This window comes from Populus euphratica, unplaced genomic scaffold, assembly GCF_000495115.2.
Source record: "Populus euphratica unplaced genomic scaffold, PopEup_1.0 scaffold17.1, whole genome shotgun sequence".
Classification (NCBI taxonomy): Eukaryota; Viridiplantae; Streptophyta; class Magnoliopsida; order Malpighiales; family Salicaceae; genus Populus; species Populus euphratica.
In genome coordinates, this window is record NW_011499884.1 from 123,431 (window position 1) to 193,793 (window position 70,363).

At 31.8% G+C, this 70,363-nt stretch overlaps 8 protein-coding genes across 20 annotated transcripts; 5 read left to right on the forward strand and 3 right to left on the reverse strand.

Moving 5' to 3' along the window:
* Positions 1–4,094: 4,094 nt before the first annotated feature.
* Positions 4,095–7,353, forward strand: CYN (cyanase). Of its 2 annotated transcripts, none has more exons than XM_011032141.1 (4): positions 4,095–4,475; positions 4,570–4,641; positions 5,663–5,771; positions 7,067–7,353. In XM_011032141.1, exons 1-4 carry the CDS (start codon positions 4,207–4,209, stop codon positions 7,103–7,105), a joined length of 489 nt encoding a protein of 162 aa, XP_011030443.1. In that variant the 5' UTR covers positions 4,095–4,206; the 3' UTR covers positions 7,106–7,353. The 2 variants fall into 2 exon arrangements, with proteins under 2 accessions (XP_011030443.1, XP_011030444.1); XM_011032142.1 differs by lacking the exon at positions 7,067–7,353 and adding an exon at positions 6,936–6,968.
* A 438-nt stretch (positions 7,354–7,791) lies between these two features.
* LOC105129895 (DAG protein, chloroplastic-like) lies at positions 7,792–10,684 on the forward strand. 2 transcript variants are annotated; one of them, XR_843149.1, is made up of 5 exons: positions 7,792–8,286; positions 8,393–8,490; positions 8,582–8,647; positions 9,951–10,208; positions 10,312–10,684. XR_843149.1 is itself a non-coding variant. In XM_011032143.1 (4 exons), the coding sequence occupies exons 1-4, from the start codon at positions 7,868–7,870 to the stop codon at positions 10,091–10,093; spliced, it is 726 nt and encodes a 241-aa protein (XP_011030445.1). In that variant the 5' UTR covers positions 7,792–7,867; the 3' UTR covers positions 10,094–10,683. The 2 variants fall into 2 exon arrangements, 1 of the variants encoding a protein (XP_011030445.1); XM_011032143.1 differs by having other exon boundaries at positions 9,951–10,683.
* A 1,605-nt stretch (positions 10,685–12,289) lies between these two features.
* On the forward strand, positions 12,290–21,352 carry LOC105129896 (RNA-binding (RRM/RBD/RNP motifs) family protein). Of its 6 annotated transcripts, XR_843150.1 has the most exons (11): positions 12,290–12,555; positions 12,769–14,632; positions 14,775–14,912; positions 17,907–17,978; positions 18,781–18,822; positions 19,027–19,116; positions 19,312–19,419; positions 19,517–19,609; positions 19,745–19,824; positions 19,917–20,723; positions 20,828–21,352. XR_843150.1 is itself a non-coding variant. In XM_011032144.1 (10 exons), exons 2-10 carry the CDS (start codon positions 13,226–13,228, stop codon positions 20,644–20,646), a joined length of 2,760 nt encoding a protein of 919 aa, XP_011030446.1. In that variant the 5' UTR covers positions 12,290–12,555; positions 12,769–13,225; the 3' UTR covers positions 20,647–21,352. The 6 variants fall into 6 exon arrangements, 5 of the variants coding, with proteins under 5 accessions (XP_011030446.1, XP_011030447.1, XP_011030448.1 ...); XM_011032144.1 differs by having other exon boundaries at positions 19,917–21,352; XM_011032145.1 differs by having other exon boundaries at positions 13,079–14,632; positions 19,917–21,352.
* A 526-nt stretch (positions 21,353–21,878) lies between these two features.
* On the forward strand, positions 21,879–22,859 carry PRPL28 (Ribosomal L28 family). The gene is made up of 2 exons (XM_011032151.1): positions 21,879–22,219; positions 22,491–22,859. Exons 1-2 carry the CDS (start codon positions 21,991–21,993, stop codon positions 22,721–22,723), a joined length of 462 nt encoding a protein of 153 aa, XP_011030453.1. The 5' UTR covers positions 21,879–21,990; the 3' UTR covers positions 22,724–22,859.
* On the reverse strand, positions 22,780–28,324 carry LOC105129898 (translation initiation factor eIF-2B subunit beta-like). Its single transcript, XM_011032150.1, has 11 exons — positions 28,132–28,324; positions 27,969–28,029; positions 27,294–27,448; positions 26,585–26,866; positions 26,217–26,346; positions 25,411–25,515; positions 25,202–25,304; positions 24,997–25,122; positions 24,443–24,636; positions 24,128–24,222; positions 22,780–23,944 (listed from the first exon to the last, which is right to left on the reverse strand). Exons 2-10 carry the CDS (start codon positions 28,019–28,021, stop codon positions 24,132–24,134), a joined length of 1,239 nt encoding a protein of 412 aa, XP_011030452.1. The 5' UTR covers positions 28,022–28,029; positions 28,132–28,324; the 3' UTR covers positions 22,780–23,944; positions 24,128–24,131.
* A 2,049-nt stretch (positions 28,325–30,373) lies between these two features.
* LOC105129900 (tetratricopeptide repeat protein 7A-like) lies at positions 30,374–36,257 on the reverse strand. 6 transcript variants are annotated; one of them, XM_011032155.1, is made up of 6 exons: positions 36,007–36,257; positions 35,133–35,398; positions 34,243–34,495; positions 32,506–33,722; positions 31,394–31,544; positions 30,374–30,910 (listed from the first exon to the last, which is right to left on the reverse strand). In XM_011032155.1, exons 2-6 carry the CDS (start codon positions 35,382–35,384, stop codon positions 30,594–30,596), a joined length of 2,190 nt encoding a protein of 729 aa, XP_011030457.1. In that variant the 5' UTR covers positions 35,385–35,398; positions 36,007–36,257; the 3' UTR covers positions 30,374–30,593. The 6 variants fall into 6 exon arrangements, with proteins under 6 accessions (XP_011030457.1, XP_011030456.1, XP_011030459.1 ...); XM_011032154.1 differs by having other exon boundaries at positions 35,133–35,719; XM_011032157.1 differs by having other exon boundaries at positions 35,955–36,257.
* Positions 36,258–42,631: 6,374 nt separating this feature from the next.
* Positions 42,632–43,880, forward strand: EDA6 (embryo sac development arrest 6). The gene has a single exon (XM_011032158.1). It carries the CDS (start codon positions 43,063–43,065, stop codon positions 43,453–43,455), a length of 393 nt encoding a protein of 130 aa, XP_011030460.1. The 5' UTR covers positions 42,632–43,062; the 3' UTR covers positions 43,456–43,880.
* Positions 43,881–47,884: 4,004 nt separating this feature from the next.
* LOC105129903 (Peroxisomal membrane 22 kDa (Mpv17/PMP22) family protein) lies at positions 47,885–49,753 on the reverse strand. The gene is made up of 7 exons (XM_011032159.1): positions 49,530–49,753; positions 49,279–49,377; positions 49,021–49,122; positions 48,854–48,929; positions 48,653–48,723; positions 48,459–48,544; positions 47,885–48,191 (listed from the first exon to the last, which is right to left on the reverse strand). The coding sequence occupies exons 1-7, from the start codon at positions 49,599–49,601 to the stop codon at positions 48,140–48,142; spliced, it is 558 nt and encodes a 185-aa protein (XP_011030461.1). The 5' UTR covers positions 49,602–49,753; the 3' UTR covers positions 47,885–48,139.
* Between the last annotated feature and the right edge of the window lie 20,610 nt (positions 49,754–70,363).

Below are 70,363 nucleotides of genomic sequence, written 5' to 3' on the forward strand. Positions count from 1 at the left end.
ACACAAACGGCATATGCATCTTAACATAATTAGTTAATCATATTCTATGCGCTAGGTAAAAAATTAATTTCGACCAAAAAAAATATGTGAACGTTGTTATTTAAAAAAAACTAAAAATAGATCATGAAAACTTGACATGTGCATTTATTAAAATTAATCAATAATCATATGCACCAATAAATGTTTAGAAAAATCATTAATAATAGCTAGAAAATAAACTAGAAAAATAAGAAATAGATACAAGTAAAAAAAATATAATCTCAGGTATCATGCAATTTAATATTTTTATTTAATAATATATCAGTATTTTTTCCAAACAAATAAATATAAAACTCAATCAAAACAAAATTATTTGTTAACGTATCTCTTGTTCTTGTTAATTTGTCTTGCCTTACACCGTAACCCCCTGTACTTGCTTTGCATACTTGTTTTTATTTTTTTAAAATAAAAAATTTAATTGAATTTAAATTAAAATAAAAAAGGAAAGAAATTAAAGGTTAGAATGTTCAATATAAAGTGGAAAATAAAAATACTAATCTCCTAGCTTAAAAATATCTTTAATGGTTAAAAAAAAACATAAAATCAAGACTGAAAAAAATTCATCAATCCTGCTCTATCTTTCATAGTATGATAAAAATTAAATAAAAAATCTTAATTGAATTAATCGAATATAAATTTTGGTCAATTATAAATTTTTATTTTTTTAATATCCTCTCATCTCTCAAATAATTAAAAATCAAATCAAATTCTAAAGAATTTAATTTAAGTGGTTAGATTATAAATTTATTTTTTTAAAATTATCAATTTAATTTTTATAAATTTTAAGATTGCTAGAAGTTTTATCTGTTTAAAAAATTTATCTTAATTTCTCTTTTCTTAAATATTCTTTGATGTTTTTTTTTTTAAATATGAACATATAACACTTGAGACCTATATATCATTTTATAATATTCACGCGTGGCACAATGTGATTAGGCACCTGCTTTTCATTTTAAATAGAGTTTGTAAATGGTTATCGTGTTGTGGTAAACAGTGTCTGGTTAAAATCTTTTGACAGTGGAATTATTCAGGTGTAAGTAGCTCTCGGATATTTATGTTAGTAAAAAAAATTCTAATTCTAATTAAAATAAAAATATAAACTATAATAAGCAGCTGATTTTTTTATTAAAAGAGGGAGCAGCCTACTTTAGCTCAAGAGCATAATGGTTTTCTCTTAAAATGATATTTACTTTGATTTAAAAAAATATTAAGCAAACACTATTTTCATATAATATATTTGAAAAAAAATTAAAAATTTTTATTTAAAATTAATATATTTTTAATATTTTTAAATTATTTTAATATACTATATTAAAAATAATTTTAAAAAATTAAAAAAATTATTAACATATCTTTTCAAATAAAAAATATTTTAAAAAATAATCATAACTACATCTCAAAAAACATCTCATACAGCTAAAAATAGCTATGCTTAAATCTCGTACACACGTACACACGTGACCACATTCACGTGTCAAAATCCAATCTTTTAGCATAGCATTCCTTAAAAAAAAAAAGAAAAAAAGAATATTAAACTACTTCTTTTAGCATAGCATTCCTTAAAAAAAACAAAAAAAAATATTAAACTATCTACTTAGAAAAAATTAATATAGGTATCAAACCTGACTTGTACCGAACTAAACGCAAAGCACGAATCAGAAGCCATCCATGCTAACCATTTTTAATGAAAAAGAAATTAAAAATATCAAAACACTATTATTTTAATTCCTTTTTTTTTAAATAAAAAACAACTCGGGTTTTGACAGAATAAAGATGAATCTACCGGAAAAGCCGAAACGCCTGAAGCTTTGACACCCAGTACAGAAAGGGGGTCGGCTAAGCTGGGGATGAACGGCTAGGCAAGGTTTAGTAAAAGTGGAAACCAAAAACGACGAAGTGCAGAGATGACCACAGGTCTTGTAATGTTCGAACACAGACAGCGTTGAATCGACATGGCATCAGAAAGAAGAAGCTTCCACCGACTAGCTTGCGAGCAAAAAGGCTGAACAGTGCGCTTTCTTGTTTAATTTCGGATGTAAGAATATTTTAGTCCTGGACCATGACAGCTGGATCGACGTGAGTAGAAATACAGCTTCTCTTGACAGATACGTGCGTTGAAGAAGAAGACGAGAGGAAGAAGACGATGGGAAGTAAACAAAATTCATAGATTGAAAAAGATCGCTGGACGTGAACTCATTAAGGGTGTAAAATGAAAAACGGAATCCATCAGCCTGAGTTTATGCTGACATGGTACTTCCACTTGTTCTTGATGGATTCAGGGGCCAAAATATATAAATAAGATAGAGTTTATGAATAAACTAAGAGATTTCAGATATTTAGTTTAGCAAAAATAGGAGGCTCAAATTTAGCTAGAAGGCGATGCATAAGAGTGTTCTTTAGCTGTAATCAACCGGTACCGGAAACTGGAAAGGCTTTCGAATTAGGTCTATACAATTTATATTTTTTGCTGTTTTAATTGTTTTTTTAGTTAAGTTTTGGATTTTAATTACTTTTTGTACTTAATTTTGACTTATTTTTTTGTTAGGTTTGTTAATAATAAGTGCGTTTGTTTTTCTGCTTAAAAAACACTTTTGAAAATTTAAAAAACTTGTTTTTTGCTTTAAAATAAATTTTTGTATGAACTTGGATCGTTTTTATGTATTTTATATACTGATAAAAATAAATTTTAAATAATTAATAAATATTATTTTAATATATTTTAAAACAAAAAATATTTTGAAAATCAATCATAATTTTTTCATTATATTATTGAATTATGGACATTTAAGAAAATATTACAGTCTTCTCTACCTATTTCTCTATTGTTCAGTAATGTAATATTAGGGTTGCAAAATCTAATTTTTATCTATGCTATACCAACGTTAATATTATGCAATTGGATTAAATTTTTAATTCTGTAAGCAAAATAAGATAACTTCAATTTACTTTTTCTGTGGGTTTTGTAATGAGAAAGTTTATGGAGGAAGAATCTTTTTTATTTCATTATTAAAAAAATCAATTTTTGATACTTTTTTATTTCATTATTAAAAAAATCAAATTTTGATAAAAAAAAAAACAATTTTAATTTTAAAAGGTGTTTGAGAATATGATTACAATTATTTTTTATTCAGAAATATATTAAAATAATATTTTTTATTTTTAACATCACTTTATCAAAACTATCTAAAAATATTAAAAAAAATTAAAATTTCAAAAAAATTTCAATTTTTATTTTTAAAATACAAAAACAATCACTCGATTTACTGCATGCAAGTCATATGATACTTATATTGTATATTAAAGAAAACTTTGACTAAACTAGTTAAGAGTAGTATAGACACACATTAACAATATTGTGAAACTACAAAGAAGAGAAGAGGGGTAAACAATCACGAATTACCCTCAAAGAGCTTCATAGCCTTGTATGCATGCATAATGTTGCTGGTCTTAAATTCCATTTTCTATAGTTTGATATAAAGGTATTTTAAAATTAATTATACATTAATCATAATTTTTTTACACGCTATTAAATTAAAAACAACACAATAAATTAACTATACATTAACCATAATATTATTTTTCATTCTAAAAATAAATATTCATTTTAACCTGTAAAAATAGAAAACCTATATACAAATTAATTGAAAATGTTACTTTTTATTACTTATTTGTATGAAAATGCTACTTGTTATTAATTACAAATAAATACTATATTTTCCAACGAGGAACCAAGGCCTTCATGTTTCCTCTCACCCTTCACATGGATTTATTACTATGTGATTTTTTTTTTCATTTTGATCACCGAAGTTTGGTTTTGAATGATTTCATTCTTTTATGGCCAAATTAAAGGTTAATTGCTCTGGATTTGCTGAGGAAGAGCAAGATTGAAAGAAGGAGGACTAAAATAACAATGAAAAATAAAATAGGTGGCAATTTTGAAATTGGGTAAAAAAGTTCACTTTTATCTTAATTTTCAAATTATAAAATCTCAGTCCTCCATCATCACAAAACTCCATTGTTGGTACCAAACTTCATTTGTATATGTTTTAGTCCCTAGTCAGGACCTAAAGACCACAACTTTTCACTCTACTGTCCCACTTGCTCATCTCATCGAGACGAGACAAAAAGAGAAGGAAAAAACTAGTCTGATCACCGCTTCATCTTCTAATGGAAGATAACAAAAAGACAATAACCAACCGCCTGGTGGCCGTGAAGCGCAATTCCGGCAAGAGCTTCAGTCAGATAGCAGAGCAAACTGGGCTGACAAATGTGTATGTGGCCCAGTTACTAAGACGTCAGGCTCAGCTTAACCCTGATACTGCCCCAAAGCTACGGGCAGCCTTACCTGAGCTGCCCGAGGACCTGCTTCAGGAAATGATGAGACCTCCCATGAGGTCCTATGACCCCAACTTGATTCAAGAACCTTGTGTTTACAGGTGGGTTTTTGCTCTGTTTCTCAAAGATTTCAACTCTGTCATTTTTTGGTTAAGGTATGAGAATTAGTGAGATGTTGAATTTTTTTGTATGTAGGCTGAATGAAGCAGTGATGCATTTTGGTGAGAGTATAAAGGAAATTATCAATGAAGAGTTTGGTGATGGCATGTAAGTTTATTACTATTCTTGTTTGTTTAAATTATCTATGAGGTAGCTATTTCTTTCAAGTTTTGTTTTTGTGTTGCTGTGATGAATCGAATTTATAGAATCAGATTTACCGTAATTTTGTCATTATTTTATCAATTTGATACTGAATTCTATTAATTCAACCTGGGCAAGTATGCATTGGTGTTTTGCATTGGGACTCACTTGGCCTCCAAGTCCTGTATATTTGCTTTGAAACTGCATCCCATTACCTTTTATAACTATAATGAAATGCGTTCCGTAACCGAACACCATTTAAGTGCAAAACTTGTACTTCTCTTGTCTTGTCTGTGCTTCTACAAATTTTGCAGCTCAGAAGTTAGTCTAAAATGTTGTTGCTTATACTAGCATTTTATTTTCTGTAGTTGAAATGGACACTCAATTGTAAATTTTTCCTTAGCTATTACGAGGAAGCAGTGAGCATTTAAATGATGAAGTTTCATTATCAAGAGTGATTCAGGATGATGTTTTTCTTGTTTTGAGTACTTGAGTTGAAGTTTCATTATGGAGAGTGATTCAGGATGATGTTTTGCTAGTTTGAGTACTTGAGTGGTTGGATTTCTTAAATTGAAAACTCAATAAAACAAGGCATGTAGTTGAGCGCTTAACGAGTGGAGGTCTTTTATCCTTTTCCACTCTAGATGACAAAAGTTCAACAGTCAGAGTTTGTGTTTCCTTTATTTTCTTATGAACAGTCAAATCAAGCATGCAGTAGATCCATTGCTCCTGTCTTTTCTTAAAATGTTGTCTACTATACTGTTGTGATATGTGTCCAAGATGTTGGTGCATCCTAATTGCTATCGTTGCTTGGCCCAACTTTGGGAAAACTACTGTGTGTAGTCCATAAAAGAAAAAATGAAAAGAGGTTGACTTGAAATTCACAATTTGCTCAATGCTTAAGGGTATATAAATGAAGTTCATGTTATTTGATTATCGAGCATCAACTTAATTCGTTAACTCATTTGCTGTCTACTCTTTTGGTCAGCATGTCAGCTATAGACTTCTACTGCTCTGTTGACAAAGTGAAAGGTGTGGATGGAAAGGATCGTGTAGTTGTGACATTTGATGGGAAGTATCTGCCTTATACTGAGCAGGTTCGTGGCCTCCTCCTTCTATGACTGCTTCCTTTTTTTTTCCCCCTATTTGGGACGATATTGCTTATGAATAATAAACAATTCTGGACAGGTCCTAATTTTACCGTGATCCATATTTGTTCTAGAGTCAGGAACACTTAAGGAATTTTCTTAGACATTCATATGATGTTATATTTTCTATAATTTGATATAGTTTGAGCTACTTATCTGATGTCGAGTTAAATTTTAGTTATTCTGGTGGACTACCTGGATGTCGCTACTTAGGACTGCTTTTAATTATTCTAGTGCCCTGCAAAAACGTTTTGTGTGATCATGGGTTTGGTGTATGCAAATTATGGTAGATTAGCAACTATTTTGGAAGAAATTGGGATGTCATTACTGCCATGAATAGTAGCTGGGGTACTGTAGCAAGAAGAACATTGACGGGGAATAAGAACAAGAAGCACGCAGAGAAACTGAGAACAGACGAAACACTCTTAGGATGCAGCTGTCAAACCAACCAAAATACTTATAATTCCATGTTTCAGGTCTGAATATGTGCTTCTTTTAGGCACCAAAAGCTTAGTAGTTCTAAGTCAAGCAGGAAATAGAAGCAACGCAGAAAAAAGGAATTCATGAGACATAACTAACAGAAAGCTCCTAAATACTGCTATAGTTTCCTACATAAATTATAAACAAATATTCTGAATAGTATTAAAATTTCTGAATTAGAAAAATCCCCAAATAGAATTAGATTTAGAAGAAAAACTAAAATTTACTTGTGAAGATTCAAATTAAAACCATTCATTTCACTTTCTTCTCATTTGCATTACATGGTTATCTTTTCCTGACCCTCTCTCTCACTCTCTCTCTCATTCAGAGGTTTAATTTCTATTTGATTTGGTTAGATTTTTTAAAAGAAATGAGCATTGGCATAAATAACCAAGTAAAATGTAATTTTTTAAGTTCTTAAAGTATGAACAGTGTCCGAGTTGCTATTGAAATTTTCAATTTTGTCATGCAATGAGAATAATATCATACCATCACCAATACGAAGAGAATGGATCGAGCACAAAAGAAAACAGCAGGAAAAGAAATTGTGCTTTACTTAAGTAGTCAAGATTTTGAACTGATACATCATTGCGCAGTACATCTCAAATGCTGTCTGTTATTCTGCTGCTGTAGGATCATGTTGTTCTGTAAACAGAATTGCGGGCATTTAAAGCTATGAACTTTACATACAAAGTATTCTGTAGCATTCCTCATTGAAAGTTAATCCAAACACAGCTTTGAATTTCTTGTATTTATGCTTACAGAAGTCGGAGCATATGGTTTCAAGACCAAGGCCTCATTGAAGTTGCTGAATCAGGATGTGGACACGAAACCGCACTTAATGAAGACTTGGGACTTCCTGGGGGCTTTGTTAAATTACTTGGATATGGATTTTATAGATAATCAATAAGAATGTCAAGATCGAGAACTGTATTATTACTTAAATCCTTAATGCTTCATGTTCTAATGCACTTTGTGCATTTGAATGATAAAACGTTGCCAAACATTCTATTAGTTTCGCGTGTCTTGCCCTTTTTCAGTGTACTGGAAACTTTTTTTTGCAGCAGTGATTCAAGTATTTTGCCAAATGTAGAAAAGACATGGATCAAAATCCAGAATCCAACATATTTTAGTCACACCATGGAACCAAATGCAGGAAACATAAATGATCCTAGCATGAACTGAACGGAGAGCATTAACATTACAAGGCATGCCTAGTTCATTTATTTGAAAGGAATTGTTGTGGGGCAAATATATGTGCCTCTGTTGAAATGATCCTTCTCAGGTGGATGACTGGATGCCCTCCGAGACATGGCAATATAATTATAAAATAAAATTATTTTACATTTTTTCCCGACCTTTTAGCTATTTTTTCTCAAAGCAAAAATATTGAAAGCATCGACTAGGTATGTACTCTAACCTAAAAGTCTCTAACTCAAGTCTTCTAGGCCCAAGTGGAAAAACTCCAGAGAGGTAAGAAAATAAAGATAAATAGGCCCCTTCCAAAAACTCTCAAGAACCATATCCATCTCCTAAACCCTCATCTCTCTCGCTCTCTTATCAAAATGTCCCCAACCGTAGTTCGTTCCCTGGCCACCCGCCACCTCAGTCTCTGCGTCCTACTCCCCAAACGCCTCCTCTCCACCTTCTCCATAACCCATCCTCCTTCACTTCCTACTGTTCTTCCCTGCCGCCAATCTCTACCCTCACTCTCTCACGCTCTCCAGTCCATCAACAAAACCACTAACTACACCCGTTTCACGTCCATTCGATGCCGGGTCAATCGAGCTGGAAACTCGGGTTACTCGCCCCTCAACTCAGGGTCAAACTTTAGTGACCGGCCACCCAATGAGATGGCCCCGCTTTTCCCTGGTTGTGATTATGAGCACTGGCTTATTGTTATGGATAAGCCTGGTGGTGAGGGTGCTACTAAACAACAAATGATTGATTGCTATATTCAAACTCTTTCTAAAGTTGTTGGCAGGTAAAATGGGTAAACGGGTCTCGTTTTTTTAATTGAAAGTTTCGATTTTTGTGGCCTTCTTGATTGCTTATCTTTTTTATTATTATTGTTTTTTTTTTGCTATTAGTGAGGAGGAAGCAAAGAAGAAGATTTATAATGTTTCGTGTGAGAGGTATTTTGGGTTTGGATGCGAGATTGATGAGGAAACCTCTAACAAGCTTGAAGGTCTGTTCATTTTTTAAGTCACTGCAATTCAAAAGTTGGATTTACAATGCCTTTCCCACTTGTATTACGTTTTTATTTTCTTTGTTAATAGGTTTGCCTGGTGTTCTCTTTGTCCTCCCGGATTCTTATGTTGACCCTGAATACAAGGACTATGGTGGTAAGACTTTGTACTTCTTTCTAAGAGTACTACTAATTTGCTTTTGTTTAGGACTCATCTACAATTTCAGTGTTAGGATAACTCTATGTGTGTTGTTCTTTAACTCTGGGCGTTTGGAAGTAATATATTTTATGCATGTGCTTTAATGTTGATTTTGACAAAGATTTGGTGCATGAAGTTTTCGATGGGAAAAAATAATGGTGATGGCACGATTTGATTCTTCTTTAATGCACAGTCCATCTTGGCAAAGCTATAGAGTCTTATGGGCAATGTTTAGCTTTGAATGCTAATGGACTTGTATCAAATTGTTCTCTCTATACTGTTCTGTGCTTTATATTCTATGGAGATGCAGATCAGTTGAGATGAAACATGAATCCTACACCGTATGCCAAGTGTTTTAAAGATGATTTATGTAGTTATTTCCTTGGTGAATGTGCTTATAGGTTGATTATATCTTTTGTTTATGAATTGCAGCCTGTTCTGTTTCAGTCCATCTTGCCAAGGCTAAAAGCCTTAGGTGGACTATGTCTAGCTTTGAATGCTAATGGACTCACATCAATCTACTAACATTACCTGTGCTTTTCTTCTTGTGCTCATGGAGGTGCAGAATCATTTGATATGATACATAAATTTTATTGCTTTTGTAAAGTTCCTCTTAACTCACAGTCCATCTTGGCAAAGCTAAAGAGTCTTATGGGCAATGTTTAGCTTTGAATGCTAATGGACTTATATAAAATTGCTTTCCATACTGTTCTGTTCTTCATATTCCATGGAGATGCAGATCAGTGTAGATGAAATGTGTCTGCTACATTTTGTACTAATTGTTTGAAGGTTGAATTGTGTAGTTATTTCCTTGGTGAATGTATTTACAGGGTTGATTCTAACTTCTTCTTTTTTTATGGCTTGCTGCTTGTTGTATCTTTTTCTGTCCTGAATAGAAAACTTTGATAGCTTGATGAATATCATTTGTTTAAACTGGCTAGTTGACCCTGCATTCGATCTCTGCCTTTGATATCTGTTCTTGAGACTGCAAAGGCTTATGGTTGTGGCTGCATGGTTAACTTTTGTTGGTTCTAGAAGTTAGATATGGTCTTCATCAATCCAAATTTTAGTCTGAACTTCCCTTTATTTTACAGGCCTAACTTCCTCTCAACTAACACAATGCTTTCAATGGACTAATTTTAGTCTGTTGCTTCTTCACCCTCATGGTGAAGAGGTTCTTTTCCCACCATTGAATAGTTTAGAGACTTATTCGACATAATATTCCTTTTCCTAACGTTGCATGGCTTTCTTTTAATGGCAGCTGAGTTATTTGTGAATGGAGAGATAGTTCAACGGCCACCTGAAAGGCAGAAAAGGGTGGAGCCACAGCCACAGAGAGCAAATGACAGACCAAGATATAATGACAGAACCCGATATGTGCGTCGCAGAGAAAATATGCGGTGAAGCAGCACTGCATGGGAAAAGCTTGCTGTATAGTTTCTGCAATTGGAAGCTTGTCCTGCGTGGTTATCAATGGTGTCCGTAACTATTTAATGTAGCCAGTTGAACCAAGGATATTGTATGTGATAAATTCATGTTTCTCTCCTTGACATGTCCCAACGTGAAGCGTCTGAATGTAAATTCCGCTATCCTCGTAATTTTTGCTTTTTTGTTCCTTTCAGGTCAGGCGTATCAGCTGCTTGTTAGGTTTTACTTTGCACTGAACACATGGTGGAAATTGTAAGATACTTTCGGTGGTTGTCCACATTGAGGGGGGTGGTTTAGCTTTATGGTTTTGCACGTCCCTGTTAGCAGATATGAACTGTGTGAGTATGGGATCCTCATACTTGCTCGCTGGAAAGAGCGTGTGGCCCTTCGCAGAAGGGGAAATGTTCTGAATAATATTACAGCAAAGCCTCGTTCATAAACTAGCTGGGGTTTGTATATGATGTTTTTTTGCACGATCTTCATGGTGGCAATGGTCCTGATAATCGGACCCAGAGGCTCTCTTTTTTTTCTTTCCTGATTTGATTATGATAATTGTTTCACACGTCCTACTTAATGTGCGGTAATTGGTTAGGTTGTGAAAAATGCTTTTTAGCTAAACTTAAATTGTAAATTTTAATCGTAAAACTATAAAATTATAAATAAAATGTTTTACTTAATTATATATTAATGATATAATTAAAATAAACGTAAAATAAATAATAAAAAAGTTCAAGCTTTTTTTATTTTTTTCATATTGATTCTTATATTTTTAGACAAATTGACTTATTTAAATGAGTTTTTTTAAATTTTAATAGGTTATTTAACATTAATTACTTCAAAAGAGTCAATCATATTAATTTATAATTTTTATTTTATATATTTGCAAGCTAAAATAGAAAAATATATCAATTAATATGTTAATAATATATATATTAATTAATAATATATAAGAATATGATTAGATAATTTTATTTTACAAAAATAAAATCCAAAAATGATTTATATTATTAAAAAAATTATAATATTTATGATCAAAATTATAATAAAAAATTAGATTGCACAAGTTTTATGATATATAAATTTGGAATAATGAAAATGTTAAGATATAAATTGTTAGATCGTATAATTCCATATTTATTTTAAACTCATAAAATTGGTTTTGAGTTTATCAATTTTATCGAGCTTGAAATTTGGAATAATGAAAATGTTAAGATACAAATTGTTAGTATCAATTTTATCGAGCTCGATGGAATTTCACAGATTTTACTAGTTTTTAGTTTGATTTTACATGTTAGATACATCTTGACTTGTAAAATCATACGATTTTATGAGTTAATTTATGATTTTGACACTAGTAATCGATAAAAAATATATATTTTTTTTTACAAGTGTTTAAAGATTTACTCGTCATAATATTCTTTATGTTAAATCAATTTCATTTTTAAATTTTTTTTAACGGTCAATCAATTTACTTAAGGGTCAATTAAATTGATTAGATTATGTTGAGAAATTTTTAAGTGACTTAATTTTAAACCAGTGTTATGTGAATAATTGAGTTGAGATGTTGTTTTGTTATTTTTATTATTTTTTATCAATTTTATCCTCAAATTTTTTTTATATAAAAGACAAAATACTTTTAAATAGGTTAAGTAGAGTCGATCGCATTGAAACAACTCTCAAATAATTTGATTTTATATCCCTCCTAGATAAAAGAGTTGAGTTTGAGGATTTTAAAATTGATATATTGCACTGATTTTAATAATAATATTAAATAATTTTTTGTTATTTTGATTTTTTTATTTAATTTTTTAATTTGATTCACAGTATAGCATGTGCTGCTTGTGTCATTAAAAGTAGATATATACCTTATTTTATTATTTTATTGGATGTAGATATATAAAATTTTTATCTTTGTACAATTTCATTATCATCCCTAATTTAGATGTTTTCATATCATGTCCATCTTATAAAAGAAATAAAAAATTAATTTGAATTCAGAAATTGCACTTTCTAGAAATAAATTAAATTCATTTTTTTATCAATTGTTCTAGATGGTTTGCTAAGAGCTTAAAGATTTAAATATTTCAACATTAAAAGAAAAGGAAAGAAAATTAAAAATATATCGTTGTAATATCGACGACACGAGGCAACAAATGGGGGGCGTGTCATTCATGAGAAATCAACAAGGAGGGGAAGGGGATCCTAATAGGTCGTCGCCTCGTTCTTCTATTTCTCATTTTTTGGGCTCCTAATCTTAAACTGCAAATATATGGTGTTTGTTCGTGGCCATCTTCTACCTTAGGTCTCTTCTATCTCCTCCGCACAACTCTCATCTCCTCCTACTTGTAGGCTGTAACTAAGCATAATTAACTATTTCCTCCGCCTCCGCCTCCAATTCGCCATCCTCCGACTTCTCCACTCTGCTAACTGCCATTTAGGTACGTCTCCAAACAAACCTCTTCGTGCAGTATATTTAATTTAACTTATTTTTCTATTATCTAGACTGAATATTGTTTTGTTCTAGAAACAAACTTAATCAAGGTGAGTTTAGTGTAGGAATTTTAAGCAAGTTTTTCGAAAGGTGATTTTGATTCTTTGTTAAAACACATGCATTAGTGTCTAATATTAGGAATAATCTGTGTTATTTTCAGATTTATTGGAAGTCTCTTCATTCTTCGTTAAACCTGTATGTATCTGGAAGATTTTGATATAATGCCCAACAGTAGTTAATGTGTTAGGCTTCATGGCATTTTGGAGTGTCCCACTGAACAATAGTTTGATAAATGGATGCGTAATGTTAGGTGCCTACCTCAGAGTTGTTACTTGGTATTGAACCTGTAATCTCCCTCCCTGTTATTGTTTTTTCCCAATCTGTTGTCACAAGGGTTTCAATTGTTAAAACACATGGATTAGCGACAAATACTTGCTTTATGTTGGTGCATATCTTTCCTCTGGGCTCAGGATAGTTATAGAGCGACTGTTTTACTAACAGCCAGAGTTTCACTGGCTTTTCTGCATGCTCCACAATTTTCACACTTCAAGGCTCGCTTTTTTCCATGCTCTCCTAGGGCCGCAGAAGTCACTGTTTTTAGTTAGTTCGTATCAGGCATGATGAGCAGATCCAGTCGGCATAAAGACAAGTATGAAAGAAGTAGTGAGATGTCTCAAGATCACCAGTATGAAGGAACTGCTGCACGGACAAGACCGTTCAGCTTTGATGAGATTATGTCCATTAGGAAAAACAAGAAAGCATCTGAAATTTTGGAAGGAGAATTAAAAGATATATTAGGAGGTGTTATTAATGAGAAAGCTTCTGATCATAGATCTGAAAGGGGTAATGGCCACAATGAAGAATCTTCAACTGGTCTCCGACAGCACTTGTCAGAGGAACATGGCAAGGCGAGTTACAGAGAAAAAGAAGATAATGTTTCCATGAAGGAGGATTATATAGTCAAAGGCAGAGATAGAGATGTTCGAGATTCAGAAACAAATTCAAAGTCCAAAATGAACGAAGATATGAGAACTGAAATTAAAGAAAAGACTAACGAAAAAATTCACGACAGGAGAAAAGTTGATAAGCGGCCAAGCAATATTTCTGAAAGCGAAGCTGTGAAGAAGCATTCAAGAGACATGCAGAAAGATAGACATGTGGACAAAAGTAGAGGAAAATCTGAAAGAGACAGAAAGGAAAAATACAGGAATGGTATTGATGATAAAAGTAGAGACAGGAATGCTGCAAAGAAACATGATTTAGGAAAAGGGCATCATTTAGAAACTTCCGAGAGAAAGGAAAGGAAGGAATCTTCAAAATATCATCATGAAGAATTAAGGCTGAAAAGGAGACGATCAAGGAGCCGAGAGCACGAGGACAGAAATAGAAGGTCTATTTCCCGCTCACCAAGGGCACACAAACATGGTTCTTATCACAAAAGAGAACATGTGGAATTGTCCTCGCATTCTGTCAAAGAAAGGTCTGGACGACAACAATCTGATGCTGAAAATAACCAACTTACGAACAGTAGTTCTAGTAGGCATCAGAGGAGACATGGTGGCTTTGCAAGCGGGCTTGGTGGCTATTCACCAAGGAAGAGAAAAACTGAGGCCGCTGTTAAGACTCCTTCCCCAACTAAACGCTCACCAGAGAAGAAAAGTGCTAAATGGGACCTTGCACCAGAAGAAACAAGCAGTGTCTTTCCTGCTGTGATTCTCTCTAATTTTCAATCACCAAACGAAACTGCATCTTCAAATATACATGAAGTGGTCAGTGCTGTTCCTGTTGTTTCAGTTCCAATGAAGCCTCTTTCCGGGGTTTCACTCAGTTCTCTGTCAACCGCTATGAAAGTCTCCACTGAATCCATTCAACTTACACAAGCGACCCATCCTATAAGGAGGCTTTATATGGAGAACATTCCAGCTTCGGCCTCTGAGAAAGCTGTGATGGACTGTCTTAATAACTTTTTGATTTCTTCAGGCGTCAATCATATCCAAGGAACCCAACCATGTATAAGCTGCATTGTAAGTTTCTAATTTGTATTTGAATAATGTCCATGTTATTCGTATCAAGCGTATGGTTACAATTGAATAATGTCCATGTTATTTGTATCAAGTGTATGGTTACAATTGACTTGTGGCATGTCTTACCATATATTATCTGCAGATGCAAAAAGAAAAGGGCCAAGCTCTTGTGGAATTTCTGACTCCAGAGGATGCTTCAGCAGCTCTCTCTTTTGATGGCCGTTCCTTCTCAGGCTCCATTATCAAAGTCAGACGGCCCAAAGACTTCATTGAAGTGGCAGTAAGAATGACCATCCTCCATTTCTTTTAAAGTTTAATAGCTTTGCACTAATATTTATGATTTATTGTTTTTCTGGCTTATTCATGGGGTGCTATTGTTTGGAATTTTTTGGTATTGTCTATTTTGAAGTTAATTGGTCTGTCTGGATGCCTAGAAATAGATTTGATCTTTTTCAATCATTTCTTTTCCCTGTTTCTCTTTGGTGATGATTTATTTTTAGGTCAGTTGTCTTTTCCACTAGAATTTCTAACTTTAATCTAATTGCTGCAAGTTCTTATGATGTTATGATGTGTATATCTGTGTATTTTGGAGCTCTATTTTTCTCAAGTCATATAGTACATCAATTCCTATGTCTAGTCAATTGGAAACCTTATCAGTTGCAAGAGATAGTTTTATTAGCTATAAGGAAATGACAGTAGAAAAGCCAAGTTCTCTGTAATCTGTTCCAGCCTGCATGGTGATCAGAATCAAATCTTAAGACACGATTGATATTTTCCTAAATTACTTTGAAGCGAGGAGTGCTGCAGTGGTGAGCTCGGTTTATGCCAGTGTGCTGTTTAAAATGATATTAAGGCGTGACCTTTTAGATGATTGATTGCATGCTATTGTTGTTCTTTCAGAGTAATTGAGAAAGATGGATTTTTATGACTAGGGTTTGATATATATATACACACACATGGCATGTATTTATTCACTGTAGATTTTAGGCTTAAAATGTCAGGTTATGATTCTACTAGTTAATCTTGTCTGCAAATATTTTACCTGCGCCTGAACAATCATTTTGCAAGAATGGTATTATTTCTTTGCAAATGGGTGTTTACCAAGCCAACAACTTATAAAGTTGGTTGCATTGGTTAACAAGAGAATGAATTCAATGCATCTAACTGTTTGTAAAATATTGCACAGAAAATTAGTTATAACTTACATAATGCAACAACTGATCAGAAAGAGAGGTTTCGGCATTTATCTAACTCCTGTGACAGTTTTGCTCTCAGATGCATTACTTGCTCTTGAACCTGCAATTCATTATTGTGTATTTGTTGTATGCATTTAGTATTTTATTGATCTTTTGTATCTAACGGCTTTCAAAAAGATGAAGTTTAATGCAACTATCAATGGTCAATCTATTTGTAGGCCAAATAATATTGGGTTAACCAAGAAAGAGGTGGCTCCTGATATGAAGTTATTACTCTCTTATTCTTCCCATCATTTATAAATGGGGAGTTGTAACACTTGCGGTTACTCTTTTTGACTGTTTTGGTTAAAATTATAGCATGCTCTCGGAGTTTACTTGCTTCCTCTCACATGCACATGGGTCTCGCTTGTGACAACTACCAACAGATCCCACATCCATGTGAGAGGAGCCGGCTTCCATTCTACAGTGAAGTGAGCTTGTGCTGTATGTAATTGCAGTAGTTTGCAGTTCACTGGGTATCAGTGCTATCAACTAGTGGACTGTATTCTGGAAACTATTTTGAGATGTGTGCCTTGAATATTAGACCATCCCTAAAAGTTTCTGTGCTACTCGTATAAAAGTATGTATTTAGATAAAATGAACCCTTGTGTCATATACAAATACCAAACACAGGAGCTATACTTTATGGAGTTGTCTAGTTCAGGATTTTCTGGTTTTGGTATATTCAAAATTGTGGGTTATGGAAGATTTCTTAGTCCTTATCATATAGGCGAGGGCCTCATAATTGTGAGATCTTGCATGATTTTGTCGTTGGTTTTCATAGACTCCTTAGATTTTGCTAGCTCTGCGGAAGCAAAGCAAGATTGTCCACAAATTTAACATAGGAACTGTTTCTGTAACTTCACAAACTTTATATTGCACATGGAATATTCTGTTTGCCTAGTTACATGAGATTTATTCTGACTGTCATGTTGGAATCTCTTAAATAGGATGTTTATATTGGGTGTGTGGTATTTCACGTACTGGATGGTGATGAAGCTGTCTCCTAAATAAGAAGATATCCAGGTGTAGTGACGAGTTTGATGGTGCTTCTTTCTCTGGCATTGGTTTTGGGCTACTGATCTAGGCTGCTCAAACAGTAATTTTTTCGTCTAAGGAAATGCAGTGCTGTATGTTATGTATTTAATGTGCTAATTCAATAATGCTTTAAGGTGTATATATATATATATATATATATATATATATATATATATATATATATATATATATAGGATAGTTCTGTCATTCTCTGTTATCAACTCTGAATTTTCCCAGCATATTTACTTACATTATAGTTTTTGAGTGGCATGATGTTGTCTGCTAAATATTCTCCTCATAACATTGGCATGGTTTTGCACATTCTTTTATTGATGTTAACTTCTCTTCTTTAAGTTCAATTCTGTATATTTCTTGCCTTAACAGAAATTTAGAGAAAACATGAGAGATATGGTACAAAATGTTTATTGAAGGGATCAAGATCTAACAATTAGAAGTTCATAGTTTTGACTAAAAGGATATTTCATTCCATCGAGTAACTATTTTGATGTTCTTGTATCATTATTTCTCTATTATGTTAATTCTGGCATCATGTCTGCCATAGATGAAAGCAGGGCTGATGACATAATTGGTTTGCTCTATATTTGCTGGAAACAAACCAATATGCAGGTTCAATCTTGATCTCAAAGTACTGTTTCTGTGGCATACACAGTCTCTCACCTTGATTATCATTGCATTTGAACTTTTTTAGAGATATAAGCCTTTTGATCATGGAATGGGTACTGTAAAACAGAAAAAATCTCGCGCATTTGGTGCTATTAAATCAGAATATATGGATTACATTTTATTTATTGCCTCCTATTGTATCCTCAGTTTTCATGAAATCTGTTTGATTTTATACTCGTTGGTTGAATTTGTGTATTGTAAACAGAAGCTATTTTTTTGTTCCATTGATGCTTTCAGCTTCTTCTTTGCTTTTTCTGAGGTATATTGTGGTTATTATCCATGTAGCAGGTTTTCAGACAGTTGCTATTTTCATGCAGACTGGTGAACTAGAAAAATCAGCAGCTGCAATTGATGCAATTGGTGATATTGTTAAGGATTCACCTCACAAGGTGTGCACCATCATCCTTATAACTGATTTTTATGTTTGCTTTAACTTCCAGTTAGCCAGGTCTTTTCTGGTCCTCTGGCATGAACAAAAAGCTAGGGTTTTCATTTCCTCTTTCTTATAACTTTTTTTTTTTAAATTTAATTGTGAACCTCGAGTGGCAATTTTCAGTTTGTATGTGTTTCCAATGGAAGTTCAAGAAATTCCTTGTTAATGACATTAACTGATGAACATAAATTTTTCTTTGTGCCCCCCACCTCTTTCCTTTTCTAATATTTGAAAAGATGATTTTCAGCATTCACAGAAAAATGCTTTCTTCTACCACATGGGTGAGACAAATTTCAGGAGTTAGTGACCACATGGGGAGGGACAGGGGAACTTTAAGGTGAAAAAGGAGGTCCCAATATAATTTAATTGCAGTGAATTGTTTTACTTATAAAATAGCTTGTGCTTAAAACCCTATTCACCGCTGCTCTTGCTAAGCTAGTAGCTTAACTGATAAAACAACTGGTGTGTAGCTGGGACTTGAGACTTTACAGGGTTAAACTGATTTAGCCACGCTTTTATTTTTGTCCTTCAGTTGTAGACCTGAAAGGAACTGTTCCTTGCTTTAATCCACATGTAATCACCACCTCCTTTGTGTTTATTTCTTATTATTTTTACTGGTTGGATTTTCATTATTATTGAATGTAATTTTATCTTGTTGTGAGTCTCTATTGCTTGTATCTAGTTACCTGTTATGCTACTTGCTTTGATTTATATTTACAATTTTGTGCTTATTTTTCTGTTTTGAGTTATTTGTGCAGATTTTCATTGGTGGAATTTCAAAGGTTCTTTCTTCTAAAATGGTAATTTGACGCTAAAATTTTCAATTCTTTGTGTATAGTGTTCCTTCAGAGAATGGCCTCTAGGGTTCCTGCATTTCCATACGCTTCTCCATCTCTCTGCAAAATTCCTACACCCTTTCCGCCTTCCATATCCTTTATTTTATTTCCATTTCTCCAATTTCCTCAGTTCTGTAAGTGACATCGATGTTCTTGCTGCTTTTATAGCTCATGGAGATTGCTAGTGCCTTTGGACCTCTGAAGGCATACCAGTTTGAGAATAGTAAAGATTCTGATGAGCCATTTGCCTTCCTAGAGGTAATATAGCATATTTGTGCTGTTGCTCACATTTGCTTCAAGAGAGGCATACCACTGTGATGTTAGAACACTTAGGGTTCACCTTTACATGAATTTTACTGTGCTTCTTTGTTCATTATTGTTTTCTTTGTAACTTAATCCTCCCTTTCTCCTGACCTTGACCGTCAAATAACTGATCTATACTCTTGATATCAGTATGCAGACAAATCGATTACTTTCAAGGCTTGTGCGGGTCTCAATGGTATGAAGTTAGGAGGCCAAGTAATAACTGCCATTCGAGCTGTTCCAAATGCATCCTCCTCGGTAGTTCCTCACCACCCTGATTCCTCTACTGAAAATTCAATATCAACTCTATGCATCACTTGGTAATGGGAACTAACATAGAAGCACCACATTTTAGGGAAGTGATGGAAATCCACAATTTGGCCAGATCTCTCAGCATGCAAAGGCACTTCTTGAGAAGCCTACAGAAGTCTTAAAGCTTAAAAATGTGGTATGGTATTATGTTTCTTGTTATATATTATTTTGGCAATTCTTTCATGTTTCTATATTTAAACTTTATTTTGGATTGATATTTTTTTTTTTTAACAATCTATTTTTTCCTTGTCCTTTTCTCAATATTAAATAGTTTGATTCAGAAAGCCTTTCATCCCTATCTAACACGGAAGTTGAAGAAGTATTGGATGATGTGCGTTTAGAGTGTGCCAGGTATGAGTAAACGAATTTTTCATTATTGGTTTCTAACTTTATAGTAATTCGAATCATGGTTTGGAATATATGTTCACCTCTCAAACCTGCAGGTTTGGCTCTGTTAAATCCATTAATGTTGTCAAGTATGCTGCAATTACCATATCTACTTCAAAATCATGTGAATTCAATGATGATACGGTATCTACTGAAGCTACACAAAGCTTAGGTTGTGATGGTACAAATCCTAGAACAAGGAACATCAGCGGATCTATTGACCAAAAGTTTATGGAAGGCAACAGCATTGGTGATGATAAACCAGCAAGTGATGTCATGGAGGAAGAGCCATGCCAACCAGGTCAGGTTGACAGTGATATGGCTGTTCAAGACTTAGCATGCAAGAGTTCATCCGATTCTCAAGAACCCCCTCAAGATGTGTCAGACAGCAATGTCGACAAGGTCACTGATGACATTGAAATTGAGGGAGTCCATGTGGAAAACAAATCAAAAGCTGGAGAAGATTTGAATTTGAAGGAGGTGGGAGATAACAAATTAATGGCTGGAGAAGAGTTAAATCCGGAGGAAGTCAGTGGAGATGTTGAAAAAGCTTTTGTGAATGATAGCCTGGAAATGAAACCAAATTCGATTGAGAAGGGAGATTGCAAGGAACAGGATTGTAATCTTGGACTCATTTTTGAGCCAGGATGTGTTTTTGTGGAGTTCAGAAGAACAGAAGCCGCATGCATGGCAGCACATTGTTTACATGGAAGGTTATTTGATGACCGTGCTGTGGTGGTGGAATATGTTCCTCTTGATATTTACCTTGCCAGATTCCCAAAATGATTGTTTAGTAGATGCCATGAACTAATGGGAAAACCACGTGCATGCAGACTGACGAGGGGATTTTCTGTTCATGCCTGGTAAAACACCCACCCTTTTTGACATTCGGATCAGGATTGAACCTTTGTTTAATCTCAACCTTTTTCCATATGACATGTCGGAGACCATGTTTTTTGAACTGCAGGGAAACTTGCAAAATGCTGAAATCATAGTCACTGGTTGGAGTTTGAAAGTTTGAGGATCTGGGTTGGTCTGAACTAGGTTGATCTATTGAATTGATCATTCACGTAATGGGGCTAGTAGAGCACATACATGAAGGATAAGGCTGAAAGAGTCATTTGCTAATGTAATATTTTCCTTTTATTAAAGGAGTTTTCATCTTCTTGCATATGCAACAAGTACGTTGAAGGTCAAGGGTTCAACTCTTAATTCCAAAGTGGGATGATAATTCATCAAGTAAATGCTTGCGATACAGGAGGGAAGCGTACTGCCATGGTTCTGGTTCCTGTTTTCCAAGGTACCCTTCCCTCCCAGAAACAAAAAAAGAAAAGAAAAGAAGAGGAATTTAGGGTTTGTGTATTATCATTTGTGGTTTTCCCTACGAAAAACTTGTTTGTATTACCAACATGTTACCAAAACTTTCAAGAGCCACATTCTTAAAAGTACACTTGTTTTTCTGTAGAAGTACAAATTTGGCAATTTCGCAACTGGTTACAGGTTCTTATTCTGTAGAAGTAAAAATCAAAACAATTAAGCTCTATGTTTTTGCTTCTGTTTTGAACAAAAACAGAAACCTTAATCTAATTAGATTGTTGGACCAAAGCATAATGAAATTTAATGATATTATCAATGTAATTGATCGGTTTTCATTGGAAAATAAATACAATAATAACATAGCAATTCGATCAATCATGTTTCCTAGTTCATCATATAATTTTGACTGTTAAAGGAGTTTATCCCCTCTCTTTGTTTTTGGGCTTCCATTGTTTTTTAAATTAACACCAAAAAATACAAATTTTACGATTTTTTTAATCATTTCTTTGTTTTGTAATTTTGTTAAAAGATAGTTATGTGATAATATATTTAATATTGCCAAAAGTATGAATTTCATTGCCCATTTTTGGGCCTCGTGTAGCCCAGCCCGAGTGAGAAGGTTGATGGTCCCTAACCCAGCCCAACCCAACCCAAGAGAATACACACACCGTCCATCAAATACGAAGAGGAAAGAAAAACAAGAGGCCTCAAATGAAGAAGCTGCTGCTGCTACTCAATACATGTTATCCGTTTCTGCCAATTTGAGAGAAGATAACAAGCAATAAGCAAAAGGAAACACAGAAGAAGAAGACAATGGCAACAACAGCAATAGGGGTAGGGATTGGCGTTGGAGGAGGAGTGTTGCTTGGAAACAGTAAATGCTTCCGCAAAACACAGCAGCTATCTATTTCGAAGACTAGTCTGGTTTCGGTTTCAGAGATAGGGTTTGTTACTTCTCAGTTGAGTGGCATCAGAATTTCCTACAACCCACCAAAACCACTCTCCGCTCCTTTCTCTCCCGCTCTCCAACCTGTCATCGCCCGTAAAATTTCCTCTCTTTCTCTTGTTTTCGTTTGTTCTAGATTATTTAATAAAAGTTTTGATTTGTTTTCATAGACATGGCGTTTTTTATTTTTTTTTGGATTAAAGCCACCCAGCATTGCTAATGTCTGATACGGGGCAGAGCTAGTCCTTGCTTATTTGATTTTTGTTCTTCATGTACATGGGACTCGGTTGGTGCTTGCTATATTACAGCGGTTTAGATTTTGATTAATTCTGTTATGTGATTCGTTTTTTTCTTTTGTTTTTGGCAGGTAGAATTTGTCCCTTTACCGGGAAGAAAGCAAACAGGGCAAACAAAGTTTCATTTTCAAACCACAAGACCAAGAAGTTGCAGTTTGTCAACTTGCAGTACAAGAGGGTGTGGTGGGAAGCTGGCAAGCGCTATGTCAAGCTGCGATTGTCAACCAAAGCGTTAAAGACTATAGAAAAGAACGGATTGGATGCTGTTGCTAAGAAGGCTGGCATAGATCTTCGCAAAAAGTAATAAATTGGGCCTTGTGGTTTTGTTTCCAGTTGATGGTATATTTTGGTTTTCTGTTATTCACCCCCTGTCCTTTTGAATTCTTCCCTGAAATCAGTGATACCATCTTTACATATCACAAGCTGGCAATTTCTCTTTATTCATGTGCTCTGGCTTTTCATTTATATCTAAAATGGTATTGATTCCTCTATCAGGAAATGCAGAATAGTTTCACATAATCTTAGTTGTAGATTATATTAGTGTTCTTGAAATTTTCAGAATAGGTTCTCAAATTTCAGGCTAGATGGTTCTTCCTTTTCTCTTTCCAGTGCTCAAGCATTTTGCCATCATTGGAAGTGGATGGATGACTGATTGCTTTAATTTTGAAAAAGAAAGCAATCTAGGTGCGAGTATTTTTTGCAACATTTCGGACCAGATACCGTGATATCCAATCGATGCAATCCGGACTCATTGAGCCATGGCCGGATATCTTTTCTGATCATGTAATATCCAAATCCAGCCATGTGCTCCCGTTCCATTCCCATGCAGGTAGCAGTGTAGAGAAGCTACTTAACCGAGAAAAGAGCACCCAAGAGATAGAGGAACCTTGAAAAAGAAATGGTGAATGAAAATAAAACGAAAATTTGATCCCATCTCGTGTTTGCACTTGAGCATCAGTTCCCTTCTAGCAAGCTTCTCATGACACCATTACATCTTATACAAGGTGAGAGTTTTGCAATAGCGTCATCACCCTCTTCTACGACAATTCATCAGTTCAGAGCTGACACGGTATCAAAATGAAGTCATTCTGAGAGTATTTGATGCCTCTAAGCACTGCACGAGCAGTTCAATAATACCAAAATTGCAATACCAAAACTAATGCTTTTGTTGGGTTAATTATAAATTACACTGTTCTCAGCCGATGGATCTCACTTTTTTAGAGTTTGGAACTTCGGTATTGCAGGTAGTCACTTCTCTACCGAAAACTTCCCTACGGCAACAATGTATTGCTATATTTTAAATCTGTTGCCACATATTTTGCCAAATGGAAAGAAATCTATTCAGGTTCCTTTTTCGCCTTCTTGTCAATCGATTAGTATCATCATCAAGAGCCAAAAGAAGAGAAAAAAAGAAGAAAAAAACCTAAATTTTAAATTTTGAATGCTATTTTTTTCTTCGGGTAAAGAAACCTGATTAAGCTATCATTTCAGTTTCCAAAAGTCTGCATCAAGATCTCAGTCATGCCTGCAAAAGTAGAAATACCAGGTGGTCAATTTCAGTAAACACAAGAAACGATATTGTTATTCTAGAATCTGGTAAACTACAAAAACATCTTGAAAACTTCTCCACAGCCTTTGCAAGTAACTTAACAAGCACAGAAAAGGATAAAAAAAAAAAAACCTTATCCTACATTGAAAGAAAACTCACCCTTTCAAGAAGTGGTTTTCTTTGGCAGATTCACATCGTCAGCAGAGTAATAATCAGCAATGAGCCGGTGCATGAATGACGGGTTATATCCTCCTCTGCAGCGTAAAGAATGATCAGTACTTAAAAACACACACAAGCCGTTTCTAATAATAAGAACACAACATAGTTACAATTAAAAGAATAAAACTGTACAACAGACAATCCAGTTAAACTTTTGCCAATTTGTTTCGTAATGGTGATAATTGGAGATAGAGAAGCTAATTTCCCAAGAAAAAGAAGAACAAGCTTGCTTCCTAACACTTAGAATGGTCGTACATGTCGGTAATGAAAAGACTGACAAGCTCTGGTGGCACATAATCAAATGCAGGATTGACAACATTAAGTAGAGGAGTGCCGCTGCCAATGCTGAAGTCCAAGCGATCTGAGAATTCCCCGTATTGCAACAGTTCTGATGGACACCTCATTTCATTTAGCAAGACTTGTGGATTTTGCGGATATAATGGACACAACTGCCAGATAAATAAGACAGCATTATCAACAAAAAGCAAACAGGTAATATCTGAGTCAAAGCAAAATTCGTAAGGATTGAGAATTTGCAGGACAGTTTTGAGCATGAACACACAGATAGGCATTGATTTTGTATGGATTGTTACCATTTGGACAGTTTCATGTGAAGGCTTCAGACTTGCTCTTCTATAAAGCGAGAAGCTTTGCGATATTAATTTTTTTTTTTAAATTTTTAAAGCGAGAAGCTTTGCGATATTAATTTAAAAAAAAAAAAAATTTATGCTTTAGCAGATCAAGGAATGCTAATGGAAAATCTCCAAAGAATAAATGTTCTATCCAATAGGATGTTTTTGTTAGCATACCTTATGAGTACCAGCAACCACAACAAATGGAACAGCATGCTTCCTGGCAGCAAGTGCAACCATGTTCAACCCAACAGGACCTAAGACGCCTCCATTAGCCATCACGGCATGAACTCCAACTACAACCTTTACCAGAAGTCCCAATTTTAGGCAGCTAAATTATATTCATCAATGAAAGAGCAAGGCATTTGAAGCTGGCAATTACCATGTTCACTCGAGAAATCATTGCAAAAACTGCAGAATCAGCAATCAGTGTAGTCTGTAAGCCTCTTGCTACGAGGTCTTTTGCAAGGGCATGCCCCTGATACCTAATTTATAGAAATGAATCATTAAGGAAAGGGAGATTAAATACTCAATGAAAGGAGTGAGGCGGGAGACTATTTATGTTGCTTTCACATTAAGATTTCTACGTACTTTGGAGCTCCTTCAGCAACAAAAACCTGAAAAGATCTTTTATCTTTTGCAGCACATAGGAATTCCCTCACAGTTCTTGAACGACCAAAAGTTAAAATAATCTCACTGAAAATTATTACAAATAGTTAAAACTAATGCAAACATTAAAGGGCTGTGACAAATATAAGCAGGCAAGATTGTTCAGCGAGGAGAAATTCAGGCTAAAGAAATAGATATAAGACCAGTTATTAACATAAAAAGTTAAAATGAATAAGCAAGCGAGTTCTCTTTAAGAATACACTCTTTTAAAGGCTTTAAGATGCACCGTCAGCCTATCTGATGACTCAAGTTTCAGGGTACTTTTGCAGCATTGTATTGGAAAATATCAAACAGATTTCTCAGTGTTACCATATGTACTACTTGTTCAAGCACTGAAACTCAGGGAAGGAACCAATGGCACTTAAAATCTGATAAAATGAAGATTCACAAATTCAATCTACTAGACCAAAATCCCCTTTATGGGGCAATGCTATACAAAGTGCGATGATATAATGAATCAAACAAGAAGGTAAGCTATACAATCTTCTGAAAGATGAAATGAGAAAATCTGACTACGAGTTTATCATTCTTTTTATGCTTCCATATTAGATCTTGGAAAACTTAAATAAACTGGTTAAAACCGGATTATGTAACTTCTTTTGCCCAGACCCAGAGTGTCTAAAGCAGTATAGTTGAAATCAATAATATGCTTGGGAGGAAACAGTCTTAAGGTAATAACGTGAAGCATCTTGAGATAGAAAATGTTATGGAGTGGTGATAATATATACTTTTGATGAATAAGCTCCACTGCATGTTCTGCAATCTGTTCGTGGCAACTGTTTATATCTTCGATGAGTTCATTAACTGCCCGCATCACATCATGCTTCAATTTCCAGATCTCTGTGTTTCTATCGGCTGCTGCAAGGGATAACATGCCATTACACACCAAAACCCAAAAATGCTTTGAAGTGAATGCTGCTTTTGCTAGAGACCATTGTATTTCTCTCTGATAAATGAGGTTCGGCAAAATTGAAAACATTTTCATTCTTGAAATCTGTAATTATCGAACTTAGAATAATATTGGGAAAATGTTCAAGGCAGAAAAAAATATGTGTGGGGGGTTTTTAACCTAAGCTTTAAGCATATAGCAGCTTACATTTTCCATTTCCTTCGAAAGAATCTACAATATAGGAAGAGCGGTGAGCTATTGCCGAATGAGGTGTGCGGTCTAGAAGGGAATGCAATGAAGGGGGGCGCGATGGAGGTCCTGCAGCAACAGCAGCCACATTTTGAGCTCGGAAATCTCTCTGTTCAGCAGTATCCCTGCTATCACCGCCAGCAGATGATACCAGTCCTCTAAGAGCATTTGTCGTAAGTGAAAAATCCTCCTCTCTAATTACGTGCAAAACCCGCTTTACAATGTTCCCAACAGCAAGCTCTGCAAGGCCGTTCATACAACATTTTCATTATAAATATACCAAAGAAGACCTGATAAGCTACCACATAACTCCAGACCTTTGAAGTTGTGCTGGATAAACAATTAGAGTGCTTATTACTCGCAGGGGGGAATCATGTTATTTTTATAGTTTATAGTGCCTAATCCTCACTCTTAAAGTGACAAGGGAGCTCTTCAATTGTCCTGAGCTTTCCACCAGTACACTTCTTATATTCATCTATGCCTATAAACCAATATTGCTTCCTAAAGGAAGAAAAATATTCTTGATTGTAGAGGAATGGAATTCAAAACCTGTACTTTTCTTTCAGAAGTCTACAAAAGGCATCATCGAGACCACAATTCATCTTTTTAATCACTTCTATCTCAACAAACCCGATGAGGAATTTACAGAAGAAAACTGTAAGCATACCAACAGGATTGGCAGCAACGAGCTGCTCCCCCACACTTTTTACAGCTTCAATGAGAGTTTCAGCCCGGTTGGTTTGTGGCATCTTCAGCTGGGATATGACTGACCGAAGCAACTCCGCTGTCAGAAGAGCAGTTGCCTGTGAACCCTCCACCTTCCTGCCACCACAGAGATAAAAGAAAAAAAAAACATACAACAAAGAAAGAAAACTTTTTTCTTGGATTAGCACAGGTATCCGAGCCAAGTCCCGACTAACTTTGCCCAAGTCTGATGATCTATGGAATTGTTTGTACCTAACAAGAGTCTAACATGGAATTTTAAAAGGGAACATACTGTTGAGTCTGAACTCTTCTCCGCTAGGCTACATATTACATCATAAGTATTCATGTCCAAGAACAACCTAATTAAAGTTCAACATGTGCAGTAGTTCCTCACAAATATCATCAAGAACGTCAAAATCACCACAAATTCATGCATGCTCATACGAGCCTGTGATCTATGATATATACCATGCCACAAACCATGGATGACAAAAATAACCCTTCTTCCTAAAATTTATATGTACATCACATTACTGTTGACAAATTTATGTGATATAGTATCACATTCGTGTGTAATTAGCAAAATAACAACAACAATAATAATAAACATGGAAATTAAAGACAAAGTTGAACTCACCGTTTTCTAAGCTTGGTGACAAGCTCGTTCACAAGAATCTGAGTGCCTGGCATGTTTAGGCCTAAATCACGACAATAATAAGAAATATGTTTTTTTCGGAAAACAAGACATGTAAAGGAAAAAAACAAAACGTCGAAACTGATTGAAAGTTAAGCGCATGTACCTGTTCTTAAAACCCTAAAAGATAATAAAAGAAAATAGTCTTAGGGTTTATGGCGAGGAGACTTTGAATTTTTAAGTAGGGTTTAAGAATTTCAATCCTTTTTTTTTTAATTACGATTTCTTTTAATTGCTTGAACTTAAAATAAAAGATCCCGACCTTACCTAGCAAAAATAGGAACAGCCTAATTCCTCTAAACAAATCTAAACTAGTTTTAAGGATATTCTTCTCGGATCCATGTTTCCTAAATCGTCACAATTAGTTACGTTTCTTTCCGTTTTTTGTTTTTTCTTAAAGTGAAACGTTATTTAATTTGTGGGCACAACTTACAATAAACCGGACCGCACAGAGCGCTCATAAATCATATTTTGTATATTTTATTAATTATAATTATAATTTAAATGAATCAAAACCAAATATTTAAAAAGCAAATCACGCTTCAGAAAAATAAAACACATGTATTGGTTGAGTAAAATTCATAAATTAGAGGAGAGTGGAGATTTTTTTTTATTAATTACACCATAGATTAAAAAACTATTAAATCTATATCATCAATATTTTTTTGAATAAAACTATGATATCTTACATTGAGAGAAGAGTGTTCAGAACCAGAGCTTATTAAGATATTGGGTATCCAACCTTGTAAAACATGCTTTGGGATCGTTGATTTCTAAAAACAAAACTGTAAGGGCAAAAGACCCAAAACGAATAATATTATAAGGAAGAGTGAGCTAGACCTTACATATAGTATTAAAGCTGAGAACGACTCGTTTTTAAGAAGGGAGGATTGTAATATCTCATATCGAGAAAAGAATATCTAGAGTTAGGGCTAATTAAGACAATGAGCACCTAACTTTGTAGAATGTGTTTTGAGGCCATGGACTGCTAGAAACAAAATCATAAGGGCAAAAGGTTCAAAGCAGATAAATTCTGCAAGGGGGAGTAGGCTGGGCCTTGCCGAGGACGACTTGTTTTTAAAATAGGGGAATTGTGATATCTCACATTGAGAGAAGAGTGTTCAGAGCCAGGACTTATTAAGATAATGAGTATCTAATCTTGTAAAACATGTTTTAGAGTCATGCATTGCTAAAAACAAAATCGTGAGGTCAGGCCTTACAAAAACTATAATTAATGTGTATTAAAGACGGATAAAAATATCTTTATTACATATTATAAATCTGATTGGGTTAATTTTTTTCAGCAGAGTATATGTCAGTGCATGATTAATATGTGCTCAATGATAGCTTATAAAGAATTAACTTTTTTATATTGCATCAAATAATGAAAAATAAATTAATGAAAAAAATTGAATATTAAATTAAAAAATAAATTACTTCTAAGAAATTATTGTAAATTTAGATCAATTGTAGTGAAGAAAATCTCTTTAAGAATAATTTCTAGTGTATATTAAAGATGTAATAAGAAAAATATTTAAATGTCTCTCAAGCTGGGTGTGGTAGATTGACATATTTCAATAAAAAAAATTAATTTTTTTATGAGGCGTCAATTTTATTTTATTTTTATCACTTTGCGGTTGTTTTATATGTTTTTTACACTTTAATTTCAATATAAGAACAATTGCAGTGTATTTGAAGTTTTGTAAGAATATTAACATACTTTTAAGGAAAATAAACCAGAAATAATATAATAAAAATCCAAATTATAAATTAAAAAAAAACTTGCTATAAAAAATAAAAAATCCTTTTTCGGCCATGAACGACTCTTTCATGGGCACCCGTTAATGCAGAGCTCATTCATTCGACCTTTTCAGCATCCTTTTTAACTAGAAAAGCCATCTCCATCAGCTTTTATCTCTTGCTTTCAATAAAAAAAATCTCATCACCATTGACAAACGAGAGACTACTAGTCTGATCTCTCCTTGCAATTGGATGCTTCTTTTAAACTCAAGCTCTCCCAAGAACATATTTGAGCCCATGTCCTCCTTATATCTGTGAGTTTACTGTCATCAGATAGGTTCGTTAATCATTGGCGTGGAGGCCATAGATTTGACAACATTATGTTAATACAAAGAAAATATTTAGAATTGATCGGCTTATTCTTGTTTTATAGCTATGTGTATAACCCTCACAACAGCTTGAACTTGAGACCTCTTAAGGTAAAAAAGATATCAATTGAGATACAGCTTATCAGCACTTGAGTTTGTATCCATTCACCAGCTTCATCATCCCGAAAGTTCAAAATCAATATGCTTCTCTTGAATTAAATCCCCAAGTGCAGAAACATAACTAATAAATATAATTACTTCCTTCCACTACCATAAGCTGAATTAATTTGAGGTTAAATATTACACAGAAAAAAAAAGGGGGCTTAAACTTACAAATAAAGCAAATCATTTCTTAAATAAGATTTCCAATACATTGAAGCATGTCAAACAAGTATTTTTGAGTAACAACACAAATCTACATATGGATTTACGGATAGAAATGTATTTCAAGATCAGGCAGTCATCTGAAGGACTCAACTGGTGCCGAATCTTCCAGAAACGCTGCAGCCTCGAAGCATTCGGCTGCCTCAAGTGCTGATGCACTGGGATCAGCCTTGTAGAGCAGTCCAAGGTTGTACCATGCAGAATGGTTTGTTTTGTCGAGTCGAATAGCATCAGTGAGAAAGCTTCTGATAATTGGTATTGATTGACTACCAAGTCGTCTGAGGACACAGGCAGTGGATACCAAGCTTGGGACATGGTTGGGTTCCGCATATAATGCTGCCTTGAATGCTTTCAGAGCCTCTTGATGCAAGCCCTTTGCTTCATAGAGTAAACCTAACATGATCACCATTTGTTTTTGTTTATATATCAATATATTAGGAAGATCTGGCAGAGAATTTGTTCATACTTTGCTACAGAAGACTTAAAGAAACTATATATATCTATATTATTCTTATTTTTAATTTGGTACCCTAAACCTAAAACTCTAATGCAAGGAAAATGACATGATATGCCTGCAACTAACATAAACGACTAAAATTCTAAAATTGAACTTTCAAGATGAGTTTTCTGCATTATAGATTCAATTCCATAGTTTTAAGCAATCTTACATTTTGGAGCCATTCCCTAGCATCATCCCGCAAGCTTACGAGACATCAAAAAAACTGAGCTGACAGGAGCTAATGAGCAGAAAAGGGAACAACTCCACTTAAACTAGGTACTTATATATTATATGTAGCTTCATGTGCATGCATGTACCAGCTCGAACACAGAGACATAATGAAGGTGAGAGTGCATCATTTTTTAACATCTACTCACCTGTGGAGTGCCATCTCGAAGCAGAATAAGGGCTGAGAGTCTTTGATTTTGAAAGACAGACCTCAGCATCCCGCCACTGTGACAGACTTGTGTACACATTAGCCAGATCGTGCCATGTTTCCATTTCCAAACTCCAGCTGTTTCTCTGATTCTGTAGATGTATGTGTATATGTATATACATATATGTACGGAAAATGATTTAGAGATAACATATTTGTGCTATTCAATACTACTATTTTGCCTTAGCACAGGCTTCATGGGTTCATACCCAAACTTTAGTTCTTTTCACCTCTCACAGCAATGGTAGAACCCAAAAGCTTTTCAAATCACATAGACTTTGGGATGAGAATAGCTCGTCCTAGAAAGCTCATCGGAATTTGGTTATTCACCAAAAATTTCCCATGAAAACTTTATCAAACATGAGAAGTCCAACTCTCATCTCAAGGTTGAAAAACATAAATTCTTCGTAAAGTATTGCAAGTACTGCTCCTCGTACCATAAATCTATTTCTGGTTTCACAATATAGTTAAACTACGATTACTTCTAGGAAATTTGACAGAATTTTATATATATATATATATATATATATATATATATATATTCCTATATTCCATTGACATTCAAAGGCACTTTTGTATTTTGAAGACTGCAAATATTTATAGTTTTGTGCATTACAAAAGAAATACAAAATTTATGAAGCCAGCAGTACTCATTCAAAAATTTAAATTTATTTTCTTCAAAACTACTCTTGAAAAGATCAAACAAGGTTCCTGGTGATATTACATTCAAACAACTATATTATGGATTCTAGAGATTAATGGCGAGGAAAGATAACTTTCAAGAAAGTACTTCATGAGAGTTAAAAGCAAAGATCAAATCATCAAACGAGCAAACCCTTGTTTTCATTAAAACAATTTCCCGGTGCATATTCAATTTAGAAAAAAATAAATTGTATATGCTTTGAAATGATTATGCTCCAAGATTAAGACAAAGTTCCCCCCCTTTTTTTTAAGTGTTGACTTTCTGGATAGTGAAAAATTAGCAATTTAAACGTCCTAACACATGTTTTCTCAGAGTGTCACTGGAACAGGTGTGTAAATCAGTCCACATACCATTGCAAGCTTCTTCCCAGCACCTAAGCTTTTAGTTTGAACTTGGATGATAGCAAGAAGACGAGTGTAGGTCTCTATGGCATTCTTTAATTGCCCCTGTGCAATCTGGAGTTTGGCTTTTGTCCGCAGCAGTTCCCCTTGATCCCACTTCCCAGTTTGATCTAGAGCAGCATTGATTACATTCTCTGCGTCAACAAACCGTTTTTGAGCTGACAATATTCGAGCCAAAAGGATATAACTTCTAACACTAGACCCAGCCTCCAGTTTCAAAAGCTGCTTCGCATGGTAAAGGGCAGCATCCAACTTTCTCTGCTCAGCATTTTCTAGACTGAGATGGAATATGATAGATGGATCTCTTTCTATCATCATTTTTTCAGCACTTTCCAGCATCTCCAGTGCTTCACTTTGTTTTGAAATTCTCTCAGAATCAGAAGCAACTAATCTGGATTGAGTTGACAGTAAAATACCCTGTAAGCAGTTTGCAACACTTTCCATCTGGTTGCATCTACCACACAACTCAGAAAGCGCCCTGGAAGCATAACTTAACCCTTCTTCCACGCAAACCGTATTCTTTGCGCAAATGTTTGAAGCCAATAATAATTCCAAAACACAGTCTGGGTTTCCTCTGTTAAACAGCAAATTCCTCAGAAGATTCAAAGCAATCATTTCCTCACCCTCTCCATGATAACAGAGAGCGAGAATGCTATATCTTTCTCTCCTTTCCATGATCCCTGGAAGCAACTCTTCCACCTGATGGGCCAGTGCTCTCTGTTCCCCTGAAACAGATAGTGCAAAAGAAAGGTGATACATGATTGTCGGGTCCCACTCAATCTTTTTGACAGCAAATTTTCTTAATAGAATTAATAACAGAAGAATAGCCTCTTCTATATTGTTTCTTGGTACAAAAGATCCGTCCACCTGTGAACGGAGATTAGGAGGACTTGCATCGCTACCACTATACAACAGAAAAACAGCGAATTCCTTTTCTATCTTAGATGTGGTCTCTGTATCCAGATTCCAATAATATAGGAGAGCCCGCCGGTACGACAAGATAGCTTCTTGGGGAGACCCAACGAGTTTCCATAACTCTGGAAGCAGTTCAACAGCTTTGTTTAGAATATCCTGTAGTTTACAATCTGCAGAAACACTTTCTGGTATGCCTTCTGGCAATGCAGTCTCAATAGTGTCCAAAATCACTTTGCATGATTGAGCAGCTTCTGCAAACGTAGGTCAGGAAGGAAAGTTAGCCATACAGAAAAAAAAATAATATATACATTAATTGCATACAGAAATCTAAATTCCTTTATCTCATATTTTCATCATTTGCATCACCGTGTGCATGTGCTCATGCTATGGGTACTTCTAAACGTGCATCAAATAACTTGCTGCATATACAACAATAACCCACAGAGAAAGCTTAGGCACAATAGTTATAAGAACCAGGCAACATATGACTACTTGATATATGCCATCCTTTTCTCTTATAACAAGGAAAAGTGCCTCTACAATTATTTATTTTTTATATTTGGATCAACTCAATAATTGAAATATCCAAGCAAACTGAATTCCAAGAAGCCTGCTGCTCAATGGCAGTCCTGCCACCGCAGGGTCCTAAGAGTGATACGCCAAAATAGTGGCTCTCTAGAATCAAAGCACAGCATTTCCATCCCAGAGTTTCATTTGAACCCAACTAAAGATAATATAAAATGGAAAACCAAAAAAGATGCAAAAATTTACCTTCAAACTTTCCCAGACCCTGCAACGATTTTACTTTGAGAAAAATAGCTTCGAGAAGTAAGCTAATAGCATGCATAGACATGGGAGGGGCAGCATCACTTTGAGAACGACGTCGATTTTGTTCACATCTTCTAGAAAGGGAGAGTTTTATTTTAGAGCTCACAGAAGCAATGTCAATTCCCTCAAACACATGAAGTGCTGCCTCTATATTTCCCTTTTGATACTCAAGCCTTCCCAATAATGCTCTAGCTTCCTATAAAATTAGATGGCAGCTTAGCTTCATGAAGTATTGTGAAGTTACACTATAAAATTCAACAAAAACACGAATTTTGATAAAGTGCGGCAAGCTGTGTCAAATAAAACAGAAACAAAGCATCAAATCTTATAAACGAGACCTCCGAAAAATGCAAGCCTCTTGTGAAAGCCCCAAATAGACTCTACCCTTCCTCTCTCCTAATACTTCTTTGATTGACGCCTCCATAGTTTGACCTTGAATGGGGTCAAAACATCTCAAATAACATCGTGAGGTTAACATTATATGCTTCATCTCCAAAAACAGGCATTTGTGCACGCACAATATGCTAACCCCAAAATGGTTATCCTATGGTTTAATTCACGGAAAAAATGAAATTTTATTTGATCACCATAACGTATAAGGAAATCCCTGTATCCACGCCTAAGAGGTGCAAAACAGATAAATTCCGGGTCACAGGTAACAACAGTTCATTGCGTAGCCTTTTCCGTTGTCTTCTTTACAGATTCAATGTGAAGAATTATACATTTATTAACTCTTTTACTGTTCAATTTAAAGATTCCTTCAAGTGGCTGTGATCACAACTAGTGTTTCCATTAAATTCTGTTTGAGGGGGAGAAAGATATACTTCTTTTACCTCATAGTTGAGATAACCACTCTCACGAAGGGATGACTCTGCTTCTTCAATGTTGCTATTCTCAACCTTTGTATCAACCCCAGCAGCTTGAGATGAATAACTGACAGAATAGTCCCGAGTTGCCAAGGACTCTGAAGAGGAAGCCATGTCATCTAATCGTAGCTGCTCCCCAGAACGTATGCACTTCATCATCTTCCACAATTTCCCTCTAATGCCAAGTCCCCACCTTTTTATCCAATTCTTAAGTCTCATAATGTTTCATTACCCTTGATATTGCTCCAAAACAAGATCAAGATCAAGATCAAAACCCCTTGAGAAACTTAAAACAACAAAATAACCATACTCTAATTACATGCCATGTAATTCTAGGATCATGGAAAAAATGGAATCAAATATATTGAATCGATAGGTTTTTCTTAACAATCAAATGAAATCTACATTGCCGTCCTAATAAACCATGACTAAAACTGAACAAGAATAAACCCAAAATACAATCTTTGTAAGAACTTAGTGCTTCTCGACACGTTTGAAGCCCTTAAAACCAAAAAAAAAAAAAAAACGTAGAGTTGAAGCATCCAAATGATCACCTGAAAAGAAAAAAACAGCCAGTATCTTTTAATTCTACTTCACCAAAACCGACCACGTCAATAAACCACCCAGACCTCAGCACCCCACAAGCTAAAGAAAAGTAAAAAGGAAGTAAAAAGCTAAAAAACAAGAAAAGTCCAGCTAAATCCAGATGAACTATATGCACCGGAAAATCAACAAAGAGAGCATGATTGGAAAGGAAGGTAAAATGGGAAAGTAATATAAACTCATTACCATATGGACAAAGAAAACAGCTGGGATCAGAACAATCATCCAAAAGAAGCACCTTTCATGGAAAAAAAGCACTGACTGAGCCCACAACACATTAAAACCTTCACAGTGCATCTCCGCAATTTCTTCCTCTTCTTTTTTTTTCTTATTTTCTTAACGTCTTTTTCCTTCTCTCTGTAGCGTAGAATTCAATTTCTTTTAAGTTAATTTATCTTGAGAACGTTTTCTTAGTATTAATTGTTGAAGTTTCAGACAGTAGAGAAGGTATGTATGTGCGTTGAAGCATGAAATCAGAGTCCGACGCGCTATTTTCCTTGTTTCAAAGGTGCGAACACGGATAAGCTATTGAAACAGAATTACAGTTTAGACAAACTCAATTTAGCCCCTAGTTATTACTTTGTTATCAATTGAGTCTAAAAACTTTTATTTTTGTTGATTTCATCCTAAATGTAATCAAAATTGGATAATATCATCTCTTTTTCATCCAAATTTAGCTACAATCAAAATATTTCGTCCGATTCTTTGTCTGAGTGCTTTCAAGTAAAATATCAAAATAAATCCCAATTCATTGTCAAGAACAATTTTTGCATTAAATTAAAATAAATTTCTTGCAACTTCACTGACTTTTATAAAGGAGAAATAAAAATAATATGATTTTAGCATTTCAACTGCAGTGCCGGCCCTCACGATAAGTCCTCTCTCTCTCTCACACACACAACTTTTCTGTATGTTCTCTTGCAGCAGCAGATAATTCATGCAAATGGCAAAGCCAGGAGAGCATTTTTTATTTTTTATTTATTTTTATTTTTATTTTATTTTTTTGAAGAAGAAGAGGCAAAGCCAATCAAGCACCCGTGCTCTAGTAAGTGGGTATGTTTTCATTACTCCATTTTCTGATGCTAGGCTGTCCCATGATTGCGAGACTTTAGATAAAAAGATTACGAGAAGAACCTTTTTATGGTAATCGCCATGATTGACAATAATGATCATTTGAAACGTGATTAAAACTATATTTTTTCAAATTAATTATTTTAATGGGTTAATATTAAAAATATTTTGATATTTTTTAAAATTAAAATAACTGTTAAGTAACGACTCAAAATTTTATGTCTTCGAAACTTTAGTGGCTTTTGCATCAAGTGTGAGTAGAAGTATGTCAGCACTGCAGTGTGTGTGTGTGTATTTTCCCTGCTTATAGAAAGAATTACGGTCGAAATTTAGTTTCTTGTTTACGGAGCTTAAAAAATGATTCGAGCAAGACGTAAAAGATGCTTTAACCCTGTAAAAGGGTGTGTCCGATATGCTAGACATAACTAAAGTCATTTAACTATAGATTATCTCCTTGCCCACAAACTAAACCGACAAAATAGAATAAGTACATGTCATGTCTCTTGTTTAAATTGTGTTTGTCGTTTAAATTTGTCTCTGTATATAACACCCTTATGCTTTCTCATGTATACTGTGAGGGTTTCTCCTAATGTTTTGAAAATAATAAATTTAAAAGTTTTTTAGAATCTTAAAATTTTTATTAGATAGATTTGAAATTGTTTAGAATTTATATAAATATTATCTTAAAATTATATTGTTTTTTACTTTAAATAATTTATTTAAGATTAATATATTGTAAATTACAAGTCATTTAAATGTATGATATTTAACTGTAATTCATATAAATCCTCAATGAAAAATCTTATAAATTTTTTTAGAATAGAATGATTGCTATACTTTTAAATACTAACATTTTTCTTTTAAATACTAACATTTTTCTTTTTGTTTTTTTAGGTATCCTGTAACTTTTGTAGCTTCTATTTTCTATTTATTATTAAGAAAATAAAAGACATGATATTCTATTATGATATCCTATTTATAGAGATCTAAAAACTATATAAATAAAAAAATATTAAATTGTGCTTCTGAAATAATATCATATATATTATTTTAATATAATTTTAAAAAATTATTCAATTAAATTTCTACTTGAATTTTCTAAACCTAAAATTATATTTTCTTGTATAAATTACACTTTGATGATAAGTTTCTACAACTTATTTATAATTAAGTTATATCTAATTAATTATTTTATTTTAATTTATGATTAATGATTCTTAAATGTGTGACTCATTAGATTCTCTAATAAGTTGGTCTAAATATAAATCATATTTATAAATAAAATAGGATTAAATAAATATATAAATAATTTTATTATTAATTAAATATTTAAAAATTAAGTACAATGTCTAACAATCTGTTATAATTTTTTAAATATTAAAAAAATTATAAGTGGTTTAACTTAACTTTTCAATAATCAATTTTTAATTGTAATTATTATATCTTTATCAATGATATTTTGATTTAAACATTATAGCATAAAGTAAATTTTTCTATTAAATAATATTTGTTATCAATATCATATTTATTAATTTTTTAAATAAAATTTAATTTTTTTAAATTTTATTTCACTATCCACAAAAATTTATAATCAATATTATTTAAAAATATATTAATTTTTTTTTATTGACCTGGAATGATAAATTCTTATACATCACAGGATTGTCCTAAATACGAGACGGAAAGTTAGACGGCAATGACAAAAAAATTAAAAATTAAAAATGCCACGTGTACGTTAAATGCAGGATCCATTTTCTTCTCATTATGATTTGACATCAACCCAAGGGCCTCTCTATTAAAGGCGTTTAATCCGTTGCTTATTATATTTATCATCCCTTTATAGACCAGCCCAGATTTTAATTGTTCTCGTTCAGACTTCAGCCTGTTAAAAGGTACAAAGACCAATTCTTGGGCCTTTAAAATAGCCCGAGGCCCAATCCGAATTGCCTTTACATAAACATGTATGTCAAGAAAATGTTTTAACGAACACACTTGAAAAAAAAAAACTGTAAAATAAAGAAAATTATAGCTTTTCGTGATAAGGATTGAAATTCTTAAACCCTACTTAAAAATTCAAATTGAAATTAAAGGACTGTGATGTTGCGACATCTGCAAATTTCGATGCTTATTATATATTAAATTTGAATTTAATATTTTTTTTAATGTTTATTTAAACTTAGTTGTGAAACTGACATCAATCATTTTTTTTTTAATCACAAGTTGATTAAATAATATCGGATAAACTTCTATATAATTTAAATCTGCTAGGTTGCCAAGCTCTGCAAAAACTTTGGACTTGTTACTACTTGATAAATAATAATAATAATAATAATAATAATAATAATAATAATAATAAAACATGCATGGAGTACAATTCTATATTTAGAAAAAGATCAATTATTATTATAACCAATAAAAACATTATCCAAAAATCTAAAATATATTGAATAAAGAAATTGCATAATTAGGATATTCTTATAAACATTTCACTTATTTTTTTTACTAAAATCGAGCCAAATTAAAAAAATCAAGTTAAACCGAAACATGTTAGATTAAAGTGGTTTTTGTTTTAAAATAATTAAACCGAAATCAGTTGATTTGAATCAATTTTAAAATTAATTTTAATTTAATTGATTTCATTCAAATATCAAATATTATAAATTATGGTTCATATCTCATCTTATATTTTATAATGTTTGCTTTATTTTATAAGACTTCAGCACTATTTTAGTAAAATTTAACTGTCTCAATTCCCGTTTTTTTTTACTACCCAAGGGTTCGATACATTTCGAAATCGAGAAATTTCTATTGGAGTCGGTGCTATCCGAGAACTATTAGTCAATCTGGATTTGTGAATTATTCTAGATTATTCGTCATTAGAATGGAAAGAATTAGGGGAAGAAGGGCCCACCGGAAATAAACATTATTAGATACGCTATGTATTATATATGTCAATTCAAATTAATAAATCTAAATATTTTATATGATTAATATTATTTATTCAACAAATTCAATTAATTAATATGGATTGATTTTTTGTTACGATAAATTGACGAAACTATAGCAGGCTCGATAGCTGCTTCAACGGCTGCGATAGATATAACAAAAATTGATAAAATATTTCCTTTTAATTGTCAATTATAAAAAAATCAGAAAATGTTAGAAATTTATATTGACATCATTCAATATAAATTCAAGACATATAAGGGTTCTAATCATATTTCAACCCGTGATCTCCCCATCTAGAGGGAATGATTTAACACCTACGTCCTAAAAATAAAACTTCAAATTTTTGGTTTGACTCTTTTGGCCCAGAATTAACTGCAATTTAACGGTTTAATTTTTCAAAAGATGAGTTATCACTCACGTAGAACTTTAAAACTCATTGTTTTGAATACATTAAGATAAAAAAAGAGTTAACATAGATGTTATGAGTTTTTTTTTTTCCTCGCGTTTTATAGCTAGAATTTTTTTTATATTTCATAAAGGAGCCAAATGAAACCAACGAAAGATATCTTCTTCTAGAAATCTTAGTTATCATGTAGCATGAGAGTGGGGAATTTCATTACTATTACTTAAATAAGTATGAAAGATGTGCTTGTATATTCGTCCATAGATCAAACTGGATATGTAATTATTGGAGGCTCAAATGATGGGACCACAAGAATTATTTGTTTTGATTGCTATTCTCTTGCCTGTAATCAGCATTGGTATTTATCCGGATTTCGTTTTCTCATTATCAGTTAATAAAGTTAACAAGGTCGAAGCTATTTTATCTAATTATTTTTATAGCTAATTTTTTAATTTTATAGGTAATTATTATAATTTTATAGGTAGTTATTAGTTATTATAAAATAAAAAAATATTATAAAATAAACAAAAACAGAATTATAATCAGATATGTTTAGCATTTGCGATAACTTTTTGAATGACTCAAGTATAAATCGATTTTAATTTTTTTAAAAAAACTGATTTAACTATTTTTTTAACAAAAAATAAATCTAATAAAAAACAATCACCGGAAACTTTAAAATCGCTCAGGTGAGCTTTCAAAAAAGATTGGGAGTACCTGCCCATATTTTAGCGTGGTTTTATCGATTTCATAATTAGGCTCATAGTTCAGTTCAAACTCAATGTCAAATTGTGGGCTGCGTGGATTGTGTCGGCCTGGATCCTCTGGCACCGGCACAGTGTCGCCTCCTTAAGGCCTGCTCTGAATCAAGATTCCACGATCCAAAGGCAGGTACTGTCCAGAATTAAGAAAACCAATCCACGTTTAATGTCGGGTAAATTTTACTTTTTCCCCAAAGGTTTATGCTTCCTCTATATTTTTTATTTGAAAATACTTTTATTTAAAAATAAATTAAAATAATAATTTTTAATTTTTTAAATTTTTTTTTTTGAAATCAAATGTATTATTTTAATAAAAAACAAAAGAAAATTTGAAAAGAAAAAAAATCACCAAAAATAAAAAAACACGGCTGCGCACAAACAAACGGTGCCTAGAAATCAACGAAGGCTAGTTTTTTCAGTTTCTTTATTTTAATCAACCAACCATTGACTGGATGGACTGTGCTTTAATCACAGACTAGAGAGCTTCGAGAAAAATCAGCGTGGCCTTAAATCTCTCAAAACAGTTATGTATGGCTATATGCTATGCAACATGTATTTAAGTATGGTATATTGGTATGGATACCTTTGATGTATAAATACGATAAAATAATATACATAAAAGCTGATCGCCGACGTCGTTCCCTCCTTGACCATCCGTGGCTGGAAAATTTCTGGAAGCGCTTAAGGGCATAACTGTAATTCCGATTCCTCCTCAAAAGCTCATCACAGGCATCAGTGTTAATTACACACATCATCCCGATGCTGTCTTATGTGATCAATCGAGTCATTATACCACTAATTTGAAGCATTGAGTCCTTTACCATTTATGTCGGTCATATTAAACAATTGTAAAAAAATATAGTGGGTCAGCCAGTCCTCTTCTTTCTCTTAACCCACTAGATTCTTAACACGTGCCCGATACTTCTATTTGGTAGTAATTGGGTTTCCAAGAAAATAAAATATTTTTTTTATAATTAATAATTTCATATTTCTTTAGTTGTTTTGATATGTAAATGTTAAAAATAATTTTAAAAAATATAAAAATATATTATTTTAATATATTTTCTATTAAAAAATAATAATTAGCATATTCATAAACATATCTATATTATTTAAGCTCTTTGATCTCTAAATAATATCAAGAAAAAGATGATAACCACATATAAAATAATAAAATAAAAATCAAGGAAAATGATATTAGTAATTAATAAATGAGTGGTGAATAGCAACCACACATGAGTTTAATATAAACCTGATTTAATAAAAATAAAATTAATATATATATTCTATTCATTTTTGGTTTTAAATTTTTAATGGTTTTTCTTAACTTTTTCCCTTTGCTTTATTTCAAATTACTTTAAATATTTTTTTATTGGATTTTGATTTTAGAAATAAAAGATCAAATCAATTAAGTTAAGCGGTCTGCCAACCCTTGCCAGTGAGGTCTTGGACAAAAAGTTAAGTTATGAACAGAGTAAATGGTAAAAGGACTCAATGCACAAAATTAATACTTGGATGATCCAAATAATCATAACAATATACTATAGGGATGGTGTAAATGTAATTAACCATAAAAGTGTGGATTGCCTCGAATTCTCAACTAAGTAATGGGGTATTTTTGTCATTCTATGAGTAGAGATTTTTGAAAAACTAGATTGTTTTATAAATAGCACCGTAGAAGCAGAAGGACAAGTTTCCCTTGTCTCTCCTTCTACAAATCCTTTCCCCTCGCTCCTCTCTTTTCCAATCTACACCTTTTTTCTTCACGCGCCGCCTTTATTAAAATCGCCGACCACACACTCATCCGTGTTCTAGATCTGGTTCCGTTCGTTTCAATACCTCTACCTAACTCCAACTCTCTCGTGTATCAAGAATTGATTTTAAAACTGTTTTTGTTATTTTACCTTTTTATCCTTGAACTTGCTTGCCTCTTTGAACCTCGCCAGCGATTGAGTCTCCCTCCTTCTCGACCCCGTTTTGGACCTTTTCCTTCTCTCCCTTGTCAAGAAAATGATTTGACACCTACGTCCCAAAAATAAAACTCCAAATTCTTGGTCTGACTCTTTTGGCCCAGAATTAACTGCAATTTAACGGTTTAATCCTTCAAAAGATGAGTTATCACTCACGTAGGACTTTAACACCTGGCGCCTCAAAGAAGCGCAAAGAGAGAGAGGCACTGTCTTATTCAATGAAGCCGAAATCGGCTTCGGCTCAACCAGCTTCAAATCTTGACGAGCCGATTTCCTCTAATCGGCTACTAGCCGGCTACATGGCGTATGAGTTCTTGACTGAAGGCACCCTTCTTGGGCAGAAGTTCGATCCAGCTCGAGCAGAAGTCATGTCTCTAGCTGGCGGCTCGGTGGAGTGCTCGAAGAGAGGAGAGCCGGGAAAGAAGAAGGAACACAAAAGTTACGCTGAGGTGGCAAGCATTTTAAAGAGTGAAGGGGCCCACATTCCCGGGATTGTTAATCCTTGCCAGCTGGCCAGGTGGATCCAGATGTAGAAGTATACTGGCGTTTGTACGTGGCGGGATCTGATTGGGAAATAGATTCGAGTCCACGTAACCATCAAGGGCAAGATTGTGAATATGTTGCCGGGTCTGTTTGGAAACGGCGAGTCCGTCGCAGAAGTGAGATGAACCAGAAATCAATGGAGCAAGCGCAAAAGCTTCGTCCGTCTCTCAGTGGAGGCGTGTGTGGTCGTGTCAGATTCTAAATGACCCTGTTCCTGAGCTTGTTTGTTGTTTAATATAATCTCAGATAGGGCTAGCATCTCCACATTATCGAGCATGTATTAATTAGACATGCATATTTGCAGTACGCACGGGGGATAGAGAATGTAAGTAGCTGAGCCCTTGTTTAATCACTGTTACTAAATACATGTCTGTTTGTTTTTCCTTTTGCTATTCAAGGTGTTCTTCATTCTTTTGACTGTTTGATTTCTTACATCATGCATGCATGTGGCTTCTACGTGATTTGATAAGTATTTTCATGCTTATGTATAATTAAAAACTAAATGGTATGGCTCGACTGGGTGCGAATCATGTGTTTGTGCACTCATAATCTCTATATGCTCATGAACTGCTCATGTAGTCGGTGTTATATGTCATTTTGTTTTCAAGCTATTACGTATGGCTCAGGCGCTTTTCAAAATGGATCCGTTGGCTATAGGAGTGCTCTGCATACATTTTAATTTTAACACTGATTACTGATCTCCCAAAGAAATCAAGACTGAATAATGTCCGTGCTTAAGAGCAATATATACATGCTGTCTCTTTTAATTTGTTGGCCTAATTAACCATGTAATTTTAATTATGACTATAATCAGTTATATAACAAGGAGCATTTAGAAAATGCAACAAGTTAAAAGTTTGTTATAAACTTGAATTTAAATCTCGATTTTAATAAAAAATAAAATTCTTAAATTTTAATTCATAAATTCTGATATATATATATTCAAAAAGTTATTTTAAGTTAAATTGAACAAACACACTTCTAGCTTAAAATCATTGTAATTTTAATTATGACTATAATCAGTTATATAACAAGGAGCATCTAGAAAATGCAACAAATTAAAAGTTTGTTATAAACTCGAATTTAACTCTAGATTTTAATAAAAAATAAAATTCTTAAATTTTAATTCATAAATTCTGATATATATATATTTTTTCAAAAATTTATTTTAAGTTAAATTGAACAAACACACTTCTAGCTTAAAATCATTGTAATTTTAATTTCTTTTTAAAAATATTTTTTAAATTATAATTCAAAATGGAAAATTACTTTTATAAGTCATGCCAAACATAGCTTTAATTCTTAGCCCAGCAACCAATAATCTATTTAACCCCATAAAATGCCCCCCCTGGCTTTGATCAGTTGCGAACGAGCCTTCTCTCAAGGGAGGAGAGCGAATGTGAACATTTTTCATGATAAATATATGTTTATTTGTGTTTATGCAAAAAAAGAAATAATTATAAATTCAAATTCATAATAAAAAAATATTTGTATAAAATAGAATAAAAATATGCTTCTATTTTTGTATGGGCTACAGTACATGACAATGCATCCTATTTATTTTCAATTTAATGAAATTTGATGAAGTTATCAGGAAATATAAAAAAATAATTAGAAAAAAAAAAAGAGCCACCAGCAAAATGAGGGAGGAAAAATTCAGTACAACTCAAGGTACGATATAGCTTTTTGGATCCAAAACATATACCCAAGCCTAGTAAATTTGTTAGGCCCAGCTGTGGTGAGGGCGCCCTTTCTGCCTCTTAGGCCTCCGCCAGTGTCCGAGATAAAAACACGTGTTTGATAATGATTCGTGTTGCTGATGGTGGTCGATGTGCGAGGGTTGTAATGGTTTGTCAATGGTGCTGGTAGTGGTTCTAGTTCGTGGTGGCCGTGGTTGGCGGCTGCAATCCATAGTGTGACTCGATTTTCGATGTTAAGTTCATTATGGAAGACATTATTTAATTAATAATGTCATTTTTAATTTATTCACTTTATTTTTTTTATAATTTTATTATGGCATGGTGTGTTGGTATTATTTTATTATGTATTGAGACTTTTTCTTTACGTATTCTAGCAAATTCAGATTGTTTGATAAAATATTAAATTGAATTAGAGATTAATTTAATAAAATAGGATTTAAATTTATAGTATGAAAATAATTTTTTTAAAAGGGATGATTAAAAAAAAAACCAAACAGGGTCCTTTTCATTTCCATGTGAAAATCCTTGTATGAGTTTTTTTGTCTCTATTATTTTTGTAATGTATGTTTGATTCTAAATTTCATTTGTTTAAGGTTTCTATATCTTGATTATTTGAGAGATTAGAGGAATTTATATATATATATATATATAAAGTTGTTGTCAATTTACTCCATTTCAATAATAAAAAAAATTGATCTTAATTTTAATGGGTTTATCTTCCCAATAGTTTAAGAAGATTTTTTCTTTTTGGTTTAATATTTCTTCCTGATTTAAGGGTCTTTTTAATTCTAAGATATTTAATGGATGTTTAGAAATTAAAAATAATATAAAACAAATAAAATTTTAAGATAAAAAAAAATCAGGTCATAACTTTTTGGCTGAGATGACCAGAATCTAAACTAATAAATAACATATCATATGTGAATATAAACAATATTATTTATATAATTTTGATTTAAGAAAATCAAGAGAATGAAAAAAATAGATAAAATAAATGAGTTATTATAAAAGAAAACATGGATGTTGTTGTTATTTTTTCTTCACTCGATTTTTTTCATCTTATTTTTCTCTCCTCAAAAGCAAAAGAAAATATGCAAAAAATCTAAAACCATAAAAGTTTTTATGAAATATATACCCAAATTTTATAAAAAAATGGATAGAGGTTTTTTAAAAATACAATTTTTAGTATTTTTTTAAATATTTTAAGAATTAGGATAAAAAAGTTATAATGTATGCATTTACTTATATTTTGAATTTTAAAATCATAAAATGTTTTTTAAAAAATTAACTTTTTCTTATTTTTTTATTTACTTCAAATTAATATGTTTTAAGTGTTTTTAAATTATTTTGATGTACTAATATTAAAAATAATTTTTTTTAAAAAAAATATTAATATATATTTTAATATAAAAAATTATTTTAAAAACAACTATAATTATGCTATACTGTAAAACAAGCTAAAATGTACAGTTATAAATCTTAGAAGTTAGAAGTGCGTCTTAAATGTTTTGTTTCTGGAAGAACAAAAAATTGTGTGAGGAACTGCTTCTCCATTTTTTTTTAACCTAGTACTATTTGTTGACCAATTTTTGTGGGTCCAGCTCCCTTCAAGTTTAATATTCCTCAATTTTCCACAAGCGGTGCTATGGATTTAAAAATAAAGATCATATTAAACCATGCTAGAAAGATCTTCTAGTTAACTTTTGGCTACCCATTTTTGAATATTAAAGAATTGTAGCTACAAATTATTTTATTTATATTTACATTTATAACGGATGATAACCAAAAAAAAAAAACTATATTAAAAATAATATAAATTATATTTAAAAATTTAAATTTTTTGATTACATTGATTCATTGACATGTTATAGAATTTTAATGATAAAATGATCATAAATTTAAATTTTATTATTTTTATTTATTTAATAAAAATAATAAAAATATATACAAATTTTAAATTTAAATAATTTTTATTTAAAAAATATATTAAAAAATAATATAAATTATATTTTAAAACTTCAGGTGAGCTATTAAATTACAATAATTCTTTCACAAACCAGTCTTCAAAATTATTCCAATAAAATTTCATGATTTATCTCAATAAACTTCTCAATCCATTACTATATTATGGAAAGTGAACGTAATTTTTAACAGGATCTATGTGGTGTCACCTAACGGTCCGCGCTGTGAGATTAAATCAATGTCTTTTTCTTGAAATAGTGAGAGATCCTTTTGCTTTTTTGTTTTGTTCGAACGTAATTGTTTGATACTTACGTTCAGTGATCCTGTCTTGTATTCATTTATCATTTAAGAATGCATGCATTCCGTCAGTCTGGATGAGATGGTTTGTCGATTACTATGTTCACCCAACAGTCAATATTATTTGTGACGACTTGCAGTTATCTGACCTATGGATTGTCTGATAACACACATCCTCTTTTTTCTTTTTTTGTCCTGAACGAGGTTTCAAAGAAAGCCTGTAGTTTTATAGAAGAAAAAGAAGAAGAAGATAAAGAACCATTTGTTTTTCTTTTATTAAACAATGATATACAGTTTTTTGTCTTGTAAAACTCTTGTTAGTTAGTTACTAACGAAAATAGTAATTATTATGCTATTTTTTTTATATATTTTTCTAATTAAACTTACGTACTAGCATATGCTACTTACCATATTAATTTTATGAAAAATAGCATCCTCTAAACTCAGAAATGCAGGGAGATTCACACATAAAAACGATGGACTGTAGAATACAATACATAGAGAGTACAAAATCCAGGGAGTTCTACTGAGAATCAGAGACCTTCCCAAGCGAGAAGTTAAACAAACCAACAGTCTATAAAAGCTCGACTACATGAATACAAGCTATTATTATACGATTGAAATTCCATATCTTGGCATTTTCTTTCCCTACAAGATGGAGTATTGCGCTAAAAAACCAGAAGGGAAATCTAGAGGAGAAGAAGGTCACTCCATTCTATGAGTCCTTGATCGCAGCTGAACGTGCTTTGAGATTCAAAAAGATTGTCCTGCAGTCAGCAAACAGATAAATTAAAGAGGTCATTACTATAATATTAGCTAAACAAATTGCAAAAACCCAACACTGCCACAGCAACTGCACCTAGATTTGAACATTATCATTGCAAGATAAAAATATGCTGGCCAAGGCATGGAGTCTAAGAAATTGTATTTGAGGTAGAAAATTAATAAGTTAGTACTTAGAATTAGCTTATTTAACATGGTCGAGATTGAATAAATCTGAAGGATCGATCAGAGTGAACTGAGGGCATATATACCAGCACAGACCAACAAAGCATTGGAATATAACTCGGAGTTGCAAAGGCACGAACTGGTTATTCACCCAAGCAACCATAGGCCCGACCTGTAACTCGCAAAAAATCATTATTTTAATTAGTTCTCTGCATGCTCTTGCTGCGTTATCAGCGTACATGTCAAATATAAAGCACTGGTTTGCATTTATGTTTTGCACCTTCCATGCTGCCATTTGGACAGAAGTGAAGTCTTTCTTAATCTTGTCCTTGACAAAAACCCAAGGTATTCCTGCAGCAACAAACAAAGTAATCTTCTTAACAAAACACTAAGAGATAATGGAGATTAAATAATGAGATCGCTCCTTGTAACTTGAAAGAAATGGTGGATAGAATTAAGTTCAATTAATATAGGCACATACCCTCGATTACCAAGCCATAGTACAGCATGAAAAGCAGGTTGTTCAAAGGAGAGGAAGTCAATTGTTCGAACAAAACCTAGTAAGTTCAAGAACTTCCACCCCTTAATCTTTAGAAAACAAAAGCAATATCGGCACTAGAAACAATCAAAACCATTCACGAAGCTTACCATTTTTGCAACAGTTTTGCTGTCATTCTTTCCCTTGAAAATAACGCTCATCAATTTGTGAAGATAATGCCCAAACGGTCCTCCATATGCAAAGCCAAAAAGCTTCATAAATCAAGACCAGCTGTTTAGTTTTACAACTTAAAGATCATCATGTCTACTAGATATGCATGCCACCAAAATTCTCTTCTTTCATCTCCCAGTAAGAAACCTAAGTGAGAATATGGAAAAAACACAAGGGAGAAGAAAAGGCCCCCTTACACTGAAAAGAAGCAATCTTCTTAACTGAAGCTTCTTGATACCAGAAATCTTTTGAGCAAGTGCATCCCCTAACCCAGCTATAACCCCAGAAGTTAATGCCTGCAGAGGCACCCATAAATGATAAGAGTAAAATTACAACATATATATATATAAGAAACAAGAAAACAAACTCTAAACACAAAAATAAAAGTCAAGAACTTGGAAACAGTATTTGATCAAGAAGAGATGAAAAAACAACAAAAGAAAACAACCTTTGTCCTAAGAGGGTTAACTTGGAGTTGAATTAAATATTTTCTCCATGCTTCTTTGGCGACATCAGACATGATGTTCACTATCAAATCTCTCTGGTCTCTTGGATATTACGTGCAGGTTAATTTGCTTGTGATATTTATAGGTGAGAAACAGAGGGAGAGAGGGGAAACGTTGCCTGATTAATTAGCGGCTTACTAAGATGTTAGCTTTCTTCTTTCTTCTTCAATTTTTAGACAGTTTATCTACGAAAAAAAATAAACGACAAGGAGGGGTTTGGTGCAACCAATCAAATTACTATCACAATCACATTAAAAAATACATTAAAATGCCACATAAATTATCATAGCAATCTACAGTATTTGTTTTTTCATTTTTCATATATAATTAAATACTTCTTTTTTCAATTGCATTATTTTAAAACCAAATTATTTATTAATTTCTTATAATATGTTAGAGAAAAACAAATTTAAAAACATAATGGAAGTCTAAAATAATTAGAAATCTCATGATGATATCTCAATTCCGCTAGAAAAATTTATGTTTAGCTAGTGTGTGTGTATATATATATATCTATATTTTCATAGTCCCTATAGTTTTTGTAATTTTAACTTTGGTTCAAAATTTTATTTTCTTATCATTTTAGACTCTAAGTTTAAGAGAGAGAGAAAAAATCACCTGAAAATAACAAATGAAAAAGAAAATTGTTTATTCATTCTCAATGATAAAATGCAAACTTCTCTTGCTAAAAAGTATCATTAAGGTGTTTTTGAATCTTCATCATGTGTAAAAAAAAAAGTCATAGTATTGTATTGATGTTTAATTTTACTGGTGTCTATTTTTTATTTTATAATTAAATAAAAAATAATTAAAAAAATAAAATTATTAGATTTAATTAAGTCCATGATCCAAATGGAACGTTTATCAAGTTAAATCTTGAAATTTGAATCGATTTAATATATTATTATTTTAATATTATATAAAAAATAATATCTTAAATTTTTTAAATTAAATTATATTTTTATTGATTTTTCATATTATAGTTATAGTTAGATATGTTAAGTCAACCAATTAAATTAGATTTAATAACAATATAAAAAAAATTTCATTGCCTAAATTTTTTTTTTCACGCTCAGGAAACTTTTGATTTAATTCTTAACACGGCATGAACTTTTTACATTAAAAAAACTTTTGTCTTACCCGCAGCATGGCAAAATGATAGTTATATAATAGAATATATAACTTTTTTCAAAAGCAGAAACTATCCTACTTTTTATTGGATGGAGAAAAATGAAATTTCATTACAGTCCACTGACGCTGTCACTCCATGAATACAGTTTTTAGCTAGGAAGCGACTTGCAACCCGTGTTTTTTTAAAGTTAGTATGGAATTTTGATAAGGGTGAATTTTTAAAGTATTTTTTAAATATATTAAAATAATATGTATTTTTTATTTTTTAAGATTTATTTTGAAATTAGTATATGAAAATAATTTAAAAACAAAAAAAAAATTAATTTTAAGTAAAAAATTAAATTATTTTAAAAATATTTTTAAAATACAGGTTAGGTTATATGTGATTATTTTTAATTCTAATTATTGGATATCACAGCATTATATGATTATTTTTTTAAAGAAGAACATAATTTTCAACGAATATGCAGTACTGTAATTTTATTTTATTTTTTTAATGTAATTTTATCTTACCTTTTTAGTTGTTATTGCATAGTATAATGGGGCCATGGAAATCTTAGATCATAGATTCTTTTTCTTCGCACGTCTTTAAATTAAAAAAGAAATTAGAATTTAAAATGTATTCAAACTGAAGGTTTTCTTTGTTATAGAAGAAACATTAATTTAGAAAGCAGGTATAGATAATTTTACTTACATAAATATTCTGTACTTTGTATCACGCTACTACTATTTTACAAAGCCACGCCAATGAATTTTAGTTTCAAGTTTTTCTTTTAGATAGTTTAAATTCAAATGTCATTGATTTCTCATGGTTTCTTGTAGATAATACTCTATCAACACATCTCAAAACTTGATTATTTTTTTTAATAGAGACAACCTTGCAACAACTTATAATTTAATAATGTCTTTAACAATTTATTCAATCATAATATATAATTTTGTCTTTAATTCAAACCACTTTTCTTTTTTTGGATTTTTTTTAACATTATATATATATATATAATATTTTGATGTACATGTATTTATTTAGATTAGATGAAAAGATACATGGTGCATGTATTTATTTAGATTAGATGAAAAGATACATGCAATTAAATAATTATCATTTTTATTACATATTAAAATAATGTTTATATTTACTTTGCATTTAATAAACACGACAAAAAATAATAATGAAAAAAAATATATATCAAAAGCAATCGTTTAACCCATCCCCATTTTTGTGTGAGATACATTGAGCGAGATATATATATCAAAAGCAATCGTTTTTGTGTGAGATACATTGAGCGAGATATTGCGGCGATTGTTAATTTGGAGTGAATTGACACCAGAATAATTAGTGCCACTTGCAAAGAAAACGTGAATTTAAAGAAAATTGTGAGAGAGACCAACGAGTGGAATACATTAAAAGAAAAACCTAACATACATGGACAAGTATTATGCATATGTTTTGATTTACTTTCCATTGTAATCATAAATTTTTTATTTTTTATTTTCAAAAAACTCACAAAGAATAGTCTTTAAAGGGTATAATAGTCTTTTATCATTTAGTTAATTTGTCATTTTAGAATTGTTTAGGGGCATCTTAGTCTTTTTATAATTTTTTATATTAAAACTACTTTATTGCTCTTAAAAAGAAAAAAAAAAGTAAAATTAAATTTTTAATATATATCTTTTTTTTTTTTTTTGCTACAATGCAATGACTATCTTACCATTATAATCAAAATTTCGAAAGCTTGAATACAAGAGTTCATTTATCATTTCATAATGATTTTTTTAAATTATATTTTTTGTTCCAGGAACAATGTAGTGTTTTCATAAATAAAAATACAAAAAATTGTTAATGTTGCACATATTAATCAATTTATTATCTTTGAACAATGAATGCGATTGACTATGATAATCAAAACCATTATTCCGTTACTTCATTCAATTTGTCTTGATTTCTTCTTTCTCTATATATGGCGTGGATGGTCAATTGACTTTTGGTGCGGCACAAACAAATTTTTTTTTTCCTCTTGTTTTTTTTCTTTAAAAAATTTGCATATGATTCTTTAAATCTACAAATCAATCCTTCAAGTTTGTTTTCTATTGACTTCGTTTTTTTATTTATTTCTGTTTGTTTTATTTTTATTAATTTTTAATTTTTTTTGTTTGTCAAATTTGACTTTTATTTTATCTTTCAATAATAGATTGATCAGAAAATAGACTTCATTAGTGATTTTTTTTCCTGTTTTGTATAGGGTTATCATGGTCTTAAACAAACATATATTTTAGAGTTGATAGTTGAAATTACGAGCATTTATTTTCTTATCATATAATTAAGTAAAAACTATTTTAAAAAAAGAGTTATTAAACCCAATTAAGTTCATGTACCAGGTCATGAGATGATCAAGATCATCTAACATGTTATCATTTCAATATTTTTTTTAAATTCATCGTGAAGTTCTTCATAAGCTCAACTATTTTTTATTGGTCGTCCATAATGCATTTGGAATTATAAAATCAACCAATTTATATTGGGTCAATTTTGATGCATCTTAACTTTTTACAGCTTTTTTGCATAATAAAATTACTAGAATACAACTTTTTTTTTATATATATAATTTCACTTTTTGAAGCAAGATGTCATTACTCTATTACCCTTAAAATAATCTCATATTGTTTTTTTTTTAATTTTTAATTATTGGTCTTAAGGGCAATTTGGTTTAATTAATATAAATAATAATTTTTTTTTTATTTTAACATTTAATATTGGATGCAATTTGGTTTAATTAATATGAATAATAATTTTTTTTTTTTTTTAACATTTAATATTGGATTGATTGAGAAATAGATTTTATAAGTGACTTTTTTCTGTTTTACATAAGGTTATCACGATCTCAAATAAATATCTGTTTTAGGATTGATATTAAAAATTATGAACATATATATTTTTTTTATCATATAATTAAGTAATAATTGTTTACAAAAACAAAGTTATTAAACTTATTTGAGTCTATAAACTGAGTTACGAGGTAAAAAGTTTTTATCTTGAAAATGTTTTATAAAATAAGCTATATTTTTACTAGTTATACAAGTTATAGTTGCTCTTAATCCTATAAAATCAATTGATTCATATTAAGGTAGCTTTCATGTACTTTAATTGGAAATTAAATTTAGATAAGGAGTTCAAGTGGAGAAGTTGCAAGATTTAATTGTTTTTCCATATTTAAAAACATTGTCAAATAATTTTCATGCTCTTACTATCTTTTTACGTTTAAAAAAATTTGGTGTGACACCCATGACTATGGACTGGTCTTTAACTAGTTTATGTATGTTTCCTAGAAAATGCCAAACACGAAAAGAAAAGAAAAACAAACTTCACTCTCGAAGCTCGATACTTTCATCGTTTCCCTTCTCAATTACGCAACTTAATCCATGTGGGTTAATAAAACTGCTACACTTACGTGGAAAAAAAATGTTTTTCTTCAATTGGTTACTGGAATTCTTGGTTGGGGAAAGGAAGGTCAGTATGCTACTTGCAAAATTGCAGAGATGAGATTTGGACTCTATCTTTTATAAGTTTGATTCATTACGTGGACAATCTTTTTATTTAGCTCACAGTGATCAAAATTTGATCTTTGTGGGAATCACTTGATATAGCTTCCTAGATTTGTAGATTTCCTTGGTCTAATGTTTGAATATATTGTTTTGATCATTTTTAAGGTGGGTTTTGAATGATTCAGAATTTGACCCGTGGCTTTTAAAAACTAGGAATTATTATGTGATGGTATGAATATCATAAAAGATATTTAAAAAAATAATTATTACCACATCTCAAATATTTTTTTATTTATATAATTTTTATTTTCAAACACCTTTTTATCCACAATTCCTGCAGATCTCTGGACACAAAAGTTAGCATAGGTCATATGAGACATTGAAATGCACAAGCATGTACAGAAACGATCCTCTCATTATTATTAATAATTCAAATCTTCACTACAAGAAGAAGAAATACAATGTAGATACTGAGTTATCTGTATTTATTAGTTTTTAGGATGACTCTCTGGGCAGGAGCTTGCTTGATAATTGGTTGCATGGATAGATAGAGCTTTCTGAACATGGACTTGTTCAATTGAAGCTTAATAGCGGCTAACGAGGGGCCTAAGTTGCTCATCAATAAGACGATAACAGAAGATGAGCCCATGTCTGCCGTTATTGTGCTCTACTTCTTACAAGATCCTTAGCCCAAGTTCACTCTTTTTTTATTCCTTGGGAGCTCAATTGGACAACCCAAATCCAGGTTATCCGTCGCCGCCACCTTTTGCCGAGGATCAAACATGATATCTCTCTATTTTTTTTTGCCTTTTGTTGCTTAAAATTCAAGTTCTGTTCAATGGTAGAGCTCGGTGGAGAGGTTTATTTGATAGCAAGGGTTACATCCAGATTTCAAATCTACACATCTCCCGATTCCGATCAAATTATGGTTTCTTCGATTTCATTTCAACGAGAGCTTCCATTTTATGATTGTTTCGACCAGTGTTTTGCGCAGATTGCGAATTTTCTCACTTCTTTTATTTTTGTTTGATCTTTTATATTTTCTTAATTTGATTGGTTAAAACAAGTTAATTAATTTGCACTTCTTTAATGACACAAATTCGAAGGTAAAAGGTGTGGCTTGGAATTACAGAATGTTACCAAGTAGAAAGAAAATTGAAGTTTCTCTAAGACCGAATGGACTCCTTTATTAATTAGGTGTCAATTAACATTACTGAGGACAACTGTTGTCACTTACTCTATCCATTATAAGTGACCCTTGGATCACCTTCTGGGGCTCCGATCAGTCATGTGCCTTTACAGCTGTCCACTATCTTAAAGGTTTCCTTCTTTCTTTCAACACGACACTCGGTGTGAGTGTGTCTATGTGTGTGCGTGCGCGCGTGTGTATATATATATATATAAAATGATAATCGACGTTATCATCTCGTATTGATCATGTCAATGCCTCACATACAGTTTTTTTTTTTTTTTAGTAAGAGGTCCAATGAAATTGGACTCTCATAATTAGGATAATCTGTCCGTATTTTAAGTTTTTCTAGTAGAAATCACCGGTCTTAATTGCTTATAATTTAGCAAACCTACTGGCTATTACAAATGTTTTGTTGCGGATCCGTATTTACAACAAATTAGAATTTAAAATTAAATTTAAAATAAATAAATTTTAATAAAAGAAATAAGAAAAAAAATAAAAATAAAAAAATAAAGACGAAAATTAAAATACAAAAAACAAAAAAAATTAACTTTAATATTTTAAGTAGTAAAAGAAAAAAAAAGATTGACACATGAAAAACCATCTAACAACTATTAACACACCGCATTATAAGAAGAAATGCGATGATGACACACTTTACAATAATATTAAAGATTATTTTGCACCCAAGGCACCTAAGGCAACGGCCCAGCGGTGGAATACCGCATTATGAGAAAAAATGCGATGATGACACACTTTACGATAATATTAAAGATTATTTTGTAAAGATGTTACATGTGTTTTTCAAAATGTATAAGCGTTTTACATACACTGATACATATATAACATGAGCGATTAATTTTTTAAATTCAAATAATATTTAACTTTCAAAACATGTGCAATTAATTTTTTAAATTCAAATAATATTTAATTAATATAAATGGATATACATGCCCTTGAGTATTTCAACAATTACATTAAAAACCAACATAAAAATACAAAAGGCCCTGTCACTGTGGTTTAGATTTCTTTACTTCAAGGGCATTCTTGTCAATTCTTGTACTTCAATAAAAGAAAGATTTATTTACCTCTCATCTCCAGGCTTATGATTTTTTTTTATTTCAACTGTAAATATATTATTTTTCTATGCTAAAATGATGAAAAAACAATTATACCCTTAAATTAATTTTTAATGACCAATAAAACCCGTGAATAAAATCAAATTTCAAGGATATCACTTTTTTTAGAATTGCAAAAACATCCTTGTACTGTTCAAATAAAACTGTACAGATAGATCGAGGTGAAGAAGGTTTTTCAAACAAGGCTTAGATTTTGTTAATATAAACAAACGACAAGGAAAAAACAGAAGAACCCTCATCTTGCAAGAACATAAACCGAGGATGTTATTTCGAAAAGCCAGTTATTTGACACCGCCTGCAGAGGATCACGATGCATTATTTAATTTCTATCAAAAGATTGGGTATATGATACATATCATGTCCACAATATATGCTTTCCGTTGACCTTTCTGATATAATTTATGTCCTATGATCATCTTTTTTGGGTGCAAATTTATGATCATCCAACTCCATCTAGATATTTTATCGCATTGCTTTGTTTAGTGCTCCCACTGTGTAGAAATAATGTGAGTTCTGTAATGGATTCTTCGTGTATCACACATTTCAATAATTCTATTAAATGAACAAAGACTTGTTTATTCATAAATTTCCTATGAATACACCTACACTAGATTATTTCACATCAAATTATTGGCTGAACGCTCCAAATCAAGGACTAATGCTAAGGATTTTCTGGGTTTTATATTGAAATTTTCCAATTGTGCTGAAACCTTACAGGAGAAAAAATGCTCTCCTTGGAGAGTTGTTGGGTTAGGTTCTGATGAGAGCCAGCAAGCTAGGTTAGTGTCTTGCTAGACCTCTGCTCGCAACTTGGTCTAGTGGTACGGTCTCTTTCAATGTTTTACATAAAGCCTCCACTAAAATACACGAGTGGTGGTCATGGCTTCGCCTTATTAGTCCGAGCACATTAATGCAAGTCTATGCTTCCCACTCAAAGGAGAGGCTTCAATTTATTCACAACACCTTCCTCTTTAGTAACAAGGCCGCCCTCATGGCTAAATTAAATTATGCCAGCTCGACGATCATTGATCCTAGCTATTGTATATTTCTATATAAGAAGGTGCTTAATTTGTTAATTTAGCTATTTAGTGATATTTTTTAAATAATTATATGTTGAGGTGCTTTACTAGAATATTCTTTTCATAGCCCAATTAGGAGGTAGTTTTATGGTTAATAGGGCATGCTTGCTCCTCAATGGTTTCAATCTCAAACCAAGATGATCAAATTAAGATCATTTCTAATCTTGGTGTAATATATTTGATTTTAAAATTTTAAATATGAATAAAATATATCTATTGGCAAAAACAAGAACAAAAAGTTATTTACTAGAATATTATTAATTTATTACAGTTAGAAGTTTTAATTATTTTATATTCTAATGAAGAATCTTTAAAAGGTTTTTGGCATATGCCTATAAGGTACTCCACGATAGCTTTTGAGACAGCTATTCATAAAAGAATTTAAATATTAATTTCCCGTTTATTCCTGTGGATTAAAAAAATCCTAATCTCTTTGCTGATTCAAAGAATTCCCAGGACTAGTAGTGAAGGGTCAGCGTAGTCGCCTACGTACATCAACGTAAATGATACCAATAAGATTCAGTAACAGGATTATCACGAATGGATCAGCAAGCTAATATAAATTATATCAGCATTATCACGAATGTAGACTGTGCCTGCTTCTAACCAAATTTAGACTTTTATTACTAAATAGGTTTCCATGCTGTGCTTTAAGTTGGTTTATTTTTTTTAATATAAAAAAATGCTAGGATGATACAAATATTTATAAAATAAAATAAAATGAGACATTAAAACGATTTGGTTTAACAAGTTCAACTAATTTAATAATATAAATTAAAAAAATATAAAGACGATAAATGAAGTGCAAAAAATTAAAAACAAAGAAAAGGTAAAATAAACCTGTTGAAACTCGATTTGGCTGTGACACTATAATAAGCTTGTTGAAAGCAAATTGAATACAATCATTTAATTATCAAATAATATAATATTGATAAAATTAAACAAAAATTATTATTAAAAAAGAACCCAAGACAAACTAAGTTAATGTGTTAACCTCATGATTATGAGTATAAGACTGAAATAACCTCATAAAAAAAAAAGAACCACGAAGACTAATTTCTAACCAATCAAATACTGAAGGATGAAATTAAAATAAAAAATCAAATTTGTAAAAATTCAAATGATCAAGGAACTCATATAATAATAAAGTAAAAATTAAATAATACGCAATAACTTCATAAAAAGTAAAATAAAAAAAATATTGAAGGATGAAACTAAAGAAAAAATATAATTCAAAACGGTAAAAAAACCCAACATGAGTCCATTCAGGTCAGCATGCAAAATACGCGATATAATTGTGATATTGGAAGACAAATTAAATAAAATGATGGAGTTTAATTATTAAATAACTCAATGTTAAAGGACAAGATAACCCAAATCATTTTCAAACTTAGTGAAAAATCCAATAAAAACATAGTGGAGTCTAATCTCTAATTAAATAAATGTTGAATGATAAAATTAAAAAAACGAGTTTAATAAAGAAAAAAAAAGGTAAACATGAACGAGTCTTTTAAATCTTGGTTAATTTCTTAAATTCACAACCTGTAAAATCTCAAACTTGAGCTCAACCAAGAAGATCTATTCTTAACCAATTTAATGTTGAAGGATGAAATTAAAAAAATAAATTAATTTTAATTATTTTTCAAAGAAAAAAAATCAAAGGAGGATGAAATAAAAAAATTATTTTTAAAAACTATCTCAAACAAAACAAATAACAATCAAAGTAATAATAACCAAATCTAATATATATATAAAAGAGGATGAAATTAAAAAAAAATAATTATTTCATATAAAAAATAATAATAAAAAATAAGGATATATATGAAAGAAAAAAAATTAAAAAACTACTTTGAAAACTTGAAGGGTCAAGTGCATAAATTGAAGAGGAGAAAAAACAAAAAAAAAAACTACTAAAGCAAAACTATATTGGCCACATGCATTGCTATATCATAGAGGGTCACAGGAGGAGAAAGAAAACAAATAACAATGTTGTATGCATTATCCGAAGAGCGTGAGAACCAATCACAGTTGATGCGTGGAATACATACGTCAATTATTTTTTTAATAATATTTATATATTTATTCAATTACTAAATAACTTTTAAGTGAACCTGATTATAACAAATAAAATAAAATAAAATAAAATACCATAATAAAAAGATAAAAACGCTTTTAGACATTAAAACATCAAACATACTTACTCAATCATTTCATTATAATAAAAAAATTAAAAAGACAAAAAAGCTTCTTTACACAAGTTTAATATTTTTTTATTTTAAAAATAATTAAATCATTTAACTGTAAAAAAAATAATAAAATCAAATTGTGTAAATATATTTGAAAATGATTAATAAGTCACACGGAAAAAACTATATTATCCTTAGTAAGGTTGGTAGTCTTTTTTAGAATGGTAAAACTATTTTTTAACTACTGCGATCTACAATAAACATAGTGAAAGACTAACAACTTTTAATTGTTTTTGCATTTAATTTTAATTCCCTCTAGTAGGAATATTTCTAATGCTCAAGCGATAGATGAAAGTTCATGTACGAAAAGAAAGGAATGAAAAACTTGCCGGAGTGTCAACAGTTTGCAGGGCATGGATTGTGGTTGGATTTGATGTGCCTCCATAATGCTTGGATAAGTTGACCTAAGAACGAAGCTTCAACTGTTGATCAAGTACAGCACTCGATCGTCGTCAACAAATACATGAGAGCTGCCAACAGGAAGCAGATATAATGGGGAATATCCAATGTCTTTGTCAATCGAAAAGAAGATTTGTAGTTCTGCTTTGGGTGAATAGGGTCAAGCACCCAAAAGGGGAGATGCATGCTAGTAGCTCTACTTTTAAGAGTACCTCCACCCACCGAGATGTGGCCTTTCCTTTCTTTTGTTTCAGAAAAAGAGGTTGATGTAACTCTTTTGATTTGATTCATTAGGTGACTTATTTGCTCGCATCAGCCCTAGCAATATTCCAAAGGGCTTAGAAATTAGGTCAATTTTCTTTTCATGCATCAAGCTTATTAAATTTGTTGTATAAATATATAATTTATATTCATTAAGATTTGTTTGAAATTTTATAAAATTATATTTGTTATAAATTGATGAAATTTATTTTAAATTTGTGACATAGGTGTTTTGTGACAAAATAAATAATGGCATATTTATCTAGTTTATTTTATATTTTATCAATTTTATTATTGAGTTAAATTTTTTGGTAAATGTATAAAAATCTAAAATTATATAGATAATTGGTAATGAATTAGTTATATTATTAAAATAGTTTGAATAAGTTTGAGTTAGACCAATGTTCTGTAATTTATTTAGTTTATGTAATTAATTAATACATGTTGTCATCAATATTCTATATAGGTTTGACGTAAATAATGAATAATCGTTCATGGATGTATTAATATTCACACAAAGGTTATGTAGGATGGATAATTATAATGGAGTTTAAGGTTTAATTAATTATACACTATTTAATCGGAAAATATTAGTGGAGGCGATCTTATATGTTTATATAAGAGGTGTAAAAATAAAAAAAATTCTTGATCTTGATGCATAACGATACATCTTTCACAAAAAAAAGAAAAGGTTTATAAAGAGATATCTATATTGGTTTGCACATGAAAAATCATATGTTCCTCACGAGACTATGGTGGAAAGGATGGTTAGGTCAACTTCTAGTTCTCGTAACGTGTATGAAGTTGAAGATGACAATAGTAATCCTTATAAGAATATAGTTATGGATGGGATGGGAATGAATCAAAGTTATATTAGTCAATGTCCAAAAGTAAATGAAGAACCTGATGCAAACACAATAATGTTTTTTAATCTTTTGAAAAACTCTGATGAACTATTATGCGATGGGTGTACAAATCATAGTAAATTATTGATCGCTGCACTAGTGTTCACTATCAAGTCAAATCATGAGTTGAGTGAGGCCGATTATGGAAAGATTGTTGAATGAGCAAAATATATTTTACCTAGAGGGAATAGGTTGAAAGATAACTTTTATGATGCTAAATCCATGATAACACCCCTCAGCTTAGAATACCCATAAAATGACACGTGTCCAAAATTCTGCATAGTGTGTTACCTTGAAAATGCAGAGTTGACCAAGTGCAAAACACGTGGACATGCGCGTTATAAACTTAGAACTAGTAAGGAAAGGACTCTTGTCGCATAAGAAAACTTAGATACTTTCTAATCATATATAGATTGCAAATGTTATTCATGTCACCAAAGATTGCTGAGTTTATGACATGATATCATTCACATGAAATGATGGATGGAATGATGGTGCGCCTTTTTTATGGTGAAGCTTGGAAAATTTTTAATAAGGTGCATCCTTAATTTTAAGTGGAATTAAGTAACGTGCATCTTAGGCTATGTATAGAAAAATTCAATCTATTCAGGTCATTTTTTACTCTTTATTCTTATTGGTCAATGATACTCATAATTTACAGTTTACCACTAGGGATGTGTATAAAACCGAAAGTTTGGGTCAATTAAGGGTACAATTGCATAACATCAAAAGTTGGAGGACTGTTTTGAACTCCAGAGAAATCCCTATTTAAAACCTAAAATGCCGTTTTGAGTTAAAAAAAAGGGGTCGTCTGGTGAAGAGAAATCCCTATTTAAAACCTAAAACGCCGTTTTGAGTTAAAAAAAGGGGTCGTCTGGTTACTATTCATTATGTTCTTTATTTTTCTGAAAAAACTGGTCCAGTCATCCCTTTTGCAAATGCATTTAATGCCCCTAATGTCCACCAAATTTAACCAAACTTGCATGAAAATGATCATTTGCAGTTCCTCTACATCATGGTGTGAATATTTTAGTCGGAATGACAACCCATTGGCATATAATCCGGCTTAAATATGCCAATTCAGACAACTTTTTCTGCAAATTTGACAGTGCACCATGCCTACTTTGAGCCAACAGTTGAGATCCTTCCCAACTGAATCAATGGTTGAAATTTTACCCTAGTGTAGACGAGATTACTCTCTTCCATTGCCTATAAATAGAGGCTAATGTTATGGCCTGAGAAAGGAGAAATTGGGGTCTAAAAATTGCAAAAAACCAGCCTACCCCCTATTTCCATTTCCTTTTTTTCCTATCAGCCCTCTGCAACTCTTTCTTTTCTCCTTCTTAGCCGCGCCTTCAGCCACCACCACCGCTGTCTCCACTGGTTGGATAACCATTGTCTCCACCATACTTTTCCCTCCCCAATGATGCTTCTCCCTCTCCCTTTACAGCGGTAGCAAGTCATCAGCACCATCATTTTCGTTTTCTTCCTTCTCCAACATCGGCAGCAGCAACATCAACGCTGACCTCCACCTCCACAACCGGCTTTACCACCATAATTTCCATCAACACATGTCCTCATTAGTGGCATAGCAGCTACTGTAACCTTGTATCTCTCTTCTCCTTCCAGCTTTCCTCTCTCCTCTGTAACTTTTTCTTCCTCCTCCCATAGCCGACTTTGGCCACCGTCACATCAGTTGAAGCCCCCTAAGCCACCGAAAAGACATCCCCAGCACGACTGTAGACCCTTACCACCTTAGGTGGTTCTTCTCCTTGCGTCGCCTTCTTCTTCTTCTTCTTCGAGGCCGTTGCATGCATAATTCATTTTTACATGCAGCGGCAGAATAATTAAATTTTCCATTGGGCCGGTACAGTTTTGGTCCAGCCTAAATGGCTGGGCTGGTTTGGCCTGACTCCTAATTTAAAAAAAAATCTAAAATTTTTCAAAAATAATTAAAAAAATCATGATTTTCTCAAATATTTTTCTATCCATTTTTCATAATATCAGGTTATATATTTATACTGTAAATTACAAATATAATATTAAAATATCTAGTTTTGTTGGAAATATTTCAAAAAGAAAAACATATTTCATTGCATATGGCCAAATCCTAAAATTTTTCCAAGCATATATCTTTTTTAAAAAAAAACAAAACAAAACAAAAATTTCATCTTTTTCATGTTTTTTTTTTTAAATATATATCAAAAATGGATATCGTAATCAGTTTATAATTATCCATTAGGATTTAGCTAAAATATAAAAAATATTTTTCCAATTTTTTTTTTTAAGGTTTAGATGTAGACTTTAATATTTGTGTGGTGTAAAATTACACGATAAAGTACACTCTCAAGTATTAAAGATACAATATGTAAATAAATACGATGTTAATATTCAAACTTTAGAATGATTAGGATTTAACTCGATAAGATAGAGACTCTCTCATGAAGAGAGATCTGCCTTGAGCCTTAGAAAAGACCAACAAATAGAAACCTGACTTAAAAAACAATCAAACAACAATGCAGTTTACCTCAAGTAGAATAAACAATCAAACAACAATGCAGCTTACCTCATGTAGGATGCACTAGGGGTGATGCGTCTTCCCCTTGCACAACCAGTTCCTTACTCAGACTCTCGCAGACCATAGGTTCCTAATGACCATAAAACTAGATGGCGACTCATAAACATTAATCATAATTTTATGATTAAAACGAAAAAAAACCTTTCCAAAACACAACACCCCTCATCAGGACGCATAACAGAGAGCCTCTGCCTCGCCAAATGCTTGTGCACCCCGACAACACCCCTCATCAGGAGGCATAACAGAGAGCCTCCGCCTTGCCAAATGCTTGTGCACCCTGCGACAGAAATTAGAGGTGACATTGAAGAGATTTGAAAGGTTCATGGTCAAATATGGGTTAAAGTGAAAAAATTCACAGCCAAGGACCTTTTTGAAAAATACATCGAGCTATGAGGGACCTAACAATTGAAATCAGGGTTGAAATTAAAGAAAATTAAAAGTTTAATAGTAAATTGAGGGTCAATTTGTAAAAATCTGAAACCAAGAACTATAATGAAAAAGATGTTGAAATTCATAGTAATATTGAAGTTCAGTAGGGGCAGAATTTTATCAAATTAGAAGTTTATGGTCAATTAAAGGTGCACATGAAAGAAATTCAAAACCGGAGGTCCAAATTGAACATTGGCCCAACCTTTAAATTAAAACTCTAAAATCCAAAACGACATCATTTTATTTAAATGAAATGACGTGTTTTTACCGAAAAAACATCATATTGATCAAACAGTAAAAAAAAGTAAAGACAAACAAAATGATACATCATCTGATACTGTTTATTATCTTATTCATTTTCATTTGAAATGATTGCTTAGGGGACTACTTTTCAAAGACATTTAATGCTTCATATCTCTAGTAAATTTAATAAAACTTGCATAAAAATAATGACCTGACACTTGACCAGACCTCGATATGGTTCTTTCTGTCTAATTGACACGACATCAACCATGATGTCGACCTAAAAATACTAACTCAGGCAGCCTTCAACTATCAAATTTGATAATTTATGATGGCACTTTGAGCTATTAGTTGGGATTTTTCCCATCTAAATCAAGGGCCAAGATTTGTCCTAAAAAACAAAGTGTTCCTCTTCCACCCCCTATAAATAGGGGTGGATTCCATGCCCTATAAATAGGGGTAGTTTCCATGCCCTATGAGAGAAGAAATCAAAACTCAAATTTGGTAAAAAATATCTTTTCTTAAAAAAATTTCTCTTCTTCACCAACCCTTTTTTTCCTCATCGCTATCGCCCTAGGTATTTTTTTTTTTTATTATCACACCTTCATCGCTATCGCCACCACTAACCATTTGCTAGTCTTCCTTACACCATCAGGTACATCGCTGGCCACTTATCTAGCCAGGTAAGCCTTCCCAATGTCTTTTTTTTTTCTCTTCTTCACCACACCGTTCCCAAGTCACAACAAGCAAAATTTACAAGCAGTGATGGCTTAATTAATTTATGTAATGGGTTGGACCTGCTTCAGCCCAACCCATGTTTCTAAGCTAATTTTAGCCCATCTAAAAAAAAAATAGAAAGGCAACTATGGCCCAATTCGACCCAACTAGGTTTGGCTCAAATGGTTTAGTTGGGCCCAACCCAATATATAATAAATAATATCAAAATATTAAAAAATAATAAAAATTCTTAATCTTTTCAAAGGGTATTTTAAAAATATTTATGGGCCCCTCGGATGTTTTTCCAACCATTTTACATATGTATTAGAATGTATATTTACATTGTGAGATATAGATCTCGTATTAAAATACCTAGTTTTCTTCGAAACTTTTCTAAAAAATTAGAAATTCTTTTAAAAAATAAAAAGATTTTTAAATTAATTTCATGTTAAAAAATATTTTGTTTTTATGCATATGACCGAATTATTAAATTTTTACAAGCATATTTTCATAAAAAAAACAAAAAGTACATCTTTCTTATGTTTTAAAATGTAAGATGAATATCATAACCAGTTTAAGATTATTTGTTAGGGTTTGACCAAAATATCAAAAATCTTTCATTAATTATTTTGTTCATTTTATATTTAAAGTGTTAGGATTTAGATGCAAAATTTAATATTTGGGGGTATAGAATTATATTGTAAGGTATGCTGTCTGGTATAAAAGATACATAACGCAAAATAAATATGATGTTAACATTTGGACTTTAGAACAATTAGGATTTAACCCGATAAGATAGAGACTTTTTGAAAAGAGATTTGTCTTGATTTAACCCGATAAGATAGAGACTTTTTCATGAAAAGAGATTTGTCTTGAACCTTATAGTTGAAACCAATGAATAGAAATTTGACTTAGAAAAACAATGAAATGGTAATGCAGCTTATCTCAAGTAGGGTGCACTAGGGATGATGCATTTTTTCCTTACATAACCAGTCTTTTACTTGGACTTTCATAGACCATAGATTTTCTAGTAATCATAATATTAGGTGACAACTCCTGAACCTTATAATCATAACTTTATGATTATACCAAAATATCCTTTTTAACACACACATCCTAAGAGGTAGACCCATTGCGTGCACCTCGTGACACCACACAAGAGGGCAAGTTTATTTGGGCATATTTGAGGAAATTTAATAAAGAGATGCTTAAGGTGAAAGAATCGATTGAGTCAATGGCCTTAAAAGCCTTGATAAGAGGAGTAAGAAAACATGCCTTTTAAAGATAACTTTATGGCTTGCAAGATAGAAGCTTGTCCAAAATGAAGAAATTCATGGAAAATCATATACAATTCATGGCCCCTCAAAACTTATACTATTTTTATGCAATTCTTCTAGGAAGTGATTAACTTAGTCTCTCTAACGGTAGTAGTTCTTCAAATTACCAAGGGATGAATTTGAAACCTATTTTAGGAATATGTAATTCTCTTAGGAATGAATTGATTTAGTCTCCCTAAAGGCAATAGTCCTTTAAATTAAAAAAGGGATGGATCTAAAACCTCTTTAGTGTAATAACACAATTATTATAGGAATATGTAATTTTTCTAGGAAAATATTAATTTAGTTTCCCTAAAGAAAATAGTCCCTCAAATTACCAAGGGATGGTTTTGAAGCCTCTTTCGTGTAATAACACAATTATCCTAGGAATGTGCAATTCTTTTAGGAAGGGATTGACTTAATCTCCCAAAAGGTAGTAGTCCCTCAAATTAAAAAAGAAATGACTTGGTCTTCTCAGTGCTATATGCACCCTTCTTCAATGGATAAACTTGGTCTTCAAAGTGCTAGATGCACAACTCTTCAAAGGATTAGTATAAGGTTTTCTTAGTGCTATTTACATCACTGTTCAAGGTATGAACTTGATTTCCCCGGTGTTATAGACGTCACTCTCCAAGGGCTGGATTTGATCTCCTTATTATAAATAGAAACATCATCCAATCACCAAACTTTAGTAGAGGGGCTCTCATGTTCTGTAAATTTTTTTTTATCATAATGACCACTTTTTAGTGAGGGGTTTTAAAGCCCTATGACAACATTGGGAAAGCTGTAGGCTTCAACTCTTTAAGGAACCTATAATCACCTAAAAATTTCTAAGTATAAGTTCACTCTTCTTGGGTTCCATGCAACTATTTAGGAATTTTTATAAATAATAAGCATAGTACCCTCAATCTCTTAGAATTTTTCTAAGTATAATTTTTTTGTATTTTATGTCTGAAAGAATTTCTTTCGGTCCAGATGCATATTTTTTTTGCACCTTTTAAAACTTTCACTCCTATTTTATACAAGTAAAACACATCACTCTACCTGAATTGAGAAATTAATTAAAGTCTTCATATATTATTATATTGCAAATACCCAAGGGCTACTGATGAACAAATATTTTTTAGTTATAGATTTTTAAAAATAAAAAAGATTTTAAAAACAAAATAGGTCTAACAAACATGTCAGATTCAAAAGACTTAGGTTTAACAGTCAGCCATACCCAATGTAACATGGGTTAAACATTTCATGCCTAAAGTACTTGGGTTTGATAAGATAATAAAGATCATAAATATACAAAGTATAGGTATACAAAAGATTAAGGGACCCACCATTTATATTATCTCATTAATGATATGAAATGATATTTTTTTCCTCATTAATATCACAAAAAATAGAGAACTTTCTAGTTCTTCCCTTCTTCATAAAAAGACAAAAACTCGTGATTATAAATACAATTTTCATTCTTTACTTAATATATATATATATATATATATATATATAAAGAGCATCTTTGTCTAGAATACAATTATATTTTCTCTTTCTAAATAAATACTAGCCATAAAATGAGACCTTTTGCATATACTAGTTATAAGTTATCTTGATCTACCAAGCACCACGTACAAATTATAAACAACCTTTACTAGGGAGAATAAATAAAATTATTAGGATGAATTGATTAACTGATTATCCAACCCGGTAATCTCGATCCTAGACTACTTGAATTTTTAGAACATCATAAAAAAATCAAAACATTTATCTTTTTTAATATCTTGTTTCTCTTTTTTAATATAGTATTAAAGCTCTGCATATTTTTTTTAATATGCCATTTTCAATGTATCTTTATATTAAATTAAATTAAGAAATGTATTTTACTATTATAAGATAATAATAAATATAGTTTTTTTTTTAAAAAAAAAGGAGGAAGAAGGAGGATTTAATTTCATGTTTTAAACACTTTTCTGATTTTAGTTAATGGATGATTGTAACGTGGTCTTCTCTTTCTATCTCTACCTTCCAAATTTAATGGATCAATATCAAATAATATATATATATTCAGAAAAACAAAGCGAGAGATCATGGCCGTAGAAATGATCGATGGGCCTTATGATACATTTCTTTCATTTCCACTGGACAGCTCCACGGTTCATCTGTATCCGAAGATTTTCCCACTAAATGAGGATAGCGACCTTTAGTGCCTTCAATGTTTGTTACGTGTAGGATTCCAGGATGTAATGAAAACACTTTAAAAAGAGGAGGGAATCTATGGACTTTTATTTTCATGTTTTTATAGTGCAGGTCTTATTAGATTTAATTAGACCATTGTGCATGCTATATTATGGTAAGATTAATTTTTTTTTCACATGAAAATATATTCAAATATTGCAAATATGTATTTTAGTGGAAAAAAATTAAACTATAAAAAAATTAATTTTATATGACCTGATTGATTTTGTAAGTTTGAAAACAACTTGAATGACAACTAAAAATATAATTTGATTCAAAGATAATTTTTTTTAATATTAAAATGATAATATACTAGATAGACTTGAATTAAGTTAAGTCTACCTATCAAATCCGCTAGCTAGATCTTAAGACCCTGGTAAACCTATCTAGGTCATGACATCCTAATAACTTTATAGAAAAAAATAATAAAAATTATTAAATCTAATTCTCAAACAACTTAATATTGAAGGACGAGTTTGAAAATAAATTCAACTAAAAAATAAATTGTTTCAACTTGGGTTAACATATCAAATCTAGATCATAAGATTATGATAATCCTTTAGAAAACAAATCGAAACAAATTATAAAACTCAATTCTCAATTAATCAAATATTGAATGATAAAATTAAAAAAAAAAATTCACTTGAGTCAACCCAAGCCAACTGGCCAAACTCTGAACTTGGATTATGAGATCAAGATAACTTCATAGAACATAAACCAAAATAAATTATAAAACCTAATTCTCAATCAACCTAATATTCAAGAATTTTGGCTACCATGTCATTCTAGGTAATATTTCAGATAAAATTGTACGTGGTTTTTATCTTTATATTATAAATGAATGAATTGCTTTACTCCTAATAATATTCTAGATATTGACCTCTTCTGCAGATTATTTATCCTTATACTAAATTCAGTAATAAAAAATCATTATTTCTAATAATATTTTGAATATTAATTCCTTTTAAGTTTTTTTATTTTTATATTAAAAGTGAATAATATATTTTCTTGCCAAAAATAATTTTTAAATATCTTTAAAATATAGGCCAAAATCCTTTGAAATTTTACAAACTTGTTGTAAAATCCATGTAATATCTTAAGAAAACAAAACATGCCAAAGTATTTTAGATTTTTTAAAAAAGGATGCTCAAATAATTTTAAGATTTTTGGCCATAAACAAGAGCAAAAAAATATATATTTTCTAATTTTTCTTGTTAATTTTTAAACTTTGTTTAGCAAAAACCCATTATTTTTCTTGAAATAAAGCTATTAAAATAGATCTAAGAGCCTGTTTGTCAAACATACCTATAAGCCAAAATTCCCTTTAGCAATAAAATTATAAGACAAACAAGATCTTAACTCTTTGACCTGA

Bases quoted from the DNA above. Each gene is read 5' to 3' on its own strand.
- CYN (XM_011032141.1), top strand. From the start codon at position 4,207: ATGGAAGATAACAAAAAGACAATAACCAACCGCCTGGTGGCCGTGAAG. The intron at 4,476-4,569 runs GTGGGTTTTTGC...TTTTGTATGTAG, and splicing joins CAAGAACCTTGTGTTTACAG to GCTGAATGAAGCAGTGATGC. The intron at 4,642-5,662 runs GTAAGTTTATTA...TCTTTTGGTCAG, and splicing joins GAAGAGTTTGGTGATGGCAT to CATGTCAGCTATAGACTTCT.
- LOC105129895 (XM_011032143.1), top strand. From the start codon at position 7,868: ATGTCCCCAACCGTAGTTCGTTCCCTGGCCACCCGCCACCTCAGTCTC. The intron at 8,491-8,581 runs GTCTGTTCATTT...CTTTGTTAATAG, and splicing joins AACCTCTAACAAGCTTGAAG to GTTTGCCTGGTGTTCTCTTT. The intron at 8,648-9,950 runs GTAAGACTTTGT...TTTTAATGGCAG, and splicing joins TGAATACAAGGACTATGGTG to CTGAGTTATTTGTGAATGGA.
- LOC105129896 (XM_011032144.1), top strand. From the start codon at position 13,226: ATGATGAGCAGATCCAGTCGGCATAAAGACAAGTATGAAAGAAGTAGT. The intron at 14,913-17,906 runs GTAAGAATGACC...ATTTTCATGCAG, and splicing joins AAGACTTCATTGAAGTGGCA to ACTGGTGAACTAGAAAAATC. The intron at 19,117-19,311 runs GTAATATAGCAT...TCTTGATATCAG, and splicing joins AGCCATTTGCCTTCCTAGAG to TATGCAGACAAATCGATTAC.
- PRPL28 (XM_011032151.1), top strand. From the start codon at position 21,991: ATGGCAACAACAGCAATAGGGGTAGGGATTGGCGTTGGAGGAGGAGTG. The intron at 22,220-22,490 runs GTAAAATTTCCT...TGTTTTTGGCAG, and splicing joins TCTCCAACCTGTCATCGCCC to GTAGAATTTGTCCCTTTACC.
- LOC105129898 (XM_011032150.1), bottom strand. From the start codon at position 28,021: ATGCCAGGCACTCAGATTCTTGTGAACGAGCTTGTCACCAAGCTTAGA. The intron at 25,305-25,410 runs GTACGTAGAAAT...TCTATAAATTAG, and splicing joins GTTGCTGAAGGAGCTCCAAA to GTATCAGGGGCATGCCCTTG. The intron at 24,223-24,442 runs GTACGACCATTC...TTTACGCTGCAG, and splicing joins AGTCTTTTCATTACCGACAT to AGGAGGATATAACCCGTCAT.
- LOC105129900 (XM_011032155.1), bottom strand. From the start codon at position 35,384: ATGAGACTTAAGAATTGGATAAAAAGGTGGGGACTTGGCATTAGAGGG. The intron at 34,496-35,132 runs GTAAAAGAAGTA...CTAATTTTATAG, and splicing joins GTGGTTATCTCAACTATGAG to GAAGCTAGAGCATTATTGGG. The intron at 33,723-34,242 runs GTAAATTTTTGC...CTACGTTTGCAG, and splicing joins GGGTCTGGGAAAGTTTGAAG to AAGCTGCTCAATCATGCAAA.
- EDA6 (XM_011032158.1), top strand. From the start codon at position 43,063: ATGAGTTATCACTCACGTAGGACTTTAACACCTGGCGCCTCAAAGAAG.
- LOC105129903 (XM_011032159.1), bottom strand. From the start codon at position 49,601: ATGTCTGATGTCGCCAAAGAAGCATGGAGAAAATATTTAATTCAACTC. The intron at 48,930-49,020 runs GTAAGCTTCGTG...TGAACTTACTAG, and splicing joins GCAAAACTGTTGCAAAAATG to GTTTTGTTCGAACAATTGAC. The intron at 48,724-48,853 runs GTATGTGCCTAT...TTGTTGCTGCAG, and splicing joins CTATGGCTTGGTAATCGAGG to GAATACCTTGGGTTTTTGTC.